Here is a 72,089-nt window from a genome sequence, read left to right on the forward strand (position 1 = left end):
AATGGAAGCCAAAAGGCAACCATGTTAGCACTTACCCACTTGGACCCAATGAAAATTGGGTACTGTTTGTTGTAAATTTACGTGTCGGGTTTTTGTTATCGTATCCACAGGGATTGTAAGATATCACCGCCGTTCGATGGTTGTATTAATTCTAGCTCAATGTAACAATAAGGTTTTGGTTGGTTGTCACGTTATCTCGCATAAAAAGGTAATAAATTGCGGTAAAAGTTATGATTTGAATAAATGAGAAATATTGCCAAAGTTAGGGTTCGATGATCACTTTGCATGTATTTGTTCTGTCAACAATCTTATAAACTCCTTTAGATGATAAATTATTTCACAAGGTCCTCCCAATGTGTTTCTGTCGAACACCCATTGTGAGTTTTGCCATTTTGATCCATTGTTTCTCTCGAACATAATCTATCAAAATGACAACTTTTTAGTTCAACCTTATGGTGATTAAAATCATTCATTACTATCTCTAGCTAACAAACAAGATTGGATGAAAACCTAGGTCAAGAGTTGGTAAACATCTCTCGATCATAAACCAACACAAAGAGTTTTAAATAGAAACAAAGTTTTCATCTTATATTCACCATTAAAGAGTTTACACATGAAGATCCTTACATTTACACACAAAGCTAGTAATCACCTACATCTAACCTTGACAAATGGAGGACTTAGCTACTCATTTTCATGGTAGCTTGGTCGGCAAGTTTCGGAATAAGGTTGATCAACATCCAAGTCGGATAATCGATATTGGATGGGAATCCACCTTCTTTTTGTAGAAGATGGTTACAAGATGAAGAGAAATGAAAACTAGGGCATAAAAGCTCCCAAGAACAATGCTGTAAAAATATCTAACAAAAGTACAAAAGTGGAAAAATGAGGTAAAAACTAGGTATGGTGCTCAAAAGTGGCACCTGCTACTTATAGAGTAGTACTGGGCTGTCATGCTCGCTAGGCGAGCAGAAAGGCTCGCCTAGCGAGGGTCTAATTGTGGCACACAAGGCACCTGTGCCCAGAGAAACAGGGTCTGTTGAACTGTCATGTTCGCCTAGCGAACAAACCTTCGCCTAGCGAAGGACACGCTCCAACCTTCGCCCCAGCGAGGTTGAGAGGTTTTGCTACTAGAATGCTCGCTGGGGACTCGCTAGAGCTTCGCCTAGTGAGTGAGTGCTGGCTGCGCTTTCCACCAAAACTGAACGAACACGCTACCACCTTCGCTATCAGCTCGCCTGGCGAATTTATTGACATTTTACTGGAGCTTTTCGCTGGGCGCTCGCCTAGCGAGCAGGCTTCGCCACAGCATTCGCCTAGCGAGCATGATGATGAATGCTTGTTTTTCTTTGGTTCCTTTGCCAACTTTCTTGTGTCTTAAATTTCAATTATTTCATGCCTTCTTCCTGCACAATAACACACAAATCAAAGGCACCAAGCTTGTTTATCAATGTAATGCATTTCATCTAAAACAAAGGTGATTTAGACAATTTAGCAAGGAAATAGAGTGAAAGATGCCCACATATGATAGCTCAAATAAGCACTTTTGGGCATCTAACAACTCTCCCCAACTAGATTCTTGCTTGTCCTCAAGCAAAGTATGCCTCTTGAAGGACAAGAGGATTTGCTTTAAGAAAAAGGTTTCTCCGAAGTTGGATAAACGGCTCAAACACAAGCGAAATCCGCATATACAAGTTTCCAACGGTTCGAATAAAATAATACACAAGAACTAAAACTTAAATAGCAATGAAAAATATTTATCTATCTACAACAATACTATTCTGAATGAATCATCCTATCTCTCCTCTTCGAATAAGGAATGAAGATTTTACGCGTTTGCAACCGCGGGAATAATCTCACTCTCTAACAAACAATGAAGAAATCAAATAGATTCATACAATGTCTAACAATTATAAATGGTACTGTGGAAGCATAAAGATCACTAAGGGCTTTTCGGTTGAAGCTTGGTTAGGTTAACAAACAAGGGTCATTTCTAAGGCCATTGAAACGAAAGTGCCGATGCAAAAGAGACATTCACAGTATTATTCACACATCTCGACTTTGTTTCATTTGTTTCTTATTTGAAACCTTCACAACACATATTCCACAACTCAATTTTTATTTTTCACTATTTTTCTTCCAAGCAAGCATTCATTTTCATTCTTTCTATTTTTGTTCTTTTCTTTCACATCAAATATACAAAACAGATGTTTCTTTTCTATATTTTCTATACATATATTTTTTTATGCTTGCTCGGTTTTTCATTTTTATTTTCAAGAGTTGTGGTACTTACCAATTCTCCCCAACTTATTTCTTACTCACCCTAAGTGAATGCTCTTAACTTTTTACGGCAAAAGAACAATAATCAAGATTTTCCGGGTTGTAAAAAAAAGATTTTTGAGATCTCGCTTTATTTCAAGCCGAGATTCAACTGTTTAAGCTCAAAGGGGTTAACAAATACTCTCTCTGCTCATAGGTAAGTTGTTTTTGGATGTAGTTGTGCTCAAAAGAAAACAAGTGCCTTGATCATTTCTAATTACTTCCACAATTTCACAATAATAAAAGACAAAGCATGAATCACATGAATCAACAAAACTTATTAGAATCCAGCATTTAAGTGTACAATGGAGGTTTCCTCACAATTTGTGGTTTTAAGTTCTAGATGAAACATTCATTCTATTATGTTGCAAAAAGACAATATTCAATTTACCAAAAAGAGTAAAGTTCCTAATGCATTCTAAAATTAGCCGGAGGTAACTATGTACCTTAGCTTCATTCACTTGTTTATTCTTATCATTGCCATCCAAGCTCGGATGCACCTTCATTGGGTACTTCTTGAGGAGCAACCAATCTAGAAGGTTTGCCACTTAATCACCCAAAAATTTATTAAACAAACAAAATTAAAAACAGAAATAAATAACATTAACTGAAAATATAAATTTGTTCATGGGGGACAAAACACCCCAATAGTACAACACCAAAGTTAAGATACAAAATCCGAAAATACAAATAAAAATAACATAAAAACTGAAAAGTACAAAAACTTAACCCTCTAAGGGCTCAGGACTCCTCCTCGCTACCGGCATCAGAACCGGTAGCCTCATCATCAACATCATCATCATCATCAGCATCAGCATCAGCGCCCACCCCCTCACCATAGACAGGCCTGTCCACAGGCCAGTTTGCGTTAAGCAGAAACTGCTCACGCGCCAACAATGCCTGAGCACCGGTGGGGTCATTTCCTTGCAGTTCTAACCTCTGCATACAGTTGTGCATATCTGTCATGGCTCTCTGGGATGCCGCCATCCATTCAAAACTGTAATCGCACACAGCTCGGAGGTAGGGATCAAGTCCAGGAGTAGAAGTACTAGGACCATCAGAAGCCCTGGTACTCCCTGTAGCAGCACTGCCTCTAGCATTCTTCGCTCTACAATATTTGGCCACATACCGGTCATCGATAGGTGACGGGATCCTTACCTGACCCCGAGACGGAAGTCTCACCCTTGCCTGAATGCATAAACTCATGATCAAGCACGGGAAAGCTAGGGGACAATTAACACGAGCCCCCGACTTTAGCCCGCTCTCGATCACGGACTTCAGCTCATTTGCATCCCGATCAAATGCAATTTGACGCCCGGCCACTTTAGATACCCAAGTAAAGGGCTCGTCGTCGTCGGGCAGTGCGTTAGCATAAAATTCCCGCACTGTAGCTATGTCGTAATGTTCCAAAGGATTAATCAACCGATCCCATTTCTTCGCGTCAATCAACCCGGCAAAATTTTTGTTAGTGCCCTGTGGGTTGATCAGGAATCGCTTCTCTGGAAGAATTTTCCGCTTCTCCAGAGAAATGTATCTGGCGGCCTGCTTCGGGCCGACAAACTTATCTTGGTCAAACTGGATAGGCACGGTCCGGGAAGTAGTCGCTCCCTTTCTTTTCTTAGGCGCTCCAGACCTTGACTCCATCTGCAAAATATGAGAGGAAACAACACACACCAAACAAACAGATTAGACATCAAAGCAATATCCAAAAGACTGACATGCTCGTTGCTGCTTTGCCTAGCGAAGTGGCAGCGAACGCTCGCCCCAGGTTCGCCTAGCGAGTGCTAGCGAACCTTACGGGTTTTGGGGTTTTTCAGCATGTTCAAAGATTCTCCCCCAAAACCCATACTCAAATGGTTCCAACATCAGAACCTAATGTTTTAACAAGTAAATAATCGTTCTATACTATTGGGGATTACATATTTGCATTCAAAACCTAAAATCCCCAATTCTAAAACCTAAAATCCGAATTTGCAAAACCTAAATTACCACATGCAAACCTAATGTTTCCCATACTCCACTCATCCTAATTGCAATTGAAATTGGAAATTTAGAGTTCAAACAAAAAGAAAAATGTAGTAGGGCAAACCTTAGTTACACGGATTTGGAAATGTGAAGTGAGTAGGATTTGCAATCGACCGAAAAGAGAGAGTGTTGGTGAGAGAGATGCAAATGAGAGAGTGTGGAGAGCTCTGTAAAAATGTTCTCAGCAGGGTTGCAAGACAGCAAAGTTGTGTTAGGGCAAAAATGAGTGCCCTGCTGAGTTTTTAAACAAGTGCTGTCATGCAGCGCTCGCTGCTGCTTCGCCTAGCGAGCAGCTAGCGAATCAGCTCGCTACTGCCTCGCCTAGCGAACAGCAAGCGAGCATGACAGCAATTGCCTTTTCAAAGGCAGCAGTTCATGTTCATACAGCATGGTCTAAGCACAAAGAAACCCAACACAACACAACACAAAAAACAGTAAATACTTACAATGTTGGGGTGCCTCCCAACTAGCGCTTGTTTAACGTCGGCTAAGCTCGACGGTGCGATACTCACAGAGGAGCATCAAGCAGCAAAGCACAGCTCTCGCGATCCACATGACCGCCGAGATAAACTTTCAATCGTTGGCCATTCACGGTCCAACTATTTTTCTTGTCTATGTCTTCAATAACAATAGCCCCGTACTCCTTCACATCTTTCACCCGAAATGGCCCGGACCATTTTGATTTCAACTTCCCGGGAAACAATTTCAACCGGGAGTTAAACAATAAGACCAATTGTCCGGGCACAAATTCTTTGTTACGGAGCTTCTTGTCGTGATACTTTTTTGCCTTTTCCTTGTACAACCAACTTGAGTGGTATGCGGCATTGCGCATCTCTTCCAACTCAAGTAGTTGTACCTTCCTTTTGTCACCGGCCAACTCATTCTCAAAATTTAAAAATTTTAGGGCCCACAAGGCCTTGTGCTCCAATTCAACCGGCAAGTGGCAAGTTTTACCAAATACCAATTGAAAGGGAGTTAGGCCAATTGGAGCTTTAAAGGCCGTACGGTAGGCCCATAATGCTTCGTCCAATTTTTGGGACCACTCCTTTTTTGAATTAGACACGGTTTTTTCGAGGATTCTCTTAATCTCACGATTAGAGACCTCAGCCTGCCCATTAGCTTGTGGGTGATACGGAGTCGTCACCCTATGCGATACACCGTAATGTTTTAAAATAGTTTCCAAAGGTGCATTACAAAAGTGTGACCCTCCGTCACTTATCAACACTCGGGGGGTTCCGAAACGGGAAAATATGTTTTTCTTTAAAAAATTTATCACCGTTTTCGCATCCGCCCGAGGTGAGGCAATCGCCTCAACCCACTTAGAGACATAATCGACAGCAACAAGCATGTACTCGTTCCCATAAGAGGGTGGGAAAGGTCCTACGAAATCTATGCCCCAACAATCAAATACTTCCACTTCTTGGATATTTTGGAGAGGCATTTCATCTCTCTTACCTATCCCACCGCTTCTTTGGCAACTGTCACAACTTTGCGCATGGGTATGTGCGTCTTTAAAAATAGTGGGCCAATAAAATCCCGATTGAAGAATTTTAGTGGCCGTTCTAACCCCATTATAATGTCCGCCGTAAGGCGAGTTGTGACAATGCCAAAGGATGCTCTGGGCTTCATCTCCAGTTACGCATCTCCTTAATAGGTTATCACTACCCAACTTAAACAAGTATGGGTCATCCCAAACATAATACTTCGCATCCGAAAGGAACTTCCTTTTTTGGTTCGAAGTTAGGTCGGAAGGCACAAAACCACTAGCCTTGTGGTTTGCAAAGTCTGCAAACCACGGCCTAACTTGAACTTTAAACAGTTTTTCATCAGGAAATTCTTCCCGGATTTCTTTTTCAGACGCGGTAACCTCCACATTCACTAAGCGGGATAAATGATCCGCTACCAAGTTTTCCGACCCTTTCTTGTCTTTTATTTCCACATCAAATTCTTGTAACAAGAGGATCCAACGGATGAGCCTTTGCTTCGAATCCGGTTTGGTTAGCAGATATTTAATCGCCGCGTGGTCGGTGTACACAACGACTTTAGACCCTATAAGATAAGACCTAAACTTTTCTAGCGCATACACTATTGCAAGTAGTTCTTTTTCCGTTGTGGCATAATTTATTTGAGCCTCGTTAAGAACCTTACTCGCATAATGTATCGCATGAAAAGTTTTGTCTTTTCTTTGGCCAAGTACCGCTCCAACAGCATAGTCACTCGCATCACACATTAGTTCAAAATTTTCATTCCAATCGGGAGCGACTATTATTGGAGCGGTAACCAATTTTTCTTTTAAAGCCTCAAAAGCTTGCAAACAATCTTCGGTGAAGAGAAATACCTGGTCCTTGGCGAGCAAATTGCTCAAAGGCTTAGCCACCTTTGAGAAGTCCTTGATAAAGCGCCGGTAGAACCCCGCGTGCCCCAAAAAGCTTCGGATGCCCTTCACATTCACTGGAGGGGGTAATTTTTCAATCACTTCAACCTTAGCTCTATCCACTTCAAGCCCCCTTCTAGAGACTTTGTGGCCTAGCACGATCCCCTCGGTCACCATGAAGTGACACTTCTCCCAATTAAGCACCAAATTGGTCTTCACACATCTTTCCAACACCGTTTTCAAATTTGCCAAGCATAGACTAAACGTCCCACCAAATACCGAGAAGTCATCCATGAAGACTTCCATTGTTTTCTCTATTAGATCGGCAAAAATGGCTTGCACACATCGTTGGAAGGTCGCCGGTGCATTGCACAGCCCAAAGGGCATTTTTCGGTATGCGAACACTCCAAACGGACACGTGAAGGCCGTCTTCTCATGATCGGCCGGGTCAACCGCAATTTGATTGTACCCGGAGTAGCCGTCCAAAAAACAATAGTATTGTTGGCCCGATAGTCTTTCGAGCATTTGATCCATAAATGGGAGTGGAAAATGGTCCTTTCGAGTCGCGGTACTCAACCGCCTATAATCAATACACATTCTCCACCCCGTTGCAACTTTAGTGGGGATCAATTCATCCTTGTCATTCCGGATCACGGTAACCCCCCCCCCCCCCCCCTTCTTCGGAACAACGTGCACGGGACTAACCCATGGACTATCCGAGATCGGGTAAATCATTCCCGTATCCAATAGCTTTACAACCTCCTTTCGAACAACCTCCTTCATGGTAGGATTTAAGCGGCGTTGTGGTTGAGCTACCGGCTTGAAATCCTCTTCCATCAAAATCTTGTGCATACAATAGGATGGACTAATTCCTTTTAGATCGGAAAGAGTCCAACCCATTGCTTCTTGATTTGTTTTTAGCACAATGATTAGACGGGCTTCTTCTTCTTTCGTCAAAAGGTTGCTTATGATGACCGGCTTTGCCTCGGTCTCATCAAGGAATACATATTTCAAAGTAGAGGGTAGCACTTTCAATTCAATTGGCGCTTTTTCGTCAATAACCTCCTTTTTCAAGTTTTCCTCCTCTACTTCCCATGGTTGTAGGTCGTCTAAACTATCAAGTTCCTTTAAGCATTCCTCAAGAGCTAGCTCTTCTTCAACAGTGAAAACCTCCAATGAGTCATCAAGAGCTAACTCCATAGGAGATATCTCATGAATATGCTTTGAAACCTCCATAATAGCGTCCTCGATCACATCGATGCGGAAGCTATCATTTCTATCTTTTGAATGCTTCATTGCCTCGAATAGATCGAATGTCACTTCCTCATTTTGAACTCTCACCTTCATTAAACCGTCATCAACATCTATCATCATTCGCGCGGTCTTCATGAACGGTCGGCCCAAGATGAGCGGAGCATCATCATCTTCCTCCATATCAATAACTCTAAAATCGACCGGGAAAAAGAATTTGTCGACCTTCACCAAAACATCTTGGGCTACGCCATGAGGATGGGTCGTCGACTTCCGCCAATTGCAACGTCATTCGGATGGACTTAATCTCAATGTTGCCAAGTCTCTTGATAATTGACAAAGGTATAAGATTAATGCTTGACCCCAAGTCAATAAGTCCTTTCCCGACATAAACGTCACCAATTTTAACCGGCAATGTAACTCTTCCCGGATCAACCTCTTTCTTAGGAAGCGTCCTTTGAATAATGGCACTACAGCTTGCGTCAAGGACGATGGTCTCCGGTTCCGTATACCTCCGCTTTTTTGTTAGTATGTCCTTCATGAATTTGGCATACTTGGGCATTTGCTCCAAGGCTTCGGCAAACGGAATGTTGATTTGCAACTGTTTAAAAATATCCATGAACCGGGCGTAATGTCGTTCATTCTCCCTTTTGGACGGGGCATGAGGATAAGGAAGGTTTTGGATTGGAGTAGCGCTCACTACCTCCTTTCCCTTTGCAACTCTAGCACTCTTCCATCTAGGCTTTTTTACTACCTCCCCTATTACCTCATCACTTGTATTTTTCTCAATCTCCACACCTTTTTTCTTTTCAACTTCACCATTATTTTTATTCTTTTCAACTTCTTCACCCTCACTCCACTCTCCTACTTCACCATCAACATTTTCCTCCAATATTTCCTCCTCAATTTCTTTCTCTTTCTCTCTTTGTTCACTCTCAACTCCTTTTTTATTCTCACTACCCAACTCCCTCCCACTTCTCGTCATGATCGCCTTACAATGTGCATTAGGATTTGTTTGCGTGTTTTCCGAAAAGGAAGGACCGGTTTGTTGTTCCGCAAGTTGCTTGGCAAGTTGCCCAACTTGAGTCTCGAGATTTTTTATGGCCGCGTCATTGCTCTTTTGGTTAGCCATTGACATTTGCATGAATTGCGTCAATGTCTCTTCCAATTTAGAAGTTACGACCGGCGGTTGTTGAGGTTGAGGTTGATAAGGATTTTGGGGAGGGTTTTGACGGCTAGAAGAACCACCTCCATAACCTTGGTTATGATAATAGTTGCTTCTAGGTTGGAACCCTTGGTTCCCTTGGTAATGTTGTTGTTGATTTTGAGGGTGCGGTTGATAAGGTTGTTGTTGTTGTTGTGGTCTCGGTTGATAGTCCCGTTGATTGGCCATGTAGTTTACTTCGTCAAAACCGGGAGGTGGACAAAATCCGGTGTCATGTTCACCTTTACAAAGTTCACAACAAGCTATTTGTTTAGCTTTTGACGGTTCTCTTAACTCTTTGATTTGTTGCGTTAAGAGTTCCACTTGTTGTGAGATGAGCTTGTTTTGGGCAAGGATGGCATCGTTCGTCCCTAGCTCAAGCACTCCCGCCTTCTTCAAAGAATTTCCTCGACTTTGACTCTGTAGATCATTTAGAGCCATTCGATTGATAATGTTTGTAGCTTCTTCGACACTTTTTGACAATAAAGAGCCACCCGAGGTAGCATCCAACAACGTTTTGCAGTTTGGTTGAAGTCCATTTCTGAAGATATGGATTTGAGTCATTTCATCAAATACATGCCCTTTACATTTCCGAAGCATGGACTTGAATCTTTCCCACGCTTCATTCAAAGATTCACTGGTTCCTTGTGAAAACACCGAGATGGCCGTCTTGGATTCCATGAATCGGTTATGGGAGAAAAATCTTTCGATGAATTTCTCTTCTAACACGTTCCAGTCTGTCATTACGGCTGGTGTTTGATCTAGGTACCAATCCTTTGCTTTACCGAGCAAAGCGTGGGGGAATAATCGTCTGAACAACGGAAGCTCCTGAGCCTGATCCACTCCGGCAGCCAATGCTATCTCATAAAATTTTGTGAGAAAAGCAAATGGGTCTTCATGGTCCATTCCGGTGAATGGACTTCCATATAATAGATTTAGAGTTCCCGTTTTCATCTCAGCTTGCCTTCCGGTGTGGTTGGCAAACTGAGCGGTGTTCCTTGGACTATTGATGCATGGAGTAGAAATAGGTGGTGGTGGTTGTGGCTCCATGTTTGGTATGAATGGTGGTGGATTTGTGGTTGAAGAACTTTCTCCTTGCTCTTGGCGTTGTCTAGCCTGTTGCCTCCTACGTCTCGTTTTGCTATTGAGCCTCCTTGCGGTTCTCTCGATCTCAGGATCAAAAAGAAGTTCGTCCACAGGGATTTTCCCTCGCATAAAACGTAAGCTGCACACTAAACCAACCAGATTACAAGCACAAGTCAAAAATTCACAAGCTAAAACTTAAACAACCATTGCGATGCTCGCAATATCAATTTACAATCCCCGGCAACGGCGCCATTTTGTTTGTTGTAAATTTACGTGTCGGATTTTTGTTATCGTATCCACAGGGATTGTAAGATATCACCGCCGTTCGATGGTTGTATTAATTCTAGCTCAATGTAACAATAAGGTTTTGGTTGGTTGTCACGTTATCTCGCATAAAAAGGTAATAAATTGCGGTAAAAGTTATGGTTTGAATAAATGAGAAATATTGCCAAAGTTAGGGTTCGATGATCACTTTGCATGTATTTGTTCGGTCAACAATCTTATAAACTTCTTTAGATGATAAATTATTTCACAAGGTCCTCCCAATGTGTTTCTGTCGAACACCCATTGTGAGTTTTGCCATTTTGATCCATTGTTTCTCTCGAACACAATCTATCAAAATGACAACTTTTTAGTTCAACCTTATGGTGAACAAAATCATTCATTACTATCTCTAGCTAACAAACAAGATTGGATGAAAACCTAGGTCAAGAGTTGGTAAACATCTCTCGATCATAAACCAACACAAAGAGTTTTAAATAGAAACAAAGTTTTCATCTTATATTCACCATTAAAGAGTTTACACATGAAGATCCTTACATTTACACACAAAGCTAGTAATCACCTACATCTAACCTTGACAAATGGAGGACTTAGCTACTCATTTTCATGGTAGCTTGGTCGGCAAGTTTCGGAATAAGGTTGATCAACATCCAAGTCGGATAATCGATATTGGATGGGAATCCACCTTCGTTTTGTAGAAGATGGTTACAAGATGAAGAGAAATGAAAACTAGGGCATAAAAGCTCCCAAGAACAATGCTGTAAAAATATCTAACAAAAGTACAAAAGTGGAAAAATGAGGTAAAAACTAGGTATGGTGCTCAAAAGTGGCACCTGCTACTTATAGAGTAGTACTGGGCTGTCATGCTCGCTAGGCGAGCAGAAAGGCTCGCCTAGCGAGGGTCTAATTGTGGCACACAAGGCACCTGTGCCCAGAGAAACAGGGTCTGTTGAACTGTCATGTTCGCCTAGCGAACAAACCTTCGCCTAGCGAAGGACACGCTCCAACCTTCGCCCCAGCGAGGTTGAGAGGTTTTGCTACTGGAATGCTCGCTGGGGACTCGCTAGAGCTTCGCCTAGCGAGTGAGTGCTGGCTGCGCTTTCCACCAAAACTGAACGAACACGCTACCACCTTCGCTATCAGCTCGCCTGGCGAATTTATTGACATTTTACTGGAGCTTTTCGCTGGGCGCTCGCCTAGCGAGCAGGCTTCGCCACAACATTTGCCTAGCGAGCATGATGATGAATGCTTGTTTTTCTTTGGTTCCTTTGCCAACTTTCTTGTGTCTTAAATTTCAATTATTTCATGCCTTCTTCCTGCACAATAACACACAAATCAAAGGCACCAAGCTTGTTTATCAATGTAATGCCTTTCATCTAAAACAAAGGTGATTTAGACAATTTAGCAAGGAAATAGAGTGAAAGATGCCCACATATGATAGCTCAAATAAGCACTTTTGGGCATCTAACAGGTACCAACTTCTCTCTTTTGATATTGTAGGATGAGTGCCTTGCTTCCGTAGATAGGAGATGGTTTCTTGACAGCGGTTGCTCAAGGCACATGACCGGTGACATATCGCTTTTTATAGACTTCAAAGCAAAGAAGAAGGGATATGTTACTTATGGAGACAATAACAAAGGAGCTATACTTGGCAAAGGTAGTGTAGGTAATCCCTCTACCACTACTATTTCTGACGTCCATTTAGTAGAGGGGCTTAAACATAATTTGTTAAGCATAAGTCAATTGTGTGACAAGGGTTATAAAGTTTCTTTCACAAAAACTTGCTGCATAATTGAACATGCTGAACAGAACGTTGTGTTTAAGGGTGTAAGAGTAAACAATATCTATATGCTTGACCTTTTTGATGTATCTTTAACAAGTACTAAATGTCTAGTTACCTTGAATGATGATTCTTGGCTTTGGCATAGACGTTTAGCGCATGTTAATTTCGATTTGCTTAATAAGGTTGTATCTAAGGATCTAGTAGTCGGTCTTCCAAAACTAAAATTTTCAAAAGACCACCTATGTGACGCGTGCCAAATGGGAAAATAAACGAGGGTCTCTTTTAAATCTAAAAATGTAATTTTAACTTCATGACCCCTTGAGCTTCTCCATATGGATCTCTTTGGACCTTCTAGGACAAAGAGCTTAGGTGGAAATTATTATGGTTTTGTAATCGTCGACGACTATTCTAGATTTACTTGGACTATATTCCTTCATAACAAAGATGAAACTTTTTCTGCTTTTAAGAATTTTGCAAATCTGTCCCAAAACAAAATGAATTCCAAAATAGTTACAATTCGTAGCGATCATGGTGGTGAATTTCAAAACTATCACTTTGATAAGTACTGTGATAAGTATGGTATTGAGCATAACTTTTCAGCTCCTCGAACTCCACAACAAAATGGCGTTGTGGAGCGTAAAAATCGTGTTTTAGAGGAGTTGGCAAGAACAATGCTAAATGAGGGAGGATTACCAAAATATTTTTGGGCTGATGCAGTTAGCACATCTTGTTATGTTTTAAACAGGATCTTAATTCGTCCTATTTTAAATAAAACTCCTTATGAGCTTTTAAAAGGAAGAAAGCCAAACTTGTCACATCTTCACGTATTCGGTTGTAAGTGTTTTGTTTTGAATAATGGTAAGGAAAATATTGGGAAGTTTGATGCAAAAGCGGATGAAGGTATCTTTCTTGGATACTCACAATCAAGTAAAGCATATAGAGTATATAATAAGCGTTTACTTACTGTTGAAGAATCTGTCCATGTTTCTTTTGATGAGTCTTATCTGAAAAGTGTCGGAAAAGGTATTTCTTTTGATGATGCAGGTGTATCTACAGAAGACATACTCAAGGAAACTGTTACGGAAACTGATCAGTCCAGAACAGTTGCCCATGAGAAGGAGGAAGATACTAGTCATGAAGAAGATAAGGAAGAAAGGACAGCTGAAGTGAATGACCTTCCACCAGCTTGGAAATCTTCAAAAGACCATCCTATTGACAACATCTTGGGAGATATTTCAAAGGGAGTAATGACTCGTTCTAAGATAAGTAATTTTTGTTTTCACTTCGCTTTTGTTTCACAAGTAGAACCTAAAAATGCCAAAGAGGCCTTGATTGATGAAAGTTGGCTAATGGCCATGCAAGAAGAGCTTAATCAATTTAAAAGAAATGACGTTTGGGAACTTGTCCCTCGTCCGCGAGATCATCATATCATAGGTACTAAATGGGTTTTTAGAAATAAGCTTGATGAAAACGGAGTGATAACTAGGAACAAGGCACATTTAGTAGCACAAGGGTATAACCAAGAGGAGGGCATAGACTATGAGGAAACTTATGCTCCAGTTGCTCGCCTTGAAGCTATACGTCTCTTGCTTGCCTATGCGTGTTCTAATAATTTTAAGCTTTACCAAATGGACGTAAATAGTGCGTTTCTAAATGGTGTCATAAATGAAGAAGTATATGTCTCACAACCTCCTGGTTTTGAGAATGCTGAAAATCCAGATTATGTTTACAAATTAAAACGAGCTTTGTATGGTCTTAAGCAAGCCCCTCGGGTTTGGTATGAAAGGCTTAGCAAATTTCTAATTGATCATGGATATTCAATAGGTAAAGTGGATAATACTCTCTTTATTAAACACAAGGGAAAGCACATTCTTTTAGTTCAAGTTTATGTAGACGATATAATTTTTGGTTCAACTAACATACACTTGGTCGAAGAATTTTCTAAGGTTATGCAGGGTGAATTTGAGATGAGTCTTATGGGGGAGCTGAATTACTTCCTAGGTCTTCAGATAAAGCAACTTGATGAGGGTACAACAGTATGTCAAACAAAGTACTGCAGAGAACTACTCAAGCGCTTTGGAATGAACGACTCAAAATCAATTGACACCCCTATGCGTACCAACGGAAATCTAGGTAAAGATGAGCATGGTAAGAGTGTAGATGTCAAAAAGTTTAGAGGTATGATCGGGTCTCTTCTGTATCTTTCTGCTTCTAGACCTGACATCATGTTTAGTGTTTGTATGTGTGCACGATATCAATCAAATCCTAAGGAATCACACCTGAAAGCTGTTAAGCGTATATTTAGATATCTTCATGGAACATCTAAATATGGGCTTTGGTATTCCAAAGGAAGTGATTGTAGCTTAGTAGGTTACTCCGATTCTGATTTTGCTGGCTGCAAATCAGATAGGAAAAGCACGAGTGGTACATGTCACTTGTTTTCAAACTCCTTGGTAAGTTGGCATAGCAAAAAGCAGATATCTGTGGCTTTGTCAACTGCAGAGGCTGAGTACGTTGCAGCCGGTAGTTGTTGCACTCAGATTTTGTGGCTAAAGCAACAACTACAAGACTTTAACATTCAACTCAAACGTATTCCAATAAAATGTGACAACACTAGTGCCATAAACCTTACTAAAAATCCTGTTTTACACTCACGCACTAAACACATAGAGATTAGACATCACTTTCTTCGCGATCATGTTGAAAAAGAAGACGTTGTATTTGAGCATGTTGATTCCAAAAATTAGCTTGCTGATATTTTCACTAAACCTTTGGCAACGGAACCGTTCTTCAACATTCTTCGTGAATTAGGGATCTTAGATCTCTCTCCATTGTTGTCTTAAGCATGTTTGTTCTTATTTATATTATGCCTCACCTTGGTTGATGAGATTTGTTTTAGATTTCATTTATACCTCACAAGGTTACATCAACAGAGGTAATATCACTCCTTTCTATATCTTTTTTAGAACTATGTGATTGTGTATGTTAGAACAAAATTTCTTATTTTCGTTTATGTGAATTTCTTTGCATATATTGTTTGAACATTAATATCTGATTTGTGAATTATACCTGGGCATCATTATCATGACATACTTCATAATGCATAACCATACTGCATAAAAAGTTAATTAAAATTTGGTTTGACATCAGTATGTATCGATTCAAAGATGTATGTATCGATTCATGTCTTCTTCATTTCACATTTGTCAAAATTGGTTCAGTATGTATCGATCCATCCGTCGTTTGTATCGATACATAGACCCTTTAAAAACAAAAATGCGTGACATGGATCGATCCATGCCCATATGCATCGACACATACTAATTGTTATTTGGATTAAATGCATTTTTTTCTCACTCATGGATCGACACATCAGCAACTCTTATCACATCCTTTCACAAACTTGGTATCAGCAATTCCCATACCTCCCAAAACTTGCGGCTAACCCTAATTTGCTTCATCATCACTCTCTCCAAAATCCTAAATTCATCCCACTTTTCTTCAACCTTTCATCACCATGCCTCCAAGAACCATTCCAGCTAGAGCAAAGGGAAAAGGAAAAGGAAAGGAACCGGTTGGCACTTCTCAGCAGTTACCAGAAATTCCTCCAAATGCCTTAGATTTGCTTCATCCTGCAATTGCTACTGAGTTTGAGGATTCTTTCAAGACAAGGTTAGTTATGAAACCCCATGTCTTCGATAAACTTGATGCTATTCATCTACATCTCAATGATGTGGTTGAACTCCTTCATGCACAAAAACTTGGTTCATTTTTGTCTACAAAGGATGATTACCATGAGGATTTTATCCGTGCATTTTATGCTGGCTTACAATCTGGCAAAGGATATATGTTTAAGTGTTCTATTGGTGTCAGAACCTATACCTTTGAGGCTGGTGATTGGGAAACAGTATTTCAAATTCCGCTTCCGTCGCATAATTTCAAGACTTGGCATGACTTGAAGTTTGATACTGACTTTAACCTGAAGGAGTTTGCTCTGTCTATCTTGAAATTGGACAGACCGCTAGGTGAGGATGAACAGGTTACGTCTGGTATGATTAAGAAAATTCCACGTATACTTCATTGGATTATCTCGCACATTCTGCGTCCAGCAAACAGTGGACATTCTAGGTTAGACAGGGCAAGCATTCATCTCTTGTATATTCTTCAAAATAAGGTTCCATTGAATCGGGCAAATTACTTTGTGAAGCGCCTCTTTTTTGTGCGTAACAGTGCCAAGAATGTTGCTCTTGGTTATGCGTCTCAAATCATGAAAATTCTTAAGTTCTGGAATGTTGCAATCCCTCTAGTTCCTCTCATATCACCATCTGCTGCTCAAGAGTTTGACTCTTCCACTTTATCTCATATGGGATATCGGTGGGACAAGGATCATCAATGTTTCTATTTCTTTGAAAGGAAATCCAAAACAAGGATCTATAACTTTGATGTGTCTTCTGAACGGATTCATGTAGTTGAAGACCAACCTGGTGAAGAAATGCATGATGTGAATGAAGCAGATGTGCCTGCAGCTGATGATAATGCTGGTTGGGGTGATTGGGTGCCACAACGGTGGTCTCCAACCAACTATGTACCTGAACCAAAGGTTCTCCGTTCTCCGGCGGTGCTTCATCATCAACACCTACTGCGCACCTAACTCAAATGCTTCAACAAATGGAGCTTGCCAATCAAGAACGTCATGAAGAGGCACGGTCTTGGCATGTACAACAAAGTGAGTGGCATAAGGAGCATCGTGAGTGGCATGACGATCATACACGAATGTACCATAACCAACACTCTTGGCACACTGACTTGGTTAAGTGGCACCAAGTCTTCTACAATGAAATGTCTGGTTTTATGGACGACTGCCGTGCCAATCCTGGTATTATGGACAGATTCAGAAGTGTTGAAGTTCAGGACCGGTTCAGGCACTACACCTTCATGGGCCACAATCCAGATGCAATGCCTCCTCCTCCGCCTCCGCCAAGCTTCAGAGATCCTGATAGAGATGACGAGGAGTCCTGTGGTGGCTATAACCCACATTAAACCATCATCATTTCATTTCACTGCATTTCATTGCATGTTGCTTGAGTTTTTTTCAGATTAGTTGCACAATATATGTCTTGGCTTATGTAATTGTTAAACACTTTCTACTAGTTAAATGCTTATTTCCTGTTGCTCACTTCTGGTGTTATTGCCCTTATTTTTCATTCTTTGTGAGTGATTCTTTACTTTTTAAAGCTTCCTTCTTTGTGATTGTTAGCTTATTTATCATTTTGCTATGTCCTGCTACAACATGTTGCCTTGATAAAACTGTTTTTTTTTCTTCTTTTTGATGTTGACAAAGGGGGAGAAATGCAGACGTTGACAGATATGCACAAACTCAAGGGGAGTATCACACATCTTGCTAAAAATTTGTCATCATCAAAAAGGGGGAGTTTGTGAGCAAATTCTTTACTTTGAATAAGTTTTGAATGATAGCAAATTGTGTGATCATTGTCCAATTGTTGGTTGTGCATTATTTCACATGTTTCAATTGTGTTTTTAGCCTATACTATTGTTTCGTGTCTATACATAAAGATCCACATTGATACAACTCTTCAAAGAACTCATAAAAACTGTTTTGTGTTAGTATGTATCGATACATGTTCATATGCATCGATCCATAAATGTGTTTTAAATCACAAAACGTTTTTGCTTCAGTATGTATCGATCCATACGAGTCTTGTATCGATACATGCTTAGTTAAAATGCTCTATGTATCGATACATACGAGTTTCGTATCGATACATGCTTAGTTAAAATGCTCTATGTATCGATACATACGAGCTTTGTATCGATACATGCTTACATTAATTCTCTAAAATTAATCAAAGCTACAGTATGTATCGATGCATAACCTCTTGTATCAATACACAATTCTGTTTTGTCTACTAACAGCTTCTGTCTTTCACATATAAGAAGTATTTTGACAGCAAAGCAAAAGGAACGAATTCAGAAGAGAAAAACAGTTGAACACAAATCAAAGGAGTGTGTAGCAGCAATTGTTTGAGCAATTAGAAACCTGAAAGAGACTTCATCTTCTTCATCTTCTCAATCTCTTTTCTTCAAGAACATCAACACATAATAATTCTTGTTCTTTGGATTAAAGGATCAACGAGATAACATTCAGTGGAACGATCAAGGATCTAGCTGAGGTGTTAAGTGGAACGATCGAGGATCTAGCTGAGTTGAAGGTTGAAGGGGGTTTCGAGGAAAAACCATCTGGTTTGTCCTTCAAGAACTGGAGTGTTCTTGCGGGTTTGTTAGTCACGTTTGCATAACAGATTCAGCCGTAGCGTAAGGTTTGGAAATTGGGTAATTTCGCAAACAGGTCGTGGAACCGGTGAATTGTTTGCAATTTCTTGCAGGAAATTCTTGATTGAGCTCAGATCAAGTGGAGGTTTTATACAAGAAGAAGATCTTGGGATTTAGATTTCTGTCTGTGTATTGTAACCTTGTATCAACGAATTCGGCATTATTGATAATTACAGTTCTCAATTTCATTTGAAATTGAGAGGGAGACGTACCCACACGCGAGGACGACAGTGGGGAACTTCCTTACCAAATCTCTGTGTATCGTATTCTTTCCTTATCTCTCTTTACGTTTTCAACAGCTTTGTGATTTCAGTTGGTGTGTTGTGGCTGTACATTTAGTGATACAATAGTGGCAAGAAAACTTCTTTATCTAAACTCCACCATTGTTCATCATTGATCACATACACACCAAATGTTTGACAAAATTGTTTGCTCAGTTTTATTCATTGGAAATAGAATTTAGTGATAAGTGCATTTAATTTGATTAGATTCTGGTGTTAATAATCTCTATCGTTCTAATTCAAATCCAACAATAAATTCGCGTGTCCGGTTTTCTAGTAGCGGTTCAGAATAGACGAAAGTCGATTCGGGACTGTAATTTTCCGCTAAGTTTCAATAACTCTGACAAGATTTTTAAATCCGTTTATTTTAAAGAGGTGATCTATTCACCCCCCTCCCCCTCTCGATCACTAGCCACACCGTCTAATAGTATCAAATTATTTATTAATAATAAAAGGCTTTTTCTTTATTATGTTTGTTTAATAAAGTCCCTAGAATAGCTAGTCCTTTTAATGTATCAAATATGACTTAATCATGAGATCACATTAAACATAAGGAGACTATTCTTAAAGTATCCGTAGTCGTGCTTGATTGTGAAGTGGGATAACATTAAAGCATTAAGACTATTATGTATATAGACTGATGATCACATCTCATGGATCATGGATAAGGAGTTATCAAGTCTTGAACATAGGTATGAATATTAAGAGTAATATTTATACTGGATTGACCCGCTATGAGAATACTATATAGAATATTATGCAAAGTGTCATAAGTTATTCTCATGGTGATAATGGTGTATACCACCCTTCGACCTGAAACCACTATGGACCCTAGATGTAGAGTCGAGTGCCTTGTTGCTGATCAAACGTTGTCCGTAACTGGATGACCATAAAGATAGTTGATGGGTACTCCACGAAGCATGCTAAGGGACATGAGTGACCTAGATGGAATTTTCCCATCCTGCGTAATAGGATAAATGTCTATGGACCCAATATTGAACTGGACAAGGATGACTCGGTCTATGCCTTGTGTTCAATATAGACATAAGGGCAAAAGGGTAATTATACACATAAGTATTATCATAGAAGGATTTGTCAGATCACATGATATTTTTGTGTCTTGGGTAGCAATGATGTGTTGCTAGATACCGCTCACTATTTATTATGTTAAATGCGTGATTTAATATGATTGTCAATGCCGCGAAAACCTACAGGGTTACACACAAAGGACGGATTGATGAGAGATAGAGTAACTAAGGAACACCGTAAGGTACGGTGCACTTAAGTGAATTGTAGAACATCGTAAAGTACGATGTACTTAAGTAGAATACGAAATATGGTAAGGTACCACGCGCTTAAGTGATTTTGGCGTATTATAAGATATGTGCCACTTACACTTAAATGGGCTTTTTAGCTTGAAGCCCACACAAGTGGTTCTATAAATAGAACCCTTGTGTAGAAGCATTGAGTGCGGTTGCATTTTTGTTTTCTCTTTCTCCCTCTCTCACACTCAAAGCCTTCATTCGTAGCAGCTAGCACTTAGATTGAAGGAATCCGTTCGTGTGGACTGAGTAGAGGCGTTGTCGCCGTTCAACGTTCGTGATCGCTCCGTAGATCTGCATCAAAGGTTTCAAACGTCACAAGAGGTAACCTTTCTATCACTGATCATGCCCATTCGTAAGGATCACTAAAGGAGAAAATTTTTAATTTCCGCTGCATTTTGGATCGCCATTCTCCTTCAGTGGTATCAGAGCCACTTACGAAACCATGCATCGGATAGCTGTTTATTTTCTGTATTAATATGATTAAAAGACAGAATGAATCAAAGAATAAACGAGTAATTAAATTCGGCATCATGTGTGTATGATTTGGATGATTGATGTTGACTATGCTTCGGAATCGACATTAGTATGGTAAAGCAGCGATACATCGATCGTCCATAGGTTACGCAATTGAGATCGATCAAGTTATATATGATATAAGTAATCCTAATGCAAAATATGGTATGTATGATATATTGTTTCTGTTTCGTTCATTCAAACACTTAATGGTTGTTTTCCTTTGAGCGATCAATGGTCATTTGCTTCAGAATCCGACATTAGTATGGTGAAGCAATGACTTGTTGATCAATCATACTGAATCAACAATCGAGGTGTGTTTGACGGTCTGAAATTGGCGTATTAGGGTTAGTGACGGCACAAGGGTTGTGCCGTCAAAGAGTTGTGAATTGAGGGCTTGTTGGATCACGTCTGTTGACTGTTTCAAAAGCGCTGATTTTGGCCGCGTGACGTTTGTCATGGGCCTGTGATGATCTTAACAAGCTGCACGTGACGGTCATAACATGCTTGTGACGGTCGTCACATTCACAGATTCAGAATTCTAGGTGTTTCTGTTATTTTGGCCGCGTGACGTTCGTCATGGGCCAGTGACGGTCGTAACAAGCTGGACGTGACGGTCGTAACATGCTTGTGACGGTCGTCACATTCACAGAGTCAGAATTCTCGGGGTTTCTGTTTTGTGACTGCGCGAGAGTTGTGTTAATGCAAAACGACGTGGATTTCAAATGAATTGTTCATTAAAATTTCGGACAGGGGCGCTGCCCCATTGACCCCTGTCCGCTGATCGGTCAGCGGACCACCGTCCGCTGACCGGGAAGCGGAAACCCCATTCCCGCTGACCGGGCAGCGGACCCCCGGCTAACTCTGCGTAGTGTGATCAGTCGCCGAAATTTAATTTGGTTTTAATTAATTAAAGGAATTAAAATTATTAATAACAATGTGTTTATTATTATTGTCTTGTGGTGATCGGTTATGGCCTTAGTTTTCCTTTATTTTGTTTTGGGATTTTAAAATACGACCTGCGTGTCGTGCCTCTCTTTTAATCTCTTAATGTAACTTCTTTTCCCATCTCACTCCCTCGTATATAAAACGAGTTTCTTTTATGTAATGGAATGTTATGAAGAAAGAGAAGAATTCAATATCAAAGGAGGACAACCTTGAAGATCTTGCTTGGAGAAGCTTAGATCGTTATTAGGTTAGCTTAGGTTCTCTCATTGGCTTGGAAGAACAATTGCTCTAGGGGCCATAACTGTTTCATTATGTATGTTGATGCATGTGAATGTATGTTGATGTATGTGAATGTATGTTGATGCATGTGAGAGACGATTTATATGATAAATAAGCCGGTGAGATCAGAATAATTGCAATTCAAATTAAATATTAAGTTTATGCTTTCCATGTTTTAGCACTCATCAAGACTAGTATCGGATAATGTAGATTTCGCCTACGCGAGGTGCATGTTCTATATTAGTAAGGTGCGATGGGATAATTGTAATATCCAATTGCTAAAACAATTGGTCAAACTTAACTAAACAAATTATAATAAGATTATATATGTTTAGAAGCAAAAGTTGGAAATGATCCATGTGATGGATTGGAATAAGGAGTTATTCACCCAACTAAAATATTCGAGAGTTGTATTAGATACAATTGGAAGGAGTTCCTACCTAAATAACCTAGTTTTGTGTAATCCGCCTACGCGGACTTAGAACAAAGTGAAATGTGGATCTCGACCCACTAGAAAATCTTCCAACGGGATTTTCTGAATCAAATGATGAGGGTCATTTATTTTGAGTAAAATAGTTGGAGCATATTTAATTAAAGGTCTAATTAAATATGTCATTGATACTTATATTTTCACTAATTCATGTAGATTACCATGACAACAAACACCTCTAACAACATTTTACGATCAATCCTTGACAAGGAAAAATTGTCTGGGACAAATTTTCTGGATTGGCACCGAAACCTGAGGATTGTCCTCAAACATGATAGAAAGCTGTATGTCTTGGAGAAACCTATTCCTTAAGAGGAACCTCCCAGTTCTGCACCTAAGGCAGAAAGAGATGCTTATAAGAAGCATGTCGATGATGCCAATGAAACTGCTTGTCTCATGCTGGCTACCATGAACTCAGAGTTGCAAAAGCAACATGAGAACATGGCAGCGTTCGATATGATCGAACATCTGAAGATGCTCTATCAAGAGCAAGCAAGGCATGAAATGTTTGAAGTTTCAAAAGCCCTTTTTCAAGGAAAGTTAGCTGAGGGAGCCTCTGTAGGTCCCCATGTGCTCAAGATGATTGGGTATGTGGGAAACCTTGAAAGATTGGGTTTTCCCCTCGGAAAGAACTTGCGACTGATTTGATCTTGCAATCGTTGCCAGATAGATTCAGTCAATTTATCCTAAGTTTCAATATGAATGATATGGACAAATCGCTTCCTGAACTGCTAGCCATGTTAAGAACTGCTGAGCAGAATCTGAAGTCAAAAGGGAAGTCCATTCTGATGATCGGAAATGGAAAGAGACAGAACAAAAGGCCCACCAAGCAGGGTGATAAAGGGAAAGGGCAAGGAAGTTGCCAAACCCAGACCCACTGTTGCTGCTTTGAAGCCTAGTGGAGGCATAGCAAAGGCAGGCACCTGCTTCCATTGCGGTAAGACCGGACACTGGAAGAGAAACTACCCAAAGTACCTGGAAGATACGAAGAATGGAGTAGAGACTTCAACTTCAGGTATTTTTGTTATTGAAATAAATTTATCTACTTGTGCATCATGGGTATTAGATACTTGATGCGGTTCTCACATTTGTACAAATGTGCAGGGGCTAAAAAGAAGTAGAGATTTGGCAAAAGGTGAAGTTGACCTACGAGTTGGCAATGGAGCAAAGGTTGTTGCTTTAGCCGTAGGAACTTATGTATTGACTTTACCTAGTGGTTTAATAATTTAGTTAGAGAACTGTTATTATGTACCTACAATTAGCAGGAATATTATTTCCATTTCTTGTTTGGACAAGTTTGGTTTTTCATTTATAATAAAGAACAATTGTTGCTCAAGTTATTTGAATGATATATTCTATGCTACTACACAAATGAGCAATGGACTATATGTCCTTGATCTCGAAATGCCTATTTATCACATTAATACTAAAAGGATGAAACCTAACGAGTTAAATCCAACTTACCTTTGGCATTGTCGATTAGGCCACATAAATGAGAAACACATTTCCAAACTCCATAAAGATGGACTCTTGGACTCTTTTGATTATGAATCATATGAGACATGCAGATCCTGTTTAATTGGAAAAATGACAAAGTCTCCATTCACGGGAAAAGGTGAAAGAGCGAATGATCTTTTGGGCCTCATACATACTTGTAAGACCCTAATTTTGACCCTAAGATCCCTCATGGCATCATAACATTGCATTTGCATTGCCTCAAGGATCATAAGCATCTTGGCTCCTTACCTTTGGGTGGGATCTCTTGTGAGTTGGTTTGAGATCACCAAGCATGCTTGAATTGTATATTATTGCTTTTCTCATTTTATTTACTAACCAAAAGCACAAAAATATGTCACTAACATCTCTTGTTTGTAGCTTGAGCAGTCACAAGGTCTAAGGCTTCTAGGAGATCATATGTGCATTGATATGGTCAAGAGAAGATGAAAGCAATCATAGCAATGGTTCCCAAATCTCTCATCCATCAAATATGCCTCCCAAGTATATCAATTCATCATTTTGATCAAAGCAAATCAAGGGGCTTGAGGCTTGTTTCTCAAGGAAACCCTAATTCATCTATTAATCAACTATGCCTTGCTCATGAAGCAATCTCAACCCATGGTCAAATACAATCAAGGTAAGTTCTTTAACTCATCATCTCATGCATATTTGAACTTATTTGAGTGTCCTCAATCATCAATTCATCAAGATATGAGGTTTGGACTTGAGAAGTTGATCAGTCAATTCTCTTGACTATTTTGAAATGCACTGAGACCTAACTGTTGATGTATTTGTCAAATGGAGATGACCCCAAGATAAACAATGTTCTTAAGGACTATATGAACAACTTTCATGTTCATCAAAAATTTATTTGAAGCTTGGAAGGTCATCATCCATTCCAAGACATTATAGGTCATTTTGACTAAAACCCTAATTTTGGGTCAACTTTCCAAGAACATAACTCATTTATTTTTCATGATTTTGAGGTGGGATCAAATGCATTGGAAATATTAAGATGTCTACTTAAAATGTTATGTTGAGCAAAATTTCAAAATCTCAAAGGAAATATATGTGATAATGCAAAACATTATAGGTCACTTTGGACCAAATGCATTGAAATGTGAAAAAGTCCAACTTCAAGTACCCATAACTTCTTCATCAAAAATCCAAATGATGCAACTTTGATGTTGATAAAACTTCAAGTACCTATAACTTCTTCATCAAAAATCCAAATGATCCAAATGATTGCCTTGAAAAGATCTACAACTTTGATGTTGAAGGCTTTGTCATTTGGAGCTTGCATCATTGAGACAGAAGGGCTTGAACTTTGGCCAATTTTGAAAATCTCACATGTGCATGTTTTTCACCCTACACTTCATGTCCACTTTTCACCAATTTCCAAGGTCCAAATGGAGTTTTGATCAACATAACAAATGATCCTTATGAAATAAGCTTTCCATCCATTACTCATAAGGTGGTGTTTCTATTTTTGACATAGCATTTTCGAAGGCTTGAGCATAATAGTGCAATTTTGGAAAATCATTTAATTTGCATTGCATGAGCTATTACCACCCAATTTGTATGTCCAATTTGCTTTCATCATGCATCAGCTACCAAATCCAGTTGGAATTGGGCCCTCCATGTGCCTGTACAGGCCCATGCATCCCTTTCCATTCATGCAAGTTTTGTTCATGCACTTCAGCCATGCCATGCCTATAAATACAATGCATATGAGCTTCATTTCAGCAACCTGAAGGCGCCCTAAATGCTGCTAAACTGAAATCACAACCCTCACTAAAGGAACTATCTCACTTTTCTCTCAAATTTTCAGATCTGAACTTTGGTTTCTTCGATCAATTTTCAGATCTTAAAGTTCCTAAACCTTCTTCTCCTTGATCTATATTGTGAACTGTAAGCATTAGCATCAAAGAATTGTGACTCAAAGCCCTGCAAATTAGAGGTTCACCTCAAACTTTATTTTCTTCGAATCAGCTTGCATAGTGCTTGTTTCTTGTTGTTATTGTGTGATCTGAAGTCCTTTGCATAGAGGCAACATTATTGTGCTTTCAATTTTCAAAAATCATGAAGTTCATATGAACACCACATATCTTCCACCTCTGATTTCTTTCAATATAGAGATCTAGAGTGGATTTGGTTGGTACAGGGGTGATGTACATCACCCTAGCTCTCGATTGATGCCTTGATCGTGTCTTTTGGTTACCATTTGAATCTCTGCAAATTTGGACTTGGCCGGAGCTTGGCCGAAGAAGACGGTGGCGCTGGCCACCGTCTGGTCTCCAGATTTGATCTAGATAGTCCATTCCCTTTTCCAGATTCAATCTCACATGTCCATTGTTATGACTTTTTATTTGGCATGGTGTATCACAGTTGACTGGCGCATATGGTGAACGCGCGCTTCTTAGCCGTGTGATGATCCACGTCAATTAATGAAGCTTCATCAAGCGGTCCACGCATTTCCTTATTTTCTAATTTCTAATCTTAATTCTTTTATTTCTTTTACTTCCATTTCTTTTTAAAAATTCATAACTCCTTCATTATTGGTCCAAAAATTATGAGACCAATTGCATTTTTCTCCTTTTAACTTCTACTTTCTAAAAATGATTTTTAATTTTTTTTATTTTATCATTTGATATTTTTTAGTAGTTTTCTCTTTTCTGCTCATTTTTAATTCATTTTAAATAGTTTTTGATATCCAAAAAATACAAAAATATTTTTCCAACCTCTTTGAATGATGATAGATCTATGAAAAATATTCTCATCAATTTATTAATTGATTTGAGATTTTAGTTCAATAAGGTTATTTTTATGCATTTTTAATTGATTTAAAATAGTTTCTGACATCTAAAAATGCTGAAATTTTTTTTCAAACTTTGTTTGACCTTGTTGAACTTGGGATAATTCACTTGGACTTTTCAAAGTTGATTTAAAGTGAGTTTGAAGTTTGACCTTTCTTTATTTTTTTAATTCAAGTCTATTTTTAATATTGAAAAAATACCAAAAATATTTTATTTGTTTCCTGACTTCTAATCTTCATTTTGCTTCTATTTTCTATTGTTTGACCTTGATCTTCTCTATCTTTGGTCAATGCTTGTTTATTATCTCATTTCATTCCTATTAATGTACTTTATTTCTTCATCTTCTTCTTCTTCTTTTTTATCAATGAGTTAAAGATTGGTGGTTAGCATTGATACATGGAGGTTTAATCTTCCTTGATTCAAATCTAATTCATTTTGATCATGAATCAAGTGAATGGCTTTGCATTAAGGATAGGTTGCTTCCTAAATCATGCAAAGAACCTAAATCAATACAAGATCATTTCTCATCTTCTTTTTGACATGGCAAGTTGTTGGAGTTTGATTCACTAATCAAAATCTCTAACTTGTGTTGTTGCCTACATTATTATTGACTGGCCTCAGATAGTTATGACTTCTACATAAGTCCAATTACGATTGCTTAACATAGCGCTAAATTTCCTTATGGCACACTAACTCTAACACTAACTATTAACCATTAACATTTAATTCTTGCTCTTTACATTTATGCAATTTACTATTCTTGTACATATTATTCATTTGCTTTTTCCTTTGCTCATTTGAGCACATGTTTATGTTAATGCAATTTGCCTTTTGCTCACTTGAGCACATAATTGTATATATATTATTGTGCTTGTGTTTTGTTTTGATTGTTGTGGACCAAATGCAAAAAATGGACAAATGGACTTAGTTTCTAGGACATTCCCTATGGAAATTGGAGCAAAAATGCCTAATGTTGAAGATGGATTAGAAGGACCAAATCTCTAAACTCAATCTTGTCCATCCTTGATTTGTTTCAAAGAATTCTTTGATGTGTGTGCTTTTGTGCTAGGGAATCCTATTTGAGCCAAATTGAAGAACCATTCCCATGTTCATCCAAAGTGAAAGATACAAGAGCCATTGAAGATCTTCTAAGAGCTAGTTTGATTATGTTGATTGCTTGAGCTTACATTTATTTTTGCTTGCATATTCCAAAGGATGGGAGCTACTTGGATCTTCAATATGATCTCAAGAGAGGAACTCCAATAGTGGTCTTGTTTCTTTTCCTTCATATCTTGTATGATTATGACTTTAGCCATTCTTCTTCTTCCCTCCACTCTAACCCAAGCCAAAACTTTTTGTGCAAACATTAATACTTCTTTTAAACATTAGAAACCTAAGCATTATGCTTTTGATTTTCAAACTCTCTTTTCATAACACTTATTTGAATTGAATCTTTCAGTCAACTTTGACCATATTTTGTAAATACTTTTCATTGGTAAATATAATCCATTCAAATACTTTTGTGGTTTCAATTGCCACTTTCTTAATCAAAACTTTTTCATAACCTTTAGCTATTAGCTTTGAGTTATCCTTGAGGTAGATGTAATGCTCACCTATATCCTTAGTGATGGACAATGAGTCTTCCATGCTTATTATAGGGTTAACCCCTCACTAGCATGTTGAAGCTATCCTCACATGGTGGATTTGTGGTTTTAGGTTGAGTTTTCTCCCTTGAATAACAAAAGACCTTAAGGCTTTTTGACCAATCAATTCACCAACTTGTTTTGAGATTTTTACCCCCGAACTACGAGGTTTTGATCCTACCTTTTTAAGATGGTACGTAGGCAATGGGTTTATCCATTCAAACACAAAATTATAAATAAATTGTACGTTCTCTTCTCATCTCTTCAATCATGTTTGCACAAATAATTTTTCACAAAATACCAACCTTACAACAAGTGTGAAAAGGGCTCCCTAGGAGTACCTAGGATGTTTTGGGTGCTTAACACCTTCCCATTGCATAACCAACCCCCTTACCCCGATCTCTGACATTTTTACTAGTTTTTGATTCGATAAAACTTTTAGGTTTTTGTTCATTTTCTAACCATTCCTTTGGATAAATAGAAGTGCGGTGGCGACTCAACTTGTATGGTTTACCTTGGATTTAGTCAATATCTCCAATGGTAACGAATACCCCGCTATAGAAAAGTGGCAACTCTGCTGGGGAAGGAATTTGCCTAGTGGGTTTTGCCTACTTTTCACATTTGTGTTGTATTGTATTGTATATTATCTTGTGACATATTTTTTATGCAATTTGGGATTACTGTATTGTATGTAATGATTGAATTGCTTGAATATTAATTCCTTGTATGCTTGGCATAGTCTTGTCAATTTGTGTGGAGTTATTCCTTAGCAAGTTGACTTGTAAGCCCATTCACTTGGTGGAGATCATGTTGGGATCAATAATGTCACACAAGTAGTTGTGGTTAGACATTACTCTTTCCAATATAGACCTTAGAAGCCAAGGACCTTAGTTTACCAAGCCCATCTTGGCCTATTTTTTTAGGACGTGGTGCGAAGGTCGTTCAAGTGTAAGATTTGATACGATTGTTACGCGATACTACACTCATAAGAGTCTCTCTTGAGAATATTTTTGGAATACGAGTAATCGTTTATCCGATAATATCCGAAAGATGGGATGATGACTATGGGAACCTCTTGTAGAACATGTTTGGCAGGTATAAACCCTAGTACACTCCCTTTGGGTGGTTCTTAACCGATATTCCATGCTCGTGACTTGCAACAAACCCTTGATTCATGGTTGATCCGTTCTTGTATCCTTAATATCAATGGAACTTGGGTGTTGATAAGGTGTAAACCATAATCCACCAAAATGGATGATTGATATTAAGGATGACATGATCCATCCCATGACCTTTGTTTGGTGTGCTTTGCTTGATCCTTGAGTGTGATTGTTGCATCCATGCATTCATGCACCCACTTTGCATCCATATCATCAATAATGAGAAAATTTTCAAGGAACTTAAGAGGTTTATTTGCAAATTTTCAGATATGGAAAGACAAAGAAGGAATACAAAGAAGTACAATTTCAGACAACCCGACTTGAAAGAACTAAGGAATTTGACATCCTATGTATTAGATCCCTTGGGTTTCAAGGCTCGTTATGGGAAGCTTCTATTTATTCTGACTACTCAGGTGGACGAAGGATTGATGAGTGTATTGGTGCAGTTCTATGATCCCTTGTACCGTTGCTTCACATTTCCGGATTTCCAGCTTTTGCCCACGCTTGAGGAGTATACCTACCTTGTGGATATACCTATCCTAGACCAACTGTCGTTCAGTGGCTTAGAGAGTGTTCCTACTTCTCAAGAGATAGCTGATATGTTACATATAGATGAATCTCTGGTTGGTGCTCATATGACTACCAAAGGTGGAATTCAAGGTCTCCCTTCTGAGTTCCTCATTGCTCAAGCTACTATGTATGGGAAGGCCATGAGTGAGGACGCCTTTGAGGCCATATTTGTACTTCTCACCTATGGGCTAGTGTTATTCCCCAACATCGACAAGTTTGTGGATGTGAACGCTATTAGGATTTTCTCTAATCTTAATCCCATTCCGACTCTGTTGGGTGACACTTACTTTTCTTTGCATATGAGGAATGCAAAGGGTGGTGGTACCATTGTGTGCTGTTTGCCTCTATTGCACAAGTGGTTTATTTCGCACTTGCCACAGACGGTCGCCTTCAAGAAGAACAAAGGATGTCTACGGTGGTCCACGAGACTTATGTCTCTCACTAATGATGATACCTTTTGGTACAACCGTGTATATGATGGTGTGCAGATTATCGACTCTTATGGTGAATTCTCCAATGTGCCTCTTCTTGGTATATGTGGTGGGATTAACTACAACCCTATTTTGGCACGTCGTCAGCTTGGGTTCCCCCTAAAGGATAAACCTAATAACATTCTGTTAGAGAGTGTGTTCTTCCAGGAGGGTAAAGATCCCCAAGGCTTGAAGGGCAGGATGGTTCGCGCTTGGCGCAAGATCGATAGGAAGGGAAGAAAGGAGCTTGGTCCGAAGAACTGTATCGCTTTGGAACCCTATACCTCTTGGGCTAGGAGGAGAGCTTCTGAGTACCTCATGCCTTACGATTATCCAAGACCTACACCTTTGGTTGTGGCTGGACCTTCAACCCTCCCTGACCGAGGAGTAGAGGAGTTGAGAGACGAAGACCGTTCACGTGCCTGGATCCGTGAACGAGAGGAGTTGCTTCAGCATATCATAGAGAAGGATGCTTTGATAGAGTTCCTTGAGCACCAGGTTATTGACGATCCTGATGATGCATTGACTTCTCTTCTTCCTCGGTCTTCCAAGTTCTGGAAGAGGAAGTATGATCGACTCGCCAAAGAGAAGGCAGATTGGAGGCAACCTATGAGAGGGAAGTGAAGAGGCTTCGTGCAACTTATCTTCCAGTCTCCAGAGCTTTAGAATTGTTTCTAGGGTTCCATAGGATGTTCATTTTCTTTCTCTCTTATATTGTATTTGGTTACCAATACTGTACTTCTTTGGTGTAAAAATATTTCCAAATATTATTGATATGATATTTCCATATGTGGTAAATGTTTAATATTTCCAATATTTGCAAATAGGACTCTAAAGTTCCTCTGATATAAAAAATAAATCATATGCACAAGCATTGCATGCATCATGTGCATAAGCAGGTTTTTCTCCAGGCTTCTTGTTCATTGGTCTAACTCTGTGTTCTTCATTTATTTTGAAGATAAGGTGACTCACCGGTACTACACCCGAGCCAACGCATCAAGACTAATAGATCATTTGGAGCAAGAGAACCGTGAACTTAAGGAGGAAGTAGCCAGATTGACTTCCCTAATGGAGTCTTTCATGGCTGCCCAGAGCCAGTCTTCTCCGACACCTTTAACTCCTCCCCAGAGGACAGTCATCTCCGAGATTGCCTCTTCAACCGTGCCTACGGCCAGCGCCCACTTTGCACCAACAGCTATGCCAGCCGGGTTTCCTTGGGGGATGCCTCCCAACTTCATGCCTGAGGGTCCTGCACCCACCTTTGCTTCTCTGTCAGCATCTAGCCCGGTCCTTGTCGTTCCACCTCCTGTCGTGCATACTATGCCCAGAGTAGACGACACCATCTACCATTCTGAGCCATCTGAGGGCCCAGATGTCTATGAAAAGATGGATGCTATGAATGATCAGTTTCTTGAGCTCCGCAAGGGATTGAAAACTCTCCGAGGAAATGACCTCTTCGGCAAGTCTGCTGCTGAACTCTGCTTGGTCCCAAATGTCAAAATCCTTGTAAAGTTCAAGGTACCTGACTTTGAAAAGTACAAGGGAAATACTTGCCCTCTCAGCCACCTGGTCATGTATGCCAGGAAGATGTCGACTCAGACCGACAATGATCAGCTTCTTATTCACTACTTCTAGGACAGTTTGTCCGGTGTTGCCCTGAGATGGTATATGGGCTTAGACAACGCGAACATCCGATCCTTCAATGATCTTGGCGAGGCCTTCGTCAAGCAATACAAGTATAACATGGATATGGCTCTCGATAGGGATCAATTGAGAGCTATGTCCCAGAAGGACAAGGAAACTTTTAAAGAGTACGCCCAGATGTGGCGAGAGTTAGCAGCACAGATTGTGCCCCCGCTGGAGGAGAAAGAAATGATCAAGATCTTCTTAAAGACCTTGAGCTCATTTTACTATGAGCGGATGATTGCCAGTGCTCCTTCTGATTTCATCGAGATGGTGAACATGGGGATGCGTCTGGAGGAAAGAGTCAGGGAAGGGCGCCTTACCAGAGAAGAAGGCTCTTCTGCCAAACGATATGGGGCGTTTGGAAAGAAGAAAGATGGTGAGGCACATGCTGTGACCTCCCATGTTAAACCTAGAAGACCCTCAGTAAGGAGGAAGACTGTGCGTCCTGCCGGTAACCAGCATCAGGTGGCTCACATAGCACCTGTTTTCAGAGATAATCAACAATATCAGCATCCCAACAATAACCAGCAACAGCAACATCAACAATATCAACAACCGCATCACCGTCCTCAACAGCAGGCCTACCAGCCTCGAAACAACAATCAAGCCAGTACAAGCTATTAGAGGAAGAGGGTCACCTTCGATCCTAGTCCTATGACCTATGCCGAATTGTATCCCTCTTTGATAGAGAGGAAATTGATTACTCCACGAGACCCCCCGGCTATACCTACCAACCCTCGGTGGTGGTATAAGCCCGAGCTACACTGTGTTTATCATTCCGGTTCTCCCGGACATGACGTGGAAAACTGTTACCCACTGAAGACCAAGGTTCAAGACCTTGTGAGATGTGGTATCTTGTGTTCCGAGGATGTAGGTCCTAATATGAAGAAGAACCCATTGCCCGAGCATGGGAAATCCTCTGTCAACATGGTCCAGGGCTGTCTTGGTAAATATAAGGTCAAATATGTCAGCCATATTCGACAATCATTGGTCCAGATGCACAGATTGTTGTGTGAATACAGTCATTACGAGCACGACCATGACAGATGTCGAGTTTGCACTGTCAATCAGAGAGGATGTCGTCAAGTCCGCAAAGACATCCAAGAAATGCTGGATGAAGGAGTAATTGAGATACTTCAGAATCGAAATATTGATGATGATGATGAAGTCAATGTGATATCTCTGGTATTTCGGATCCCTGAGCCTGTTGTCATTCGATATGATAGCAGCAAGCAGAAGGCTTCTCCCTCTTTGATTATTAAACCAGTTGGCCCTGTGCCATACTCTTCTGATAAAGTTGTACCCTATCGCTACAATGATGTGGCATTGGAGGATGGGAAGGAGGTGCCCCTGCCCTCTACCTCTGTTGTTAATATCGCCGATGTTAGCAGCCTGACCCGTAGCGGTCGTGTTTTCTCGGCTCCACCGAAGCCCCAAACTGATGTCCAAAGGGCCGATGTTGCTGATTATGTTAAACGCCCGATTGGGAATGCTATTAGTTCTCCGAATTTGGCACTTGTTGCCAATAAACCTGCCTCTGTTGTGAGAGCTCCCGTCTCTGTTGGCCAGAATGGCAATATGAAAGAAGACTGTGATGAGATGCTGAGGCTCATCAAAAGGAGTGAGTACAACGTTGTAGATCAGCTTCTACAGACGCCATCAAAGATCTCTGTGCTATCTTTCTTGATGAATTCAGAACCACACCGAGAAGCTCTGAAAAAGGTGTTGGATGTGGCGTATGTAGATCATGACGTCACAATAGAACAATTTGACAGTATTGTTGCAAACATCACCGCTTGTAACAATTTGAGTTTTTGTGATGCTGATCTCCCCGAGGAGGGAAGAGACCACAATTTGGCACTACACATCTCTATGAGCTGTAAAGATGATTCCATGTCCAATGTATTGGTGGACACTGGATCATCACTGAATGTGTTGCCAAAATCCACTCTTGCTAGATTATCATACCAGGGGCCTCCCATGAGGCAGAGTGGAGTAGTGGTTAAAGCTTTTGATGGGTCCCGCAAAATTATGATTGGAGAGGTTGAACTCCCAGTCAAGATTGGACCAGATGACTTCCATATCACTTTCCAGGTTATGGATATCCACCCATCATATAGCTGTCTGTTGGGCAGACCATGGATTCACGAGGCAGGCGCTGTGACATCCACCCTACACCAGAAACTGAAGTTTGTCAAAAACAAGAAGCTGGTGGTGGTAGGGGGAGAGAAGGCTCTCCTGGTTAGCCATTTGTCTTCCTTTTCTTACATAGATGCTGAGGATGAAGTTGGAACTCCGTTCCAAGCTTTATCTATTGCCGAGCCTACTAAGAAAGGAACTTCTTCATTTGTGTCCTACAATGATGCTAAGTCGGCCATTGAGCATGGTACAACTGCCGGTCTGGGGCAAATGATCAAGCTGGAAGACAACAGATCCCGGGCTGGCATAGGGTATTCTTCTGGCGCTTTCAACAAGCATGAGCTGTTTAAGAGTGGTGGATTCATCCACACTGTTCAAAATGAGGAAGTTGCTGCTATTGTGGAGGATGTAGAGAAAGATTCTGGCAACTTTGTCATCCCTGGAGGGGTCTGCAATAATTGGGTCGTTGTTGATGTTCCAACAGTTATCCATAAGTCAAAGTAATGTTCATTGTGTTTAAAAACCCTCCCCCCATGCCAAAAGGAGGAGTGATGACATTGTTGGCTCATAAATACAATAATATTTTCATTCAATAAATTCATGTTAAATGTTTGTTTTTTCCAATTATTTTCACTTTTTGCTTTTTACATGAAATTGGTGATGACATAAAACCCTAAAAAATAGAATAAAATCAATCTTTTCATCTGCATTATGATTTGCCTTGTTTGAATGCTAAAATCTCTTTTATATCCAAAATCATTATGCAGGTTGATCAAACCCATTGAACATAATGATCCAACACCATCTCCAAACTTTGAGTTCCCTGTATTTGAGGCGGAAGAAGATGATGTTGAAGAGATTCCTAATGAGATCACCTGTCTACTTGAGCACGAAGAGAAGATCATTCAACCATATCTTGAGAATCTGGAAACAATCAACTTAAGGTCTGAAGATTGTGTGCGAGAAGTGAATATTGGGGCACTCCTGGAAGAATCTATTAAGAAGGGGTTGATTGAGTTACTACGAGAATATGTCGACGTCTTTGCCTGGTCATATGAAGACATGCCTGGTCATATGAAGACATGCCTAGTCTAGATACTGATATCGTGCAACATTTCCTGCCTTTGAAGCCTGAGTGCGTGCCTGTGAAGCAGAAACTCAGAAGAACTCATCCTGACATGGCAGTGAAGATCAAAGAGGAAGTTCAGAAGCAAATTGATGTAGCGTTTCTGGTGACTTCTACATATCCTCAATGGGTGGCCAATATTGTGCCCGTGCCTAAGAAAGATGGAAAAGCCCGAATGTATGTGGACTATAGAGACTTGAATAAAGCTAGTCCGAAAGGATGATTTTCCTTTACCACATATTGATATGTTAGTAGATAATACAGCTAAATTCAATGTCTTCTCGTTTATGGATGGATTTCCGGATATAACCAGATTAAAATGGCACCCGAGGATATGGAGAAGACAACATACATCACACCTTGGGGAACATTCTGTTATCGAGTGATGCCCTTCGATTTGAAGAACGCCGGAGCCACGTATCAACGAGCTATAACTACCTTGTTTCATGATATGATGCATAAAGAGATCGAGGTATATGTTGATGATATGATTGCAAAGTCAATAACGGAAGTTGAGCATGTAGAGCACTTGTTAAAGCTTTTTCAGCGTTTGAGGAAGTATAAGCTTCGTCTGAACCCTAACAAGTGCACATTTGGAGTCCGTTGCGGCAAGTTATTGGGCTTTATTGTCAGTGAGAGAGGTATTGAAGTTGATCCTGCCAAGGTTAAAGCAATACAAGAGATGCCTGCGCCCAAAACTGAGAAGCAAGTCCGAGGTTTTCTTGGCCGCTTGAATTATATTTCCAGATTATATCCCACATGACTGCCACATGTGCGCCGATATTCAAGCTCCTTCGGAAAGATCAGTCTCATGATTGGACCGAGGATTGCCAAAAAGATTTTGACAGTATTAAAGAGTATCTGTCCGAGCTGTCGATTCTGTCTCCACCTTTGGAAAGGAGACCGTTGATTATGTATCTGACTGTTCTTGAAGATTCAATGGGTTGTGTCCTTGGTCAGCAAGACGAGTCAGGGAAGAAAGAATATGATATTTACTACCTGAGTAAGAAGTTCACCGATTGTGAGTCTCGATACTCGATGCTTGAGAAAACATGTTGCGCTTTGGCTTGGACTGTTAAGCGTTTACGCCAGTATATGATAAATCATACGACTTGGTTGATATCCAAAATGGATCCAATCAAGTATATCTTTGAGAAGCCTGCTTTAACTGGGAGGATTGCCCGTTGGCAGATGTTGTTGTCTGAGTATGATATTGAGTATCGAGCTCAGAAGGCTATAAAAGGTAGTATCTTGGCTGACCACTTGGCACATCAACCAATTGAGGATTATCAGTCAATTCAGTATGACTTCCCAGATGAGGAGATTTTGTATTTGAAAATGAAGGATTGCGATGAGGCCATGCTCGATGAAGGGCCAGAGCCTGGTTCCCGTTGGAGCATGGTGTTTTATGGCGCTGTAAATCAATATGGAAATGGTATTGGGGCAGTGATTATTACTCCTCAGGGCACACATTTCCCTTTTACAGCAAGGCTAACTTTCAAATGCACGAATAATATGGCTGAGTATGAGGCCTGTATTATGGGATTGGAAGAGTGTATTGATCTTAGGATCAAGCATTTTGATGTTTATGGTGATTCGGCCCTTGTTGTTAATCAGATTAAAGGTGAATAGGAAACGAATCATCCTGGCCTCATCCCATATAGAGATTATGCGAGGAGGATTTCAACATTCTTTACCGAGGTTGACTTCCATCATAGTCCTCGAGATGAGAATCGGATGGCAGATGTGCTTGCTACACTTGCTTCAATGATTGTGGTTAGACTTTGGAATGAGGTTCCCAATATCACTATGATGCGCTTGGATAGACCAGCTCATGTATTTGCAGTAGAGGAGGTGCAAGATGATAAGCCATGGTATTATGATATCAAGTGTTTTCTTCAAAGCCAGATTTACCCGCCTGGAGCATCTGTGAAAGATAGAAAGACTTTGAGGAGATTATCAGGCAGTTTCTACCTTAATGGCGATGTGCTTTATAAGAGGAATTTTGACATGGTTCTGCTCAGATGCGTGGATAGACACGGAGCAGACCTGTTGATGACTGAGGTCCATGAGGGTTCATTTGGTACTCATTCCAATGGACATGCCATGGCTAGAAAGATGTTGAGAGCAGTCAACTATTGGCTGACAATGGAGTCTGACTGCTGCAAATATGTGAAGAAATGCCACAAGTGTCAGATCTATGCGGATAAGATTCATATTCCCCCGGCACTTCTGAATGTGATTTCATCACCATGGCCTTTCTCTATGTGGGGAATTGACATGATTGGCATGATAGAGCCGAAAGTGTCCAACGGTCACAGGTTTATTCTCGTAGCAATTGATTACTTCACCAAGTGGGTTGAAGCGGTGTCATATGCAAACATGACCAGGCAGGTAGTTGTGAAGTTTATCAAGAATCAACTCATATGCCGTTATGGTGTGCCAGATAAGATCATTACTGATAATGGATCTAACTTGAACAATAAGATGATGAAAGAGCTGTGTAGCGAGTTCAAGATTGCACATCACAATTCTTCTCCTTACAGACCCAAGATGAATGGGGTTGTTGAAGCCGCTAATAAGAATATCAAGAAGATTGTCCAGAAGATGGTTGTTACATACAAAGATTGGCATGAGATGCTGCCATTTGCTTTGCATGGTTATCGTACATCCGTCCGCACTTCAACAGGGGCGACTCCTTTCTCCCTTGTTTATGGCATGGAGGTTGTGCTCCCCGTGGAGGTTGAGATCCCATCAATGAGAGTCTTGATGGAAGCCAAGTTGACTGAGGCTGAATGGGTTCAGAGCCGTTATGACCAACTGAACTTGATTGAAGAGAAGAGATTAACTACCATGTGCCATGGCCAGTTGTATCAGCAAAGGATGAAGAAAGCCTTTGATAAGAAGGTCAAACCTCATGTGTTCCGAGAAGGTGACCTTGTGCTCAAGAAAGTTTTGTCTTTCGCACCCGATTCCAAGGGAAAGTGGACTCCAAACTATGAAGGTCCATATGTTGTTAAGAGAGGCTTTTCAGGCGGTGCTTTGATACTTACAACTATGGATGGGGAGGATTTCACTCGTCCTGTGAATTCAGATGCAGTCAAGAAATACTTCGCCTAAAATAAAAACAGAATAGCTCGCTAAGTTGAAAAACCGAAAGGGCGGCTTAGGTAAAAAATGAGCGTCTCGGTGGATTGAAAACCCGAAAGGGCGATCCAGGCAAAAGTTAGAGACATAAAAAAATAAATTTGTATCCCGCTAGATTGAGTAGCTCACCCTGGGGCAATCTAGGCAAAAATTAGGGATTTGGCAAGTAACTGCATCCTGACAAGACTTTTTTCCACAACTGTCATCTGTCAAAGATTCTCACTCAGTCATCGTCAACTGAAGCTTCGAATACATCGGATTCAGAGTTGGTGGAGAAATGGTCATTATGTTCAATGTAGCCCTTTCCCAATATATATCACCAATTTCAAACTTGTAAAGATCCATGGAGTCTTGCCATTTGCAGACTACCATTTTATCAAATAAATTTGAGCCTTTATCCAATACTTTGCACTCTTATTTGTTTCTATTCAAATAAATGTTTTGCATGTTTTAATTGAGAAATATCATTGTTTTAAATAAATAAAATTTTCATAAATTGTTTTTAAACAAAGTGAACATTCACAATGACAAAAAGGATACTTAAGGACGTCTTCAGTGCTCTCCCAAGAATGGTATGATTCCCAGAAGGGTAAGACATTTGTTCATATTCCCAGCATACTTGTATCCTCTTCACTTATCTTCCAAGTCGTCTCCTCCGCAGGCACGGAAGAAAATTGTACCTACCATTAAATCCCCAGAGAGTTTGGGAGTTTTGGGTGTGATCTCAATCTTCTAGATCCCCATTGAGTCTGGATTTAGCATTTTTGTATTATCAATTATATGGTTGTCATCCCTTATGTGGATTGACATAAAATCCCTTATAGATTGATAAATTGAATATGCTAATCTTCCCGAAGGAGTTGGTTTTCCCTCATTTCAAGTGAGAAATTCCCCTCAGAATGAGCAGGAAATCCCCGGCATAAGTGGAGTTTCCATCAAAATAGATTTGTGGCTTTTCCCCTGTGGACTTGTCTACTTTTTGATCTCCAGCAATTTTTCTCCTCGACCATCCTCAGCAGGGTTGATCCCACTCCTACTCCCCAGTATGGTCATCAGTAGGGTATCCCCAGTAGTTGCCTACGGGTAATCCTTGATTCAGTCGTCAGCAGTGTTTCCCTCATGGAGTTGTCTGACCAGAGCCCATTCGTGGTTTCCTCTCGAGCAGAGTGGTTGATGAAGATGTTTATCTTTCCTTCCTCAGCGGAGTAGTGTCCCTTCCTCCTCGGCAGATATGATTTCTTTAGCAATGCAGAGATGTGGTGATTTTGGAACCTTCTGATTGGTAGTTATTCCCCACAGAGTGTCATCTCCCTCTCCGATAGTTTCTCTAGTAGAGTTGATTCCTACGGCGGACCTTATCCGTGTGTTGATCATGTCCCTAGCTGGAGTGGCTGAGACTCATTTCCCTGCAGAGATCTTTATTTCCTGGTATCTTTTGCCCCCATCAGATTGGATGTTCTCCAGTGGGCCTGGCTTTCTCTCTTGAGATGTAGTACCGGATGTTTGTCCGTTGATTCTTGGACCTGTTTGTGTTAGACATGTCTATTTTGTCAGCATTCATCATACATGAACCACGCATATATGCATAATTTTAACATTCAAATATTCATGTTGCATTTTTTGCTATAAATACCTTTGTTTGTTGTCTCCTGCTATTTGGTGATACATATTTCCCCAAGCAGATGTTTGTGTCTGACCTCCCCATATAAAGTCAGTCTCATAGGCAGAAAGTGTTTATCCTTTCCTCCATATTCCCCACTGAGTTATGTCCTCATGGATGATTGTTGTTTCTGTTTCCTCCTAACACATATATTGGAATGGAATTCCCCCTTGAGCTATAGCCTCATCGGGTTGAGTCTTGTTTCATTGTGTCTTTCTAGTTTGTCTCTAGATTGACCACTCTCGTTATTTCCCTTTGTACTTCCCCGCAGTTTGGATGAATGATTGCTCAGTAACTAGTAATTGTCCATCTATTCCCCGACGGAGTCTGTGGCCTTCTACCCAGTATCCGGTAGTTATAAGCCCTATTTTTGTGGTTTTCTACCCTCATACTAGTAGTTGTAAACCCCATTTTATCCTCTCGCAGAGTTAACCTTATTTTGTTCATCCTAACCGATGGCGGTTACTCTTCCGTGGTTTTCTACCCAGTATCTGGTAGATGTAACCCCCTCTTTGTTGGTTATCTTTATCCAATATTCGGTATTGATATTCCTTCACTTTTTGAGTACATCTCCCGGATCATTGCCTTTGTCAATGTATCCCCAACGAGTTATCTTTCATCTACCCTTGGTTGGTAATGTTTGTTTCTCCCTCTGATTGGTTATCATTTTATACCTAGTATTCGGTATCTCGATGCCCTTTCCTTTCGGTCGATTTATCCTTTATTAACCCAGTAACCGGTTGTGGATAATCTTCCATGCGAGTATATTATCTATGTTCTGACGGTAATAGATAATATATCTCATGCGCTCTTTGGTCGAAGTCTTTTGGTTCTTCCCCAGTCGAGTAAGATTCGTATCCCTTTTGCGGAGTCGAATGCCCATCCTATAATTGAGTTTGCTTTTTAGCCCTCCTTTCGGATGATGAGTGTCTTAGAAATATTCCTCAATTCACACTTGGTTGGTCACCTATTATATGCCCAATAACCGGTATCCCTGGTGTTCCTTCCTTTCTGCTCCCTATTATGACTTTTTGTCCCCTGTGGAGTCAGATTTTCTGAGTTGAAATATACCTTTTAGGTCTTCCGCAGATGATTTTGGATGTTTGATATCTCTCACCCTCATACCGGTCTTAGATATTTATTCTCCCCGAGCGTGTTGTTCTCTCACCCTTATACCGGTGTTTTGATCACATGTCTCCTTGAGATTATTACCTAGTAACCGGTAATACTTCATCCTGTTGATTCCTAAGATGAGTCCTGTTTGGACATCTCCCCAGCGAAGTCCCTTAGTGGATTTTCTCCGTCTGAGTCCGGATTTTCATCCGAAGTATCCTTCGCGGATAGTTTTGCTGTATTAGCATATTCCCCAATACATGCATCTTTGAGTCAGCTCGAGTCCTTCCATTGATTTATTTTCATGGAATTCCTCTCGTGTCTCTCAGTAAGTCTCAAGTCGTGACCTGCTCACGCATTTTATTCCCTCTCCTATCCCCATAAGAATCTCAGAGTCTCTGTCCCATTGAATGTGTTACTCATTATGGGTTGTCGGTTTCTCCTAATTTCTTTTCTCTTTGTGGACACATATCTCCACAGAGTATTACCTTTTGCATACATACATTTGCATCATGAGGTCTCTTAGGGACCAAAATCCGTCTCTTTATTATTATTTAAGCCCATACTACGTCGTCGAGACGAAGATCTTAACCTTCACTTCTCCGGCTAGAATGACCTAAAATAGGGGCATCTGTAAGACCCCAATTTTGACCCTAAGATCCCTCATGGCATCATAACATTGCATTTGCATTGCCTAAAGGATCATAAGCATCTTGGCTCCTTACCTTTGGATGGGATCTCTTGTGAGTTGGTTTGAGATCACCAAGCATGCTTGAATTGTATATTATTTCTTTTCTCATTTTATTTACTAACCAAAAGCACAAAAATATGTCACTAACATCTCTTGTTTGTAGCTTGAGCAGTCACAAGGTCTAAGGCTTCTAGGAGATCCTATGTGCATTGATATGGTCAAGAGAAGATGAAAGCAAGCATGGCAATGGTTCCCAAAGCTCTAATCCATCAAATATGCCTCCCAAGTATATCAATTCATCATTTTTATCAAAGCAAATCAAGGGGCTTAAGGCTTGTTTCTCAAGGAAACCCTAATTCATCTATTAATCAACTGTGCCTTGCTCATGAAGCAATCTCAACCCATGGTCAAATGCAATCAAGGTAAGTTCTTTAACTCATCATCTCATGCATATTTTAACTTATTTGAGTTTCCTCAATCATCAATTCATCAAGATATGAGGTTTGGACTTGAGAAGTTGATCAGTCAATTCGTTTGACTATTTTGAAATGCACTGAGACCTAACTGTTGATGTGTTTGTCAAATGGAGATTACCCCAAGATAAAAAATGTTCTTAAGGACCATATTAACAACTTTCATGTTCATCAAAAATTTATTTGAAGCTTGTAAGGTCATCATCCATTACAAGACATTATAGGTCATTTTGACTGAAACCCTAATTTTGGGTAAACTTCCCAAGACATAACTCATTTATTTTTCATGATTTTGAGGTGGTATAAAATGAATTAGAAAGCTTAAGATGTCTAATTCAAATGTTATGTTGATAAAAATTTAAAAATCTCAAAGGAAATACATGTGATAATGCAAAACATTATAGGTCACTTTGGACCAAATGCATTGAAATGTGAAAAAGTCCAACTTCAAGTACCCATAACTTCTTCATAAAAAATCCAAATGATGCAAAATTTAAGTCCAAATTGATTTCCTTGAAACGATATACAACGTTTATGTTGAAGGCTTTGTCATTTGGAGCTTGCATTATTGAGACAAAAGGGCTTGAACTTTGGCCAATTTTGAAAATCTCACATGTGCATGTTTTGCACCCTACACTTCATGTCCACTTTTCACCAATTTCCAAGGCCCAAATGGAGTTTTGATCAACATAACAAATGATCCTTATGAAATAAGCTTTCCATCCATTACTCATAAGGTGGTGTTTCTATTTTTGACATAGCATTTTCGAAGACTTAGGCATAATAGTGCAATTTTGGAAAATCATTTAATTTGCATTGCATGAGCTATTACCACCCAATTTGAACGTCCAATTTACTTATATCACGCATCAGCTACCAAATCCAGTTGGAATTGGGCCCTCCATGCGCCTGTACAGGCCCATGCATGAAGGCCCTTTCCATTCATGCAAGTTTTGTTCATGCACTTCAGCCATGCCATGCCTATAAATACAATGCATATGAGCTTCATTTCAGCAACCTGAAGGCGCCCCAAATGCTGCTAAACTGAAATCACAACCCTCACTAAAGGAACTATCTCACTTTTCTCTCAAATTTTCAGATCTGAACTTTGGTTTCCTCGATTAATTTTCAGATCTTAAAGTTCCTAAACCTTCTTCTCCTTGATCTATAGTGTGAACTGTAAGCATTAGCATCAAAGAATTGTGACTCAAAGCCCTGCAAATCAGAGGTTTACCTCAAACTTTATTTTCTTCGAATCAGCTTGCATAGTGCTTGTTTCTTGTTATTATTGTGTGATATGAAGTCCTCAGCATAAATGCAACATTATTGTGCTTTCAATTTTCAAAAATCATGAAGTTCATATGAACACCACAGATCTTCCACCTCTGATTTCTTTCAATATAGAGATCTAGAGTGGATTTGGTTGGTACAAGGGTGATGTACATCACCCCAACTCTCGATTGATGCCTGGATCGTGTCTTTTGGTTACCATTTGAATCTCTGCAAATTTGGACTTGGCCGGAGAAGACGGTGGCGCTGGCCACCGTCTGGTCTCCAGATTTGATCTGGATCGTCCATTCCCTTTCCAGGTTCAATCTCACATGTCCATTGTTATGACTTTTTATTTGGCATGGTGTATCACAGTTGACGGGCGCATATGGTGAACGCGCGCTTCTTAGCCGTGTGATGATCCACGTTAATTAATGAAGCTTCATCAAGCGGTCCACGCATTTTCTTATTTTCTAATTTCTGATTTTAATTCTTTTATTTCTTTTAATTCCATTTCTTTTTAAAAATTCATAACTCCTTCATTATTGGTCCAAAAATTATGAGACTAATTGCATTTTTCTCCTTTTAATTTCTACTTTCTAAAAATGATTTTTTATTTTTTTTTATTTTATCATTTGATATTTTTTAGTAATTTTCTCTTTTCTGCTCATTTTTAATTCATTTTAAATAGTTTTTGATATCCAAAAAATACAAAAATATTTTTCCAACCTCTTTGAATGATGATAGATCTATGAAAAATATTCTCATCAATTTATTAATTGATTTGAGATTTATTTGAGATTTTAGTTCAATTAGGTTATTTTTATGCATTTTTAATTGATTTAAAATAGTTTCTCACTTCTAAAAATGCTGAATTTTTTTGTCAAACTTTGTTTGACCTTGTTGAACTTGGGATAATTCACTTAGACTTTTCAAAGTTGATTTGAAGTGAGTTTGAAGTTTGACCTTTCTTTATTTTTTTAATTTAAGTTTATTTTTAATATTGAAAAAATACCAAAAATATTTTATTTGTTTCCTGACTTCTAATCTTCATTTTGCTTCTGTTTTCTATTGTTTGACCTTGATCTTCTCTATCTTTGGTCAATGCTTGTTAATTATCTCATTCCATTCCTATTAATGTACTTTATTTCTTCATCTTGTTCTTTTTTTTCTTTTTTTTTATCAATGAGTTAAAGATTGGTGGTTAGCATTGATACATGGAGGTTTAATCTTCCTTGATTCAAATCTAATTCATCTTGATCATGGATCAAGTGAATGGCTTTGTATTAAGGATAGGTTGCTTCCTAAATCATGCAAAGAACCTAAATCAATACAAGATCATTTCTCATCTTCTTTTTGGCATGACAAGTTTTTGGAGTTTGATTCACTAATCAAAATCTCTAACTTGTGTTGTTGCCTACATTATTATTGACCGACCTCAGATAGTTGTGACTTCTACATAAGTCCAATTACGATTGCTTAACATAGCGCTAAATTGCCTTATGGCACACTAACTCTAACACTAACTATTAACCATTAACATTTAATTCTTGCTCTTTACATTTATGCAATTTACTATTCTTGTACATATTATTCATTTGCTTTTTCCTTTGCTCATTTGAGCACATGTTTATGTTAATGCAATTTGCCTTTTGCTCACTTAAACACATAATTGTATATATATTATTGTGCTTGTGTTTTGTTTTGATTGTTGTGGACCAAATGCAAAAAATGGACAAATGGACTTAGTTTCTAGGACATTCCCTATGCAAATTGGAGCAAAAATGCCTAATGTTGAAGATGGATTAGAAGGACCAAATCTCTAAACTCAATCTTGTCCATCCTTGATTTGTTTCATAGAATTCTTTGATGTGTGTGCTTTTATGCTAGGGAATCCTATTTGAGCCAAATTGAAGAACCATTGTCATGTTCATCCAAAGTTAAAGATACAAGAGCCATTGGAGATCTTCTAAGAGCTAGTTTGATTATGTTGATTGCTTGAGCTTACACTTATTTTTGCTTGCATATTCCAAAGGATGTGAGCTACTTGGATCATCAATATGATCTCAAGAGAGGAACTTCAATTGTGGTCTTGTTTCTTTTCCTTCATCTCATGTATGATTAGGACTTTAGCCATTCTTCTTCTTCCCTCCACTCTAACCCAAGCCAAAACTTTTTGTGCAAACATTAATACTTTTTTTAAACATTAGAAACCTAAGCATTATGCTTTTGATTTTCAAACTCTCTTTTCATAACACTTATTTGAATTGAATCTTTAAGTCAACTTTGACCATATTTTGTAAATACTTTTCATTGGTCAATATAACTCATTCAAATACTTTTGTGGTTTCAATTGCCACTTTCTTAATCAAAACTTTTTCATAACCTTTAGCTATTAGGTTTGAGTTATCCTTAAGGTAGATGTAATACTCACCTATATCCTTAGTGATGGACAATGAGTCTTCCATGCTTATTATAGGGTTAACCCCTCACTAGCATGTTGAAGTTATCCTCACATGGTGGATTTGTGGTTTTAGGTTGAGTTTTCTCCCTTGGATAACAAAAGACCTTAAGGCTTTTGGACCAATCAATTCACCAACTTGTTTTGAGATTTTTACCCTGAACTACGAGGTTTTGATCCTACCTTTTTAAGATGGTACGTAGGTAATGGGTTTATCCATTCAAACACAAAATTGTAAATAAATTGTACATTCTCTTCTCATCTCTTCAATCATGTTTGCACAAATAAATTTTCACAAAATACCAACCTTACAACAAGTGTGAAAAGGGCTCCCTAGGAGTACCTAGGATGTTTTGGGTGCTTAACACCTTCCCATTGCATAACCAACCCCCTTACCCCGATCTCTGACATTTTTACTAGTTTTTGATTCGATAAATTTTTTAGGTTTTTGTTCGCTTTCTAATCATTCCTTTGGATAAATAGAAGTGCGGTGGCGACTCGACTTGTATGGTTTACCTTGGATTTAGTCAATATCTCCAATGGTAACGAATACCCCGCTACAATACTGATGTATGTGGACCACTGAACATACCATCCAGAGGAGGTTTTCAGTACTTCATCACATTTACTGATGATTTTAGTAGATATGGTTATGTGTATTTAATGAAACACAAATCAGAGTCCTTTGAAAAGTTCAAGGAATTCAAGAATGAAATACAAAACCAACTAGGTAAGAATATTAAAACTCTTCGATCAGATCGAGGTGGTGAGTATTTAAGCCTAGAGTTTGATGACATCTGAAAGAGTGTGGGATCCTATCCCAACTTACTCCTCCTGGAACACCCCAATGGAATGGTGTATCTGAGAGAAGAAATCGAACCCTGTTAGACATGGTCTGATCCATGATGAGTCACGCCGATCTTCCAAACTCCTTTTGGGGACATGCACTATTGACAGCAGCTTACACACTTAACCCTGTTCCATCCAAAAAGGTTGAGAAGACACCATATGAGATATGGAGTGGTAAGAAACCACATATGTCTTACATGAAGATTTGGGGTTGCGAAGTTTATGTGAAACGACAAACTTCAACTAAGCTTGAGCCCAAATCTGACAAATGCTTATTTGTGGGATATCCTAAAGAAACAAGAGGGTATTACTTCTACAATCCTTCTGAAGGAAAAGTGTTTGTCGCTCGAACTGGAGTTTTCCTAGAAAAGTATTTTATTTCCAAAGGAATCGGTGGGAGGAAAGTAGAGCTTGAAGAAATTCAAGAATCACAAAGCATTAATACACCTATGGAGGAATTGGAGCAGGAAACACAAATAGTTGTGGAAGAGCAACCTGCTCAAGTAGAACAAGACCAACGTAGGTCAGGCAGGATACGTCACCTACCTGAGAGATATGGATATCTCATAACTGATCAAGGTGATGTATTACTCATGGATCAAGATGAGCCTGTGACCTACCAAGAGGCCATAACTGGTCCCGAGTCTGAGAAGTGGCTAGAAGCCATGAAATCTGAAATGGATTCCATGTCCACAAACCAGGTTTGGACCTTGGTAGAGCCTCTTGTAGGAGTTAACCCTATATGATGCAAGTGGGTCTTCAAGAAGAAGACTGACATGGATGGTAAGGTACATACGTATAAGGCAAGACTGGTGCAGAAGGATATAAACAAATTCATGGGGTTGACTATGATGAAACCTTTTCACCAGTTGCAATGCTTAAATCTGTTCGGATTTTACTTGCTATCGCTGCATATCATGATTATCAAATATGGCAGATGGATGTCAAAACTTCTTTCCTTAATGGGAATCTTCTTGAGGATGTGTACGTGACACAACCTGAAGGATTTGACATACCAGAAGAATCCCAAAAGATATGTAAGTTACAAAGATCAATCTATGGATTGAAGCAAGCTTTCAGAAGCTGGAATCTTCGTTTTGATGAAACGGTAAAACAATATGGATTCATCAAGAACGAAGATGAGCCTTGTGTCCACAAGAAGGTAAGTGGGAGCATGATCGTTTTCCTGGTATTATATGTAGATGACATATTACACATTGGAAATGATGTCCCTACCCTGCAACAAGTAAAGTCTTGGTTGGGGAAATGTTTTTCTATGAAGGACCTAGGTGAAGCAGCCTATATATTAGGAATCAGAATCTATAGAGATAGATTACAAAAACTGTTTGGCCTAAGTCAGAGTACGTACATAGACAAAGTGCTGAGACGCTTTAACATGCATGATTCCAAGAAAGGATTCATACCTATGCAACATGGCCTATGTCTATCAAAAACACAATCCCCTTCAACTAAGGAAGAAAGGGATCGCATGAATAAGATTCCATATGCATCTGCAATAGGATCTATCATGTATGCCATGTTATGTACTCGACCAGATGTCTCGTATGCTTTAAGTGCAACAAGTAGGTACCAATCTGATCCTGGTGATGCCCATTGGGTAGCTGTCAAGAATATCCTTAAGTACTTGAGAAGGACTAAGGACTCATTCTTGATATATAGAGGTCAGGAAGAGTTGGCTGTAATTGGTTACATCGATGCTAGCTTCCAGACAGATAAGGATGACTTTAGATCGCAATCCGGTTATGTGTTTTGCTTAAACGGTGGCGCTGTGAGCTGGAAAAGTTCAAAGCAAGATACAGTTGCTGATTCTACAACCGAGGCTGAGTATATTGCCGCCTCAAGTGTAGCAAATGAAGTTGTTTGGATCAGAAAGTTCATTAGTGAACTAGACATAGTTCCTAGCATTGTGGATCCCATTGGTCTCTATTGTGATAACAATGGTGCTATCGCACAAGCTAAGGAGCCCAGATCTCACCAACGATCCAAACACATACTTAGGCGTTATCATCTCATTCGAGAGATAATAGATAGAGGAGATGTGAAAATATGTAGAGTATCTACACTTGACAATACTGCTGACCCACTGACAAAGCCTCTTGCGCAGCAGAAGCATGATGGCCATACTAGATCAATGGGCATTAGGGGTATGCCTGATTGGCTCTAGTGCTAGTGGGAGATTGTTGGTGTAAGCCCTAATACTTTTGGTACTTGTATCGAATTATTTATTAATAATAAAAGGCTTTTTCTTTATTATGTTTGTTTAATAAAGTCCCTAGAATAGCTAGTCCGTTTAATGTATCAAGTGTGACTTAATCATGAGATCACATTAAACATAAGGACACTATTCTTAAAGTATCCGTAGTCGAGCTTTATTGTGAAGTGGGATAACATTAAAGCATTAAGACTATTATGTTTGTAGACTGATGATCACATCTCATGGATCATGGATAAAGAGTTATCAAGTCTTAAACATAGGTATGAATATTAAGAGTAATATTTATACCGGATTGACCCGTTATGAGAATACTATATAGAAATTTATGCAAAGTGTCATAAGTTATTCTCATGGTGATAATGGTGTATACCACTCTTCGACCTGAAACCACTATGGACCCTAGATGTAGAGTCGAGTGCTTTGTTGCTGATCCAACGTTGTCCGTAACTGGATAACCATAAAGACAGTTGATGGGTACTCCACGAAGCATGCTGAGGGACATGAGTGACCTAGAAGGAATTTGCCCATCCTGCGTAACAGGATAAATGTCTATGGGCCCAATATTGAACTGGACAAGGATGACACAGTCTATGCCTTGTGTTCAATATAGACATAAGGGCAAAAGGGTAATTATACACATAATCATTATCACAGAAGGACTTGTCAGATCACATGACATTTTCGTGTCTTGGGTAGCAGTGATGTGTTGCTAGATACCGCTCACTGTTTATTATGTTAAATACGTGATTTAATATAATTGGCAACGCCGCGAAAACCTATAGGGTCACACACAAAGGACGGATTGATGGGAGATAGAGTAACTAAGGAACATCGTAAGGTACGTTGTACTTAAGTAGAATACGAAATATGGTAAGGTACCAAATACTTAAGTGATTTTGGCATATTATGAGATATGGACCAAAATACACTTAAGTGGGCTTTTTAGCTTGAAGCCCACACAAGTGGTTCTATAAATAGAACACTTGGGTAGAAGCATTGTAACTCTCTAATTGGAATTTCGTTTCCCTCTCTCTCTCACTCAAAGCCTTCATTCGTAGCAGCTAGCACTGAGATTGAAGGAATCCGTTCGTGTGGACTGAGTAGAGACGTTGTCATCGTTCAACGTTCGTGATCGCCACAAGAGGTAACGATTCTATCACTGATAATGCCCATTCGTAAGGATCACTAAATGGAGAAATTTTAAAATTCCGTTGCGCCTTGGATGATAATTCTCCTACAGTGGTATCAAAGCCACTTACGAAACCATGAATCTGATAACTGTTTATTTTCTGTATTAATACGATTAAAGACGGAATGAATCAAAAATTAAATTGAGACCGATCAAGTTATATATATGATATATGTAATCCTGATGCAAAATACATTATATATGATATAGTGTTCTCGTTTCATTCATTCAAACACTCAATGGTTGTTTTCCTTTGAGCGATCAATGATCGTTTGCTTCTTGATCCGACATTAGTATGGTGAAGCAATGACGTGTTGATCAATCATACTGAATCAACAATCGAGATGTGTTTGACGGTCTGAAATTGGTGCATCAGGGTTAGTGACGGCACAAGGGTTGTGTTGTCAGAGAGTTATGCTATTGGGGTTATGACTGCACAAGAGTTGTGCTTTCTAAACATTTTTTGGAACAGTGTTAACCGGTTAACGCATATGGTTAACCGGTTAACGCAATACGAAATAAAATTTTTAAGTTTTTCAAACAGTGTTAACCGGTTAACGCATTTGGTTAACCGGTTAACGCAAGACGGTATACAGTTTTCCAAGAGATTTTCAAACAGTGTTAACCGGTTAACACATTTGGTTAACCGGTTAACGCAAGGCAGAAAACAAATTTTGAACAGATTTCAAACAGTGTTAACCGGTTAACGCATTTGGTTAATCAGTTAACGCAAGGCAAAATTCACTCGTTCGGCTAACTCTGCGTAATATGATCGGTCATCGAGATTTAATTTGGTTTTAATTGATTAAAAGAATTAAAATTGATAATAATAATAATGTGTTTATTATTGTCTTGTGGTGATCGGTTATGGCCTTAGTTTTCCTTTATTTTGTTTTGGGTTTTAAAATACGACCTGCGTGTCGTGCCTCTCTTTTAATCTCTCAATGTAACTTCTTTTCTCATCTCACTCTCTCGTATGTAAAACGAGTTTCTTTATGTAATGTAATGTTATGAAGAAAGCAAAGAAGTCAGTTCCAAAGGAGAGACAACCTTGGAGATCTTGCTTGAGGAAGCTTAGATCGTTATTAGGTTAGCTTAGGTTCTCTCATTGGCTTGGGAGAACAATTGCGCTAGGGGCCATAACTGTTTCATTATGTATGTATGTATGTTGATGCATGTGAATGTATGTTGATGCATGTGAGAGACGATTTATATGATAAATAAGCCGGTGAGATCAAATTGCAATTCCCTCAAATTAAATATTAAGTTTATGCTTTCCAAGTTTTAACACTCATCAAGACTAGTATCGGATAATGTAGGTTTCGCCTACGCGAGGTGCATGTTCTATATTAGTAAGGTGCGATGGGATAATTGTAATATCCAACTGTTAAAACAATGGGTCAAACTTAACTAAACAAATTATAATAATATTATATGTGTTTGCTTTCCAAGTTTTAGCACTCATCAAGACTAGTATCGGATAATGTAGGTTTCGCCTACGCGAGGTGCATGTTCTGTATTAGTAAGGTGCGATGGGATAATTGTAATATCCAACTGCTAAAACGATGGGTCAAACTAATTATAATAATATTATATAGGTCTAGAAGCAAGAGTTGGGAATGATCCATATGATGGATAAGAATAAGGAGTTATTCACCTAACTGAAATTTTCGAGAGTTGTATGAGATACAATTGGAAGGAGTTCCTACCTAAATAACCTAGTTTTTGTAACACCTCAAAATTTTCCCTCCTCTCTTGGGACTAGCTTAACATATTGCATTTCATTTTTAGGGCATTAGTCATTGCATCTTTGCATATCATGTGAAAATAAAACAAGTCATCCTCTAAAGTCTTTCTCAGAAGATAGAGAGGTTAAGAGATTCATGCCTGAGGGTCTCATAAATGGATCACCAGCCATCTGAGGGTTTGTGCTTCAATTAGGGTTTTATTGGTTCTTCAAGGAGGTTGAGAATTATCTTGATTGCAATGGTACATCATCATCATCATGGTTATGTCATCCTTAAAGGTTTCAGAATTCATGCTCAGATTCTTTGGGATTAGGGTTTTGACCTCTGGTCAACCCTAATCAGTGTTATTCTACTAGTCAGGGATTTTCAAGGAGATGAGGTCTTTCTTGAGAAAGAGATCATCATATGATTTTATTGAGCTTGTATAAGCCAGGGTTTCATTTTGGAGCCATTTCGTCAAGTGGTTAAGGCTCAAAGTCATCTGAGCATGTTCAAGTCATCTAGGGCCCCAGAAAGTCAACAGAAAGTCAACTGAGGGCTAGGAGGTGGAGAAATGAGTTTCAACATCTCATTCATGATCAAAAGAGGCTTATTAATCATGTCAAATTCATATCTTGAAGAATTTGAGGTCAGATCAAAAGTTTCCCAAAATGGAAAGTGACCTATAATTGAAAGTTTCCCAAAATGGAAAGTTTTTGATTCAAATTCACCATGATCTTGCATCATTAAAGAAGCTTCAAATGAAATTTTGTCCAACATGAAAGTTGAATATCTCTTTCTCCCATTTCCAAAAAGTCCAAGATCATGAATTTATGATGAATGGTTGAGGAGATATGATCAAATCATTGCCAAGGATGCATGGAACTTCAAAAGGGCATAAATTTTGATTCATAACTCCAAATTTGGTGGTTCTTTTTGCACTTTGCTTCTCATGACATGTAGTTTCCAAAACATCCATCACATTGCATGAAATTTGAATATATGATCACTTGCTTATTCATGAAGATTTTGGAGGGAAAATCATAAATTTAAAAATGGTGCATCATGGGAACTTTTTGCCATTGCCAATGTGTTTAAAAAATGATTTTGAGTGACTTTGATCAAGCACATGGCACTGTTCACGTCCATTTACTACATGCACCATGCAAATTTTCAATTTTTGCCATGCACCCTTATTTTGCTAATTCCTAATTAACTTTGCTTAATTTTAATTAAAATAGGATTAGCACATGGTATATACACATAATTATAACAGAATTTGGAGGGGTTAATCACAATTCACCATTTCTAGATCTAAGAATTTTTTCCCTCCAAATTTTCTTTCAATCTTAATTCAAATTTTTCTCACATAAACCTTGAATCTTCTTCCATATTCTGGTTCTCTAGTGTTGATTTAGCAGAGATCAAGCCTTGGATCATCAAGTTTGGACCAGAATTGTGCATGTGAAGCTCAAGAACATAACCATGGTATTTGAGATTTAATCAAGACCTACACGTTTCCAAGCCTCAATTTCATCATCAAACTTCATAACAAGTGATTTGGAGTGGATTTGCATGCTTGCTTGGCCTTGGATCTGCAGAATTCGCCAACTGTTCTTCAAGAGGTCACATTTGTTATCCTCTTAATTCTCTGTTTTATGTACATAATCTTGTAGATCTTGTTGTGGTGAGAATTCTGATATAAATTTTGTGGAATTTGGATGAAAATTGAGTGAGATATGATGATTTCAAGTTTAGATCTAGAAACTTCTTTGCTTCGATTCAGAAAATCCATGGAGATTTAGGCTTAGATAATATGATATTTGAATTCTACTTTGAAAGAGCTTTCCAACTATATATAATTTGTAAAATTCTGAGAAAATCTGGAAATTCTGGAAAAAGCTTGCATGAACATTCATGGTGTTCATCTTCATCTTCATGAAGAAGATGAAGATCTTCATCTCTGGTTCGCTAGGGTTCTAGCATGAAGAACACGCGCCCAAGCCTGTTTAATCCATGGTCCTCACTTCGATTCCTGCTTCAGGCGTTTTTTGGAATTTATTTTTCACTTTTGCCATGCTATGCCATTTTTATTTTCACATTTTTTCATCAACTTGTAAAAATCCTAACAAATTGCAAAATGCATCAAATCACTCCCAATTTTTTGCATAATGATCCTTAGAATGTCTAGCTTTTTATGATCATAAGTTTGAAAGTTGTGCATGGCTGGAGTTTTGCTGGTGTTATAATCTTTGACCATAGGTGCATTTGTGACTTTGCCTTACTCTTTCCTTTGTGAAATGCTTGATTTTAATCTAATGGACTTGAAATTTTACATGCTGATTCTAGACACATTGATGGATGTTTTAGGCTTGGTTTGGTATTTTTACCATTTACCATTTCTGTTTTATGCTTGTGTTAACATGGTGTGACAATTTGTGTCACACATTTGGTTGTTCAACTTGTACCATTTAATTTCCATGCCAAATGATCTTGGATGCTTCTGATTTTTTGTATGTTGATCATGTCGAATGTGTTGAATGTTCATGAATTTTTCTAGAATTATTTGAATCATTTCTGTTTTGATTTGAAATTTTCATTCATGATGTCCATATATGAGCCTTGAAATTGCCTTTGACTTCTTTTGATCATGAAATGCATTTGATGATTGATTTTGATGTGAGCCTTTTTAGGACATGTTAATATATGTTTGAAGTTACATTGTGTTGAATTTCAGCTCCTGTTTTGAATTTTTTCTTCACCTTTGACCCTAGGCTTTGACCTAGTGGTTTGTTGCTTACATGTGAGCTTTGAATTTCAGGTTTAAGCATCCAAGTTCCATGATTGATGATGCTTCATCATTTGGATGTTGATATTTGCTTTTGATTGCTAACACTTGCTGTTTTGTAGGTTGATGATAACTCATTTGAGTTTGCCTTATGGCTTATGTTTTGTACATTGGGATTGTATGTTGGTTATTAACTGTTGTCTGTTTGTCTGAATTGTGTACTGACTGGTTTAGCTGTTTCCACATGTACTTAAGTTGCTTTAAGTTCATTTGAACTTTGCTTTGCTTGCTTGTGGTTGACATACCACTGAGGTATAATTCCTTGATCTTCATGTAGTCTGGAAGACCTGTCATGTTACTTTGGCAGACACATGTCTGAAGCCCTCCTTAAGAGGCAATGCTTGTGTTTGTTTAATTTTGTGCCATGCAGGTAAAGACCTCTTAAGAGGAAATTGGCAGATAAAAGGGATGTGCAATCCATCCCCTGCTATTCAGTTGTGTCAGTCACTTTGCTCACACACCCTGTGTTGATGCATTGTGAATAAGAACCCAAGATCTTGTTGTGTCAGTCATGTGGAGAAGAGTTCCTTCATTCTGAACTCCCACACTTTCTATTTGATTCGAGCTCTCCCAGGCCAGGGATAAGAGCTATGAGGCATAACCCTCATCTCCATTTCATCTGCTTCACCCTAACTCTCAATGTTAGGGTTAAGAGCTAAAAACACCCCATTCCAGTTGGCTTGTTTCTACAGCCTAGCCTTGTATGAGCCAATTGTTTGCATATAGTGTGTGTGCTTGCTTTATTGTGCTTGTGTTTGCTTTTGTGCTGCTTAGGCTAGCTTGCTTCCTGTGCAAGTTAGGATAGAGACCTCAACATAGGGATCGTATGCATGACAACTTCTAGGCTCGAGTCGTAGTCTCCCTAGTAGCTTGTTATCTCCCTTGTCTCTGGTTAGGTTAGAAGTTCTTTCCTTGTTAAGGGGAACTACGTTGCCCTGATCCTCATACCAGATGAGGTACGTAGGCAGGAGATGAGCAGATCTCTCCGGGCGCCCTTTTTCTTTTTTTACCCTTTGTGTTGTGTTGGAGTCCGACATAAGTCCAGCGATTGGCAGTTGGTTTCCTGTGTTTGCTTCTTTGTTTGGAGTCTGACGTAAGCCCAGCGATTGGCAGTTGGTTTCCTGTGTGTGTTTTGTTGGTTCGGAGTCTGATGTAAGTCCAGCGATTGGCATTCGGTTTCCATGTTTGCCTGTTTGTGTGGAGTCTGACGTAAGTCCAGCGATTGGCAGTCGGTTTCCTGTTTGTGTTTTGTTTGGCGTGCGTTAGCCGAGCTACGAGTGCTCTGATTCTTCTCTGGTCAGAGAAGATACGTATGCATAGGATGCGATGTCCTAGCGAGCACACTTTCCTCTGTCCCCGAACTACGTCGACTCTGATGTCTGTGTCTGACAGACTACGTAGGCCCAGGACGCGATATCCTGCCGAGTCCCCTTCTTCCGTCTTTTCTGTGTCCCCTTCCAGTGTGTGTGCAGTTTGTGAGCAGTCTTTTAGCAACCTTTCTTCTTTTCTTTTTGAGCGTGGATCCCGTCGAGTACGACGGATGCGTAGGGGTGCTAATATCTTCCCTTCGCATAACCGACTCCCGATCCTTGCAATCTCTGGTCGTAAGACCATTTCCTTTCCAGGTTTACTTCGAGCGTTTCCTTTCCCTCCTTTGGGATAAATAACGCACGGTGGCGGCTCTGTTTGTTTGTTTTCCCGCCGGTTGTTTTTCGCGTTGCGACAGTTTTGTGTAATCCGCCTACGCGGATTTAGAACGAAGTGAAATAAGGATCTCGACCCACTAGAAAATCTTCCAACGGGATTTTCCGAATCAAAGGATGAGGGTCATTTGTTTTGAGTAAAATAATGGGAGCATATTTAATTAAAGGCCTAATTAAATATGTCAATGATACTTATATTTTCATTAATCCTTATGTAGATTACCATGACAACAAATGTAACACCCTTCTAAAATACCCCAATAATTAATTAAACAACAAAATATAAATCAGAGTAGATATGCAATTTAAGGGTGTCACACTTGACACTTCACACCATTCATCAAAATAACTGGTCATGCTCATTTATTAATCAAAACAAGGCATTGCATAATCCGCAGCGGATAGAAATCTAACAACATGCAAACCATGTAATCACATTACATGTAAAACTGTTCAACAACCACAAATGAAAACAAAGTAAAACATCCCGTCCCGATGTTACATCTACCAGAGCATGACCCACTAAGGAACTACACTAGACTCCAAGCACTAGCTTCTACTCAATCACTGCTCGTTACCTGAAACATAGTTGTAAGGGTGAGTTCCTCAATCAATATAATAAGCATTATAAAATATCATGTAATGCTAAGTAAATTAACACATTTCATCACCCTAATCAGATCACACATTCAGTAACGGCAACACCAACTCATAATCACAATCATATTCAACACAAATACAAAACACACGTATAATATTGGAATACATCCATTCATATTATACGCCATACATACATTATGCAATGAGACTCCATGCATGCGGTACCGACTATTCGTGAACATATAGTTCAACCTCACCGATCAAATCCAGATACGGCTACCAAGCTCACTAGTCCCACTCATTTGAGACCTAGTGACTCACTCACTAATTTCTCACCATGGGAATTAGCTACCACCCCAAGGGCTATGCTATACACGCTAAATCACCTAGCATGCAAACATCAACAACAATCCACAATAACTCACTCACTAATTCCTCACCATGGGAATTAGCTACCATCATAAAGGCCATACTATGCACGCTAAATCACCTAGCATGCAACCATCCACAACAATCCACAATGGACATATGCTCACACTCTAAGCCATAAACAGTCCATTCACAATTGCATACATAATAGATACATTCACAGTATTATGCATACCATCATATATTATCAGCATATTTATCACAGAATCATATTCATATCATGCCAAATAATAAATCACAGTATTAGCACACTCTACTAATACCTATACTGCTCAAAACAACGGGAAATGATCCCTACTATATCATACACCAATATAGGCCAATCATCAAATATGTCCACAATATTTAAATATCAATTTTTCACTTTTCAAACAGTGTTAACCGGTTAACGCCCTGGGTTAACCGGTTAACGCAACACAGAACACGCTTCCTGGCATATTTTAACAGTGTTAACCGGTTAACACCCTGGGTTAACCGGTTAACGCAAGACAGACAGCAATTTCTCATAATTCATAACAGTGTTAACCGGTTAACACCCTGGGTTAACCGGTTAACGCAAGACAAAAAGCTGTTCCTGCGCTAACACGAAGCAGAATGCAGAATTCTCCGCATTTTCCGCCGTTGGAGGACTTCCGGACCTCCGATTCCAATTCCGTAAAAAGCTACACGTTCGGAAAATCACAACTCACCCAAATATAGATTCAATTACAGCCTTAACATAACTTATTCATCACAATTTTTCAGCACTCATCATCCCAATTAGGGTCAATTCAACGGCTTATTACTACCCATTACATGTTAACCCATAATACCCATTAAACGACGATAAACCCCCCTTACCTGAGTTAATCCGGCAATTGATTCTTTGACCTTCAACAATCGTGAATTCTCCTCTTGAGCCCTAGCCTCTTCTTCTTCCTTTCTCAGTTTCTTCTCTTTTCTCCCAATGTTACGTGTTCTCTGCTTTCACGTAAAAACCCTTTTTACCAAATGGGACCTTATATATATTCCAACTTTATTATTCCAATAATAATAATCCAAATAATATTCCAATTATTTAATTAAATTAATAAATATACTATTAACTTAAATTAAATAATTATCATATTTTATCGGGGTGTTACAACTCTCCCCCACTAAAAGAGTTTTCGTCCTCGAAAACATACCTCAAGCGAATAACTCAGGATAAGACTCCTTCATCTGACTCTCAAGTTCCCAAGTCACATTGCCACCTGCTGGTCCTCCCCAAGCTACCTTTACCAAAGCAATCTCTTTACCCCGCAACTGCTTCAACTCTCGATCCTCGATCCTCATAGGTGATGTTTCAACAGTCAGGTTATCTCTCACCTGTACATCATCTACTTTGACCACATGCGACGGATCAGGAATGTACCTCCTCAACTGAGACACATGAAAAACCTCATGCAAATTCGCAAGTGACGGCGGTAAAGCGATACGATAGGCTACCTCCCCTATCCTCTCCAAAATCTGATAAGGACCAATAAATCGAGGTGTCAACTTCTTCGACTTCAAAGCTCGACCAACCCCAGTTATCGGAGTAACACGAAGAAACACATGATCTCCCTCTTGAAACTCAAGTGACTTCCTCCTCTTGTCGTGATAACTCTTCTGACGACTCTGAGCAATCCTCATCTTCTCCTGAATCATCTTAATTTTTTCCGTAGTTTGTTGAACAATCTCCGGTCCAACCACAACACTCTCACCGGACTCATACCAACATAAAGGTGTCCGACATCTCCTACCATACAAAGCTTCAAACGGTGCCATACCAATGCTCGAATGAAAACTATTATTGTAGGTAAACTCAATCAAAGGTAAATAACAATCCCAAGCACCTCCCTTTTCCAAAACACAAGCCCTCAAAAAATCCTCCAATGACTGAATCGTCCTCTCAGTCTGACCATCAGTCTGCGGATGATATGCAGAACTCAATCTCAGCTTAGTTCCCAAAGCCTTCTGCAAACCTTCCCAGAACTTCGATGTAAATCTAGGATCTCTGTCCGAAACAATACTCGACGGAATACCATGCAAACTTACAATTTTCTCAATATACAACTCAGCTAATCTCTCTAACGGATAATCCATTCTGATCGGAATGAAATGAGCCGATTTTGTCAATCTGTCAACAATCACCCAAATAGCTTCAAAATTCTTAATTGTCCTCGGTAAACCAGAAACAAAATCCATACTGATACTATCCCATTTCCACTCTGGAATAGCCAACGGTTGCATTAGCCCAGACGGCTCCTGATGCTCAATCTTTGACTTCTGACAAGTCAAACAAGAATAAACAAAACTCGCAACTTCTCTTTTCATTCCCGGCCACCAAAATAACTTTTTCAAATCATGATACATCTTCGTAGCCCCAGGGTGAATACTCAGGCCACTACGATGTCCTTCCTCAAGAATACTCTTCTTAAGTTCGGTAACATCCGGAATACACACCCGATTACCAAATTTCAAAACACCACTCTCATCAACTCTGAATTCACCACCTTGACCTTGATTCACTAGAGTCAACTTATCAACCAAAAGCACATCGGATTTCTGACCCTCTCTAATCTCATCCAGAATACCACTCGTTAACTTCAACATTCCCAATTTAACACTATTGTGAGTACTCTCACACACCAAACTCAAGTCTCTAAACTGCTCAATTAAATCAAATTCCTTAACCATTAACATAGACAGATGCAATGATTTCCGACTCAATGCATCAGCCACTACGTTTGCTTTACCCGGATGGTAATTCAAACCAAGTCATAATCCTTCAGAAACTCTAACCATCTCCTCTGTCTCATATTCAGCTCTTTCTGATCAAACAAATACTTTAAACTTTTATGGTCACTGAAAACCTCAAATCTTGACCCGTACAAGTAATGCCTCCATAACTTCAGAACAAATACCACAGCTGCCAACTCTAAATCGTGTGTCGGATAGTTCCTCTCATGAACCTTCAGTTGTCTCGAAGCATAAGCTACAACCTGCTTATTCTGCATCAAAACACCACCCAAACCCAACAACGAAGCATCACAGTAAACCTCAAATGGTTCCGATGGACTTGGTAATATCAGAATAGGAGCAGTAGTTAACCTTCTCTTTAACTCTTGGAAACCTTCTTCACATTTTGAGTCCCAAACAAACGCTTGCCCCTTTCTAGTCAACATCGTCAACGGTAACGCCAACTTAGAAAATCCCTCAATGAATTTCCTATAATAACCTGCAAGTCCAAGAAAACTCCTTATCTCAGAAACTGACTTCGGAGCTTCCCACTTAGATACCGCTTCTATCTTAGAAGGATCAACAGCAACACCACCTCTTGAAATCACATGACCAAGAAAACTAACCTCTTCCAACCAAAATTCACACTTGGACAGTTTAGCAAATAACTTCTTTTCTCGTAGAACTCCTAAAACCACTCTCAAATGTTCAGCATGCTCTTCTTCAGACTTCGAATACACCAAAATATCGTCAATAAACACCACAACAAACTTGTCTAGGTACGGATGGAAAATCCTATTCATATACTCCATAAATACCCCAGGCGCATTAGTCACACCAAAAGGCATTACGGAATACTCATAATGTCCATACCTTGTTCTGAAAGCAGTCTTCTGAATATCCTCAGTTTTCACACGTATCTGATGATACCCCGATCTCAAATCTATTTTGCTGAACACACTCGCACCAACCAACTGATCCATCAAATCATCAATCCTCGGTAAAGGATACCGATTCTTGATCGTCACTTTATTCAGTTGCCTGTAGTCCACACACAACCTCATAGTACCTTCTTTCTTCTTAACCAATAACACTGGTGCACCCCACGGTGACACACTCGGACGAATAAATTTCTTATCCAACAGATCTTCCAGCTAACTCTTCGATTCAGCTAACTCAACAGCAGACATACGGTACGGAGCCATCGACACCGGCCTAGTACCAGGTACCAAATCAATCGAGAACTCAACTTCACGCTCTGGCGGTAATTCATTCACTTCTTCAGGAAACACATCAGGAAAATCACACACCACGGCTAGATCGCAAATCACCAGTTTATCTTTAGCCTCCAAAGTCGCTAACAGCATAAACAACTCTGCCCCATCTGCTACTGCCTCATTCACCTGCCTTGCTGATAGAAACAAACTCTTTCCTTCCTCAATCTCAGGAAAGATCACAGTCTTATCAAAACAGTTGATATAAACTCGGTTAGACACCAACCAGTTCATACCCAGGATAACATCAATCTGCACTAGTGGAAGACACACAAGGTCCATCCCAAAGTCTCTACCAAAAATACTCAAAGGGCAATTTAAACAAACTGAAGTAGTAGTCACTGAACCCTTCGCAGGAGTATCAATCACCATACCCCCATGCAGCTCAGATATCTCTAATTTAAGTTTCACAGCACAATCCAACGATATAAAGGAATGAGTCGCACCTGTGTCAATAATAGCTACAAGAGGAAAGCCATTAATATAACACGTACCTCGGATCAAACGATCATCTGCAGAAGTCTCAGAACCCGATAAAGCAAAGACCTTGCCTCCCGACTGGTTCTCTTTCTTTGGCTTAGGACACTGTGGGCTGATATGACCCACCTCTCCACAGTTGAAACAAGTCATAGTCTTCAACCGGCACTCTGCAGCCAAGTGACCACCTTTTCCACACTTGAAACACTTCTTCTCAGTACTGGTACACTCATGGAAACGATGTCCAGCCTGACCACATCTGTAACACTTAGCAGGGGCACTGGAGTCTCCCCCACTAGGTCTCCTCATCCCACTCTGTCTCTGGAAACCTTTGGCAACTGCATACGGCTTCCCACGATCATTCTGATTCTTGCCTTTCCTATCAACCCTCTACTGATAGCTCTCTGCTCTGGCCTTGGTATCCTGTTCAAAAATCCTGCAACAGTCAACCAAGTCAGAAAACACTCTAATCCGCTGATACCCAATAGCCTGCTTGATCTCGGGACGTAACCCGTTCTCAAACTTCACACATTTCGAAAATTCCCCAATAGCCTCATCATAGGGAGTGTAATACTTCGACAGCTCCGTGAACTTAGCAGCATACTCAGTAACAGAACGATTGCCCTGCTTCAATTCTAAGAACTCTATCTCTTTCTTTCCTCTGACATCCTCTGGAAAGTACTTCCTTAGGAATCTCTCTCTGAACACCGCCCAAGTGATCTCAGCACCCCCAGCAGCTTCCAACTCAGTGCGGGCAGCAACCCACCAATCATCTGCTTCCTCTGACAGCATATGCGTACCGAACCTGACCTTCTGGTTATCGGCACACTCAGTCACTCGGAAGATCCTCTCGATCTCCTTCAACCACTTCTGAGCACCATCTGGATCGTATGCTCCCTTGAACATTGGAGGATTGTTCTTCTGGAACTCACTCAGTTGACGAGCAGCTCCCAGTCCCACAATATTCGGATTTCCTCCAAGTACTCCAGCTAGCATACCCAGAGCCTCAGCAATCGCAGCATCGTCTCTACCTCTTCCAGCCATCTCTATTCTGAAAGCCCAACAAGCTAAAACAATAAGTATTGATAGGGTTACACAACACCTATCACGTACAGGGAAACAGAATAATTACGACTCGACTCGACCGACTATGCTCTGATACCACTAATGTAACACCCTTCTAAAATACCCCAATAATTAATTAAACAACAAAATATAAATCAGAGTATATATGCAATTTAAGGGTGTCACACTTGACACTTCACACCATTCATCAAAATAACTGGTCATGCTCATTTATTAATCAAAACAAGGCATTGCATAATCCGCAGCGGATAGAAATCTAACAACATGCAAACCATGTAATCACATTACATGTAAAACTGTTCAACAACCACAAATGAAAACAAAGTAAAACATCCCGTCCCGATGTTACATCTACCAGAGCATGACCCACTAAGGAACTACACTAGACTCCAAGCACTAGCTTCTACTCAATCACTGCTCGTTACCTGAAACATAGTTGTAAGGGTGAGTTCCTCAATCAATATAATAAGCATTATAAAATATCATGTAATGCTAAGTAAATTAACACATTTCATCACCCTAATCAGATCACACATTCAGTAACGGCAACACCAACTCATAATCACAATCATATTCAACACAAACACAAAACACACGTATAATATTGGAATACATCCATTCATATTATACGCCATACATACATTATGCAATGAGACTCCATGCATGCGGTACCGACTATTCGTGAACATATAGTTCAACCTCACCGATCAAATCCAGATACGGCTACCAAGCTCACTAGTCCCACTCATTTGAGACCTAGTGACTCACTCACTAATTCCTCACCATGGGAATTAGCTACCACCCCAAGGGCTATGCTATGCACGCTAAATTACCTAGCATGCAAACATCAACAACAATCCACAATAACTCACTCACTAATTCCTCACCATGGGAATTAGCTACCATCATAAAGGCCATACTATGCACGCTAAATCACCTAGCATGCAACCATCCACAACAATCCACAATGGACATATGCTCACACTCTAAGCCATAAACAGTCCATTCACAATTGCATACATAACAGATACATTCACAGTATTATGCATACCATCATATATTATCAGCATATTTATCACAGAATCATATTCATATCATGCCAAATAATAAATCACAGTATTAGCACACTCTACTAATACCTATACTGCTCAAAACAACGGGAAATGATCCCTACTATATCATACACCAATATAGGCCAATCATCAAATATGTCCACAATATTTAAATATCAATTTTTCACTTTTCAAACAGTGTTAACCGGTTAACGCCCTGGGTTAACCGGTTAACGCAACACAGAACACGCTTCCTGGCACATTTTAACAGTGTTAACCGGTTAACACCCTGGGTTAACCGGTTAACGCAAGACAGACAGCAATTTCTCATAATTCATAACAGTGTTAACCGGTTAACACCCTGGGTTAACCGGTTAACGCAAGACAGAAAGTTGTTCCTGCGCTAACACGAAGTAGAATGCAGAATTCTCCGCATTTTCCGCCGTTGGAGGACTTCCGGACCTCCGATTCCAATTCCGTAAAAAGCTACACGTTCGGAAAATCACAACTCACCCAAATATAGATTCAATTACAGCCTTAACATAACTTATTCATCACAATTTTTCAGCACTCATCATCCCAATTAGGGTCAATTCAACGGCTTATTACTACCCATTACATGTTAACCCATAATACCCATTAAACGACGATAAACCCCCCTTACCTGAGTTAATCCGGCAATTGATTCTTTGACCTTCAACAATCGTGAATTCTCCTCTTGAGCCCTAGCCTCTTCTTCTTCCTTTCTCAGTTTCTTCTCTTTTCTCCCAATGTTACGTGTTCTCTGCTTTCACGTAAAAACCCTTTTTACCAAATGGGACCTTATATATATTCCAACTTTATTATTCCAATAATAATAATCCAAATAATATTCCAATTATTTAATTAAATTAATAAATATACTATTAACTTAAATTAAATAATTATCATATTTTATCGGGGTGTTACAACAAACACCTCTAACGACATCTTGCGATCAATCCTTGATAAGGAAAAATTGTTCGGGACAAATTTTCTGGATTGGTACCGAAACTTGAGGATTGTCCTCAAACATGATAAAGGGAAAGGCAAGGAAGTTGCCAAACCCAAACCCACTATTGCTGCTTTGAAGCCTAGTGGAGGCATAGCAAAAGAAGGCACCTGCTTCCAGTGCGGTAAGACCGGACACTGGAAGAGAAACTGCCCAAAGTACCTGGAAGATATGAAGAATGGAGTAGAGACTTCAACTTCAGGTATTTTTGTTATTGAAATTAATTTATCTACTTCTGCATCATGGGTATTAGATACTGGATGCGGTTCTCACATTTGTACAAATGTGCATGGACTAAAAAGGAGTAGAGATTTGGCAAAAGGTGAAGTCGACCTACGAGTTGGCAATGGAGCAAAGGTTGCTGCTTTAGCCGTAGGAACTTATGAATTGACTTTACCTAGTGGTTTAATAATTCAGTTAGAGAACTGTTATTATGTACCTGCAATTAGCAGGAATATTATTTTCGTTTCTTGTTTAGACAAGTTTGGTTTTTCATTTATAATAAAGAACAATTGTTGCTCAATTTATTTGAATGATATATTCTATGCTACTGCACAAATGAACAATGGATTATATGTCCTTGATCTTGAAATTCCAATTTATAACATCAATACTAAAAGGGTAAAACCTAATGAGTTAAATCCAACTTACCTTTGGCATTGTCGATTAGGCCACATAAATGAGAAACGCATTTCCAAACTCCATAAAGATGGACTCTTTGACTCTTTTGATTATGAATCATATGAGACATGCATATCTTGTTTAATTGGAAAGATGACAAAGTCTCCATTCACAGGAAAAGGTGAAAGAGCTAATGATCTTTTGGCCCTCATACATACTGATGTATGTGGACCACTGAACATACCAGCCAAAGGAGGTTTTCAGTACTTCATCACATTCACTGATGATTTCAGTAGATATGGTTATGTGTATTTAATGAAACACAAATCAGAGTCCTTTGAAAAGTTCAAGGAATTCAAGAATTAAGTACAAAACCAACTAGGTAAGAATATTAAAACTCTTCGATCAGATCGAGGTGGTGAGTATTTAAGCCTGGAGTTTGATGACCATCTGAAAGAGTGTGGGATCCTATCCCAACTTACTCCTCCTGGAACACCCTAATGGAATGGTGTATCTGAGAGGAGAAATCGAACCCTGGTCCGATCCATGATGAGTCACGCCGATCTTCCAAGCTCCTTTTGGGGACATGCACTATTGACAGCAGCTTACACACTTAACCGTGTTCCATCCAAAAGGTTGAGAAGACACCATATGGGATATGGAGTGGTAAGAAACCACATAAGTCTTACATGAAGATTTGGGGTTGCGAAGTTTATGTGAAACGACAAATTTCAACTAAGCTTGAGCCCAAATCTGACAAATGCTTATTTGTGGGGTATCCTAAAGAAACAAGAGGGTATTACTTCTACAATCCTTCTGAGGGCAAAGTGTTTGTCGCTCGAACTGGAGTTTTCCTAGAAAAAGATTTTATTTCCAAAGGAATCAGTGGGAGGAAAGTAGAGCTTGAAGAAATTCAAGAATCACAAAACATCGATACACCTATGGAGGAATTAGAGCAGGAAACACAAGTGGTTGTGGAAGAGCAACCTGCTCAAGTAGAACAAGACCAGCGTAGGTCAAGCAGGATACGTCACCTACCTGAGAGATATGGATATCTCATAACAGATCAAGGTGATGTATTACTCATGGATCAAGATGAGCCTGTGACCTACCAAGAGGTCATAATTGCTCCCGAGTCTGAGAAGTGGCTAGAAGCCATGAAATCTGAAATGGATTCCATGTACACAAACCAAGTTTGGACCTTGGTAGAGCCTCCTGTAGGAGTTAACCCTATAAGATGCAAGTGGGTCTTCAAAAAGAAGACTGACATGGATGGTAAGGTACATACCTATAAGGCAAGACTGATTGCAAAAGGATATAAACAAATTCATGGGGTTGACTATGATGAAACCTTTTCACCAGTTGCAATGCTTAAATCTGTTCGGATTTTACTTGCTATCGCTGCATATCATGATTATGAAATATGGCAGATGGATGTCAAAACTGCTTTCCTTAATGGGAATCTTCTTGAGGATGTGTACATGACACAGCCTGAAGGATTTGACATACCAGAAGAAGCCCAAAAGATATGTAAGCTACAAAGATCAATCTATGGATTGAAGCAAGCTTCCAGAAGCTGGAATCTTCGTTTTGATGAAACGGTAAAACAATATGGATTCATCAAGAACGAAGATGAGCCTTGTGTCTACAAGAAGGTTAGTGGGAGCATGATTGTTTTCCTTGTATTATATGTAGATGACATATTACACATTGGAAACGATGTCCCTACCCTGCAACAAGTAAAGTCTTGGTTGGGGAAGCAGCCTATATATTAGGAATCAGAATCTATAGAGATAGATCACAAAAACTGTTTGGCCTAAGTCAGAGTACGTACATAGACAAAGTGCTGAGACGCTTTAACATGCATGATTCCAAGAAAGGATTCATACCTATGCAACATGGCATGTGTCTATCAAAAACACAATCCCCTTCAACTAAGGAAGAAAGGGATCGCATGAATAAGATTCCATATGCATCTGCAATAGGATCTATCATGTATGCCATGTTATGTACTCGACCGGATGTCTCGTATGCTTTAAGTGCAACGAGTAGGTACCAATCTGATCCTGGTGATGCCCATTGGGTAGCTGTCAAGAATATCCTTAAGTACTTGAGAAGGACTAAGGACTCATTCTTGATATATAGAGGTCAGGAAGAGTTGGCTGTAATTGGTTACACCGATGCTAGCTTCCAGATAGATAAGGATGACTTTAGATCGCAATCCGGTTATGTGTTTTGCTTAAACGGTGGCGTTGTGAGCTGGAAAAGTTCAAAGCAAGATACAGTTACTGATTCTACAACCCAGGCCGAGTATATTGCCGCCTCAAGTGCACAAATGAAGCTGTTTGGATCAGAAAGTTCATTAGTAAACTAAACATAGTTCCTAGCATTGTAGATCCCATTGGTCTCTATTGTGATAACAATGGTGCTATCGCACAAGCTAAGGAGCCCAGATCTCACCAACGATCCAAACACATACTTAGGCGTTATCATCTCATTCGAGAGATAATAGATAGAGGAGATGTGAAAATATGTAGAGTACCTACACTCGACAATATTGCTGACCCATTGACAAAGCCTCTTGCACAGCAGAAGCATGATGGCCATACTAGATCAATGGGCATTAGGGGTATGCCTGATTGGCTCTAGTGCTAGTGGGAGATTGTTGGTGTAAGCCCTAGAGGCCAATACTTTTGGTACTTGTATCGAATTATTTATTAATAATAAAAGGCTTTTTCTTTATTATGTTTGTTTAATAAAGTCCCTAGAATATCTAGTCCGTTTAATGTATCAAGTGTGACTTAATCATGAGATCACATTAAACATAAGGACACTATTCTTAAAGTATCCGTAGTCGAGCTTTATTGTGAAGTGGGATAACATTAAAGTATTAAGACTATTATGTTTGTAGACTGATGATCACATCTCATGGATCATCGATAAAGAGTTATCAAGTCTTAAACATAGGTATGAATATTAAGAGTAATATTTATACCGGATTGACCCGCTATTAGAATACTATATAGAAAGTTATGCAAAGTGTCATAAGTTATTCTCATGGTGATAATGGTGTATGCCACTCTTCGACCTGAAACCACTATGGACCCTAGATGTAGAGTCGAGTGCTTTGTTGCTGATCCAATGTTGTCCGTAACTGGATAACCATAAAGACAGTTGATGGGTACTCCACGAAGCATGCTGAGGGACATGAGTGACCTAGATGAATTTGCCCATCCTGCGTAACAGGATAAATGTTTATGGGCCCGATATTGAACTGGACAAGGATGACACGGTCTATGCCTTGTGTTCAATATAGACATAAGGGCAAAAGGGTAATTATACACATAATCATTATCACAGAAGGACTTGTCAGATCACATAACATTTTCGTGTCTTGGGTAGCAGTGATGTGTTGCTAGTTACCGCTCACTGTTTATTATGTTAAATACGTGATTTAATATAATTGCCAACGCCGCGAAAACCTATAGGGTCACACACAAAGGACGGATTGATGAGAGATAGAGTAACTAAGGAACATCGTAAGGTACGGTGTACTTAAGTAGAATACAAAATATGGTAAGGTACCAAATACTTAAGTGATTTTGGTATATTATGAGATATGGACCAAAATACACTTAAGTGGGCTTTTTAGCTTGAAGCCCACACAAGTGGTTCTATAAATAGAACACTTGGGTAGAAGCATTGTAACTCTCTAATTAGAATTTCGTTTCCCTCTCTCTCTCACTCGAAGCCTTCATTCGTAGCAGCTAGCACTGAGATTGAAGGAATCCGTTCGTGTGGACTGAGTAGAGACGTTGTCATCGTTCAACATTGTGATCGCCACAAGAGGTAACGATTCTATCACTGATCATGCCCATTGGTAAGGATCACTAAATGGAGTTTTTTTACAATTCCGTTGCGCCTTGGATGACAATTCTCCTACAGTATTATCACAGAAGAATTTGTCAGATCACATGACATTTTCGTGTCTTGGGTAGCAGTGATGTGTTGCTAGATACCGCTCACTGTTTATTATGTTAAATGCGTGATTTAATATAATTGTCAATGCCGCGAAAACCTACAGGGTCACACGCAAAGGACAGATTGATGAGAGATAGAGTAACTAAGGAACACCGTAAGGTACGATGCACTTAAGTGAATTGTAGAACATCGTAAGGTACGATGTACTTAAGTAGAATACGAAATATGGTAAGGTACCACGCGCTTAAGTAATTTTGGCATATTATAAGATATGGGCCACTTACACTTAAGTGGGCTTTTTAGCTTGAAGCCCACACAAGTGGTTCTATAAATAGAACCCTTGTGCAGAAGCATTGAGTGCCGTTGCATTTTCGTTTTCTCTTTCTCTCTCTCTCTCTCTCTCTCTCTCTCTCACTCAAAGCCTTCATTCGTAGTAGCTAGCACTGAGATTGAAGGAATTCGTTCGTGTGGACTAAGTAGAGGCGTTTTCATCGTTCAATGTTCGTGATCACTCTGTAGATCTGCATCAAAGGTTTCAAACGTCACAAGAGGTAACCTTTCTATCACTGATCATGCCCATTCGTAAGGATCACTAAAGGAATAAATTTTGAATTTCCGCTGCGTTTTGGATCGCCATTCTCCTTCAACCTCTCCACGAATGCATTAAGCATCTTGTGGTTGACCGTAATATAATCGGTCATGCACAAGTCCTTCAGGCCAGATAAGGACAAAGCAGCCTGAAACCAATCCTTAGTCGGCTAAGGCAAGTCAGTAATCTTCCGCCCGTGGTTAATAAACTTCAACGGATCACACTCCTGAAAAAAAATCAATGTCACAAACTTGTCAATTAAAATAAATGTAAATTAAAAAGAATGAATCCAACTAATGCTACCTCTTTGTCCCATATATGTTTGGCAGTATGGTCTGGGTACAAAGGAAGTAGTGATAAATCTACATGACCTCCTCCAAATTCCACTGACTCAGCAACCGCAACAGCCTCACCCTTCGGAGGTGGTACTGACTCAGCAGCATCATCATTAGCAGGTGGCAGTGGTGCCTCCGGTACCACTGGCGACTCTGGTACCTCAGGCGCCTGAATAAGTGAAACCTAATACCTCCGGGAGAATGGAGGGATATATGTGTAATACCCCAAAATTTACCCTTCATTTTTCCTGGAAGCATGGGATTATGTTTTACCCCTCATTCATGCATTCATTTTTAGGTCATTTAACATTTCATATTGCATTTCATCATGTCAATCAGAATCAGCTCCAAGAAGCTTGAACATCATCCAAGACACTTTGTGGGTTCTATCTGGGTGATCAGTCAACACAAGGGAATGACTTGAGTTACTTCCAACATGTTCAAATGGGGTCTATTCACCATTCAAAACACTAATCTTAAAGGATCCAAAGTTGTTTCCTGAGCTGTCACGCTCGCTAGGCGAGCAGCGTGGTTCGCCTAGCGAATCTGAACTGTCATACTCGCTAGGCGAGCAAATTCTTTGCTAGGCAAAGCCCGCGCGTTTTAAAATATAACAGAAAAATCTTGGACTTGGACCTCTCTCATTTGAGCCCACGAAGCCACGAAAATCAAGTTATAAATTCTAAAAAAATTCAGTGGAAAAACCCTAGAGAAAAGAGTGAGAACTAATTCAGAGCAGCCTCCAGAGATTGAAGGGAACTCATCTGCAAAGAACCTATTCCATCTCATATAAACCCTAAGATTGTTCTGCAAACCCAACCGTGCAATTCAATTTCATTCGATCTCTCCAATCAGGTTTGTCTTATTCCCATTAATTTACGCTTTCAAT

This window comes from Lathyrus oleraceus, chromosome 4 (assembly GCF_024323335.1).
Source record: "Lathyrus oleraceus cultivar Zhongwan6 chromosome 4, CAAS_Psat_ZW6_1.0, whole genome shotgun sequence".
NCBI classification, from domain to species: Eukaryota; Viridiplantae; Streptophyta; class Magnoliopsida; order Fabales; family Fabaceae; genus Lathyrus; species Lathyrus oleraceus.